Source organism: Telmatherina bonti (genome assembly GCF_933228915.1).
Source record: "Telmatherina bonti genome assembly, chromosome: 10".
In the NCBI taxonomy this organism is placed as follows: domain Eukaryota; kingdom Metazoa; phylum Chordata; class Actinopteri; order Atheriniformes; family Telmatherinidae; genus Telmatherina; species Telmatherina bonti.
The window spans coordinates 1,827,369-1,898,025 of NC_136628.1; the positions used below are offsets into that span (position 1 = coordinate 1,827,369).

Genomic DNA, 70,657 nt, shown 5'->3' on the forward strand with positions numbered 1-70,657 from the left:
GTCGTCCTTCCTGACCAGGACCACTGGGGCTGCCCATGGGCTTGTAGAAGGCTCAATAATCCCTACTTCCAGCATCTCTTTGATGTGGTTGAAGTGGTTTGCAGCAAAGATGTCAGAAAACAGGTCCTGCAGTTCTCGTAGCTGGCTTTTCTGATCTGTCTCCAGACCCTTACAGCTTCATTGGTACAGGTCATTGATGGCTTGCCTAGTTTCAGCAGAAGGTTGTTGAGATGGTTCTAATGGCGCAGAGAATTCACCCTCTTTGGCAGGGATATATATATATATATATATATATATATATATATATATATATATATATATATATATATATATATATATACATATACATCACCTCTAGGGCCCCCCCAACACCGCACCACCTCCAGACCCCCCCCCCCCCCCCCCACACACACACACACAGCATCACCTCCAGGGCCCCCCCAACACCGCACCACCTCCAGACCCCCCCCCCCCCCCCCCCCCCCCACACACACACACACACACAGCACCACCTCCAGACCCCCCCGCACTGCCTCACATCCAGGTCCCCCCACACCGCATCACCTCCAGGGCCCCCCAACACCGCACCACCTCCAGACCCCCCCCCCCCCCCCCCCCCCCCCACACACACACACACACACACACAGCATCACCAGGTGTGTCCACCAGGTGGCGCAGCGACTTCTGCGTCAGCAGCAGCAGCAGAAGAAGAAGAAGTTCGGGCTGCATGGCCTGGTCTGGACCGAACCTGTCAGAAGTTCGGACGGCAGCTCGGTGGGAGAAAGCGCGTGAAATGCGCGTGAAGGTGCGTGTTTGTGTGGCATCGTGTCGGACCCGCGCGGTCCGTCTCGGATCTGGTCCGCTTCTAAGCAGGACTGCGTGTTCTCCTCAGACCAGGATCTGTTTACCAAGTAGAACTTTTCTGGGTCACACGCGCGCGTGCGAGCGGAACCGCAGCACGAGGGACGGGCACATCGGAGGCGCGTGCACGAGGGTGCTCGTCTAAGTTTGTGTTGGAAATAAAAACATAAAGTTCTTAAAACAAAGTAAAGAGTTTCAGTAGAACCGATGATGAAGATGTGTCTGATCCATCATCATCACGTGTTGGACCGGACCGTCTGGCCTCCAGGGGAGGAACCGCCGGTTCTGACCCGGTCCGGACCGTCTGGCCTCCAGGGGAGGAACCGCCGGTTCTGGCCCGGTCCGGACCGTCTGGCCTCCAGGGGAGGAACCGCCGGTTCTGGCCCGGTCCGGACCGTCTGGCCTCCAGGGGAGGAACCGCCGGTTCTGGCCCGGTCCGGACCGTTTGATCGAATCATCTGATGATGAACGAGACCTAAAGCTTCAGCAGGTTCTGGGGATCCGTTTTACTGGTGGTGAACTGGGACCAGTCTCCACCAGTCCAGCAGCTTCTGGTTGTACTGGGAGGTCAGGGGTTAAACTTCTCTGCTGCGCGTCAGAAAGTCCAGTTTCCTGAAGCAGTTGTTGCGGTCCGGACTCAGCTGGGTCGGGCTCGGCTCTGCATCCAGGTGGTTCTGGAACACGGCGGCGTCGTGGCTGCAGGTGGAACGGTGACAGAGCTGCTGGATCTGCAGAAGGTTCTGGTCCGTGAGAAAAACAGAACCGTTTTCATCGTTCATGTTTTCTTCAGACGAGCAAAAATGTGTGTTTCCGGTCAGAGAGCCGGGAACGCTCCCGGCGGGGTGTCTGGAGGTGGTTCACAGTCATGTTGGCTCCAGCAGACCACATTATAAAAAGTGTTTTTTAATCCATCAGAATTCCCTGCAAAGCTGCTCTCATTCAGTCTGACTGGACTGTAAGAAGTTCATGCGTCTCCTCCACCAGACATGCATGATTATAGTACATCTTCATACCAACAAGGCCTGCAGGAACAGCATGATCCTGGTCTCTACAGAAAGCTGACCACGTCTGAGGCTACAACAGAAGCGCCAGATTGACATGAAATGAAAAGTACTTTATTAATCCCAAAGGGAAGTATTGTAGTATATAATAATAATTAACTAGAGGAGGTCTTGTTCCGGAGGCTGATGGTTGCTGGCAGGAATGATCTTCTGTATCTTTCAGTCTTGCATCGGACCTGAAGAAGCCTCTCACTGAACACACTTTGTTGTTTCATCACTGTGTTGTGGAGAGGATGTGAAGAATCCTCCATCATCTTCATCAGCTTGTGCAGCATTCTTCTTTGGACAATCAGCTCCAGCGGCTCCAGAGTTACTCCAAGCACAGAAGCAGCTTTCTGGATCAGTTTGTTGATTCTCTTCAAGTCTCTGGTTCTGACGCTACTACCCCAGCAGATGCTGCAAAGCTGACTGCACTCTCCACAACAGACTTCTAGAAGATATGCAACATCTTGGTGCTACTACCCCATCCATAGCCTGTACATAAAAAGATGGGCGGAGCCTCTGTGACATCACCTGTAGGTTTCTGAAGAGCTGAATTGAAGCTCGGTGGGAGGTTCCTACCATCACCATCTTAGCAGGGGCATGCGTGTCGTCTCGCCCGGAAAATAGAAATATGGGCAAAGAGGTGGAGCTGAGAGGGGGGCTGTGAGCGTCATGGTGGATGATTGACATCAAGCGAACTCAGAGCTTTCTGTAGCTAAGAGCTAACCGAGCTAACCCCAAGATAACAGGAGCTAACCAGCTAACGGAGGTAAGCGGGCTAAAGCTAAGTCACGTTGTTAACCGGCTAAAAACCGTGGTGGTTCTACGTTCTTCTGACTTGAAGCGGGAGATTGGGTACCTGTCAATCAAAAGGACACGCCCCTAAATATACCGAATTTTGAGATTAAATTACATTTAAACCTGACCTTTTAAACCTAAAATGGATTTTTGAACCAGGCTGTAAACATGTTTATTTCTGCTGTAAACATGTTTATTCCTGCTGTAAACATGTTTATTTCTGCTGTGAAGTTGGTCTTTTTAACATGGGAGTCTATGGGGATTTGCTCTGTTTTGCAGCCCCTAGTGGATGAAGGGGAAACTGCAGTTTTATACACTTCGGTATAGGCTTCACTTTCAACCGCCGGAGGTTGCTGCTTGACCCCAGCAGATGCCGAGGTGTTTCCTTGCTTGTTGAGGTGAGCCAGTAAGAGTCTCTCCAGGACTTTCATGATGTGAGATGTCAGGGCAACTGGTCTGTAGTCACTTGGTTCAGCTGGTTGTGTTTTTTAGACACTGGAACAAGGCAGGAGGTTTTCCACAGCACTGGGACTCTATTTTGTCTCAGACTGGTGTTGAAAAGGTGCTGGAGAATCAGACATAGTTGTTCTGAGCAGGTCTTGAGAACTCTGGGACTGACACCATCTGGACCTGCAGCCTTGTTCTGGTTCAGTTTCTCAAGTTGCTTCTTAACCTGATTGCAGGAGACAAACAAGGTGGAGGTCTCAGGATGTCCTGATGTGGAGGGAGATGAAGCTGTGTTCTGGTCCATGACTGAGCTGCAGGGTGACAGATTGGAGGCGTGACAGGAAAGCAGTGGGCTTATGGAGGTTGTGTGGTCTGTTGGGCTGGAGGTAGGGGGTGAACTGAACCTGTTGAAGAATATGTTCAGCTCATTAGCTCTGTCCAGACCTCCATCAGGCTGGTCCCCCTTTAACTTGAAGCCGGTGATCTTCTTCATTCCAGACCACACATCCCTCAGGTTATTCTGCTGGAGCTGACTTTCTAACTTCTTCCTGTAGTCCTCCTTGCACTTCTTAGTTTGTGTTTTAAGTTGTTTTTGTGTTGCCCTCAATAACTCCCTGTCTCCATCCCTGAAGGCTTTCTTTTTGATGTTCAGCAGCTTTTTCAGGTCACTGGTGATCCAGGGTTTGTTATTGGGGAAGCACCTCACTGTTCTTGTTGGGACGATGCTGTCCACACAGAAGTTTATGTAATCTGTCACACACTCAGTCATGGCGTTGATGTCGTCTCCATGAGGTTCACAGAGGACGTTCCAGTCTGTAGCCTCAAAGCCTCCTCTAAGAGCATCTTCAGCTTCAGCAGACCAGATTTTGATAGTCTTTGTGATGACTGGTTGCTGCTGAACGATGGGCTTGTAGGTGGAGGTGAGAAGAACCAGATTATGGTCAGATCTTCCTAAAGGAGGCAGGGCAGAACAACTGGATCCATTATTCATATTTGCATAAAATAAGTCCAACATCTTATTTTCTCTGGTGGAGCAGCTGACAAACTGCTGGAATGTTGGTAGAGTTGCAGAGAGGGAGACGTTGTTGAAGTCTCCGGAGATCGCCATGAATGAGTTTGGATGCTGTGTTTGTAGCCGAGCAACGACGGAGGTGATGACGTCACAGGCTGTGTCTGGTGCGGTACCAGGTATTATATAAACCGCTACCAGAATAACACAGGTAAACTCTCTGGGTAAATAATATGGACGGAAGCTCACAGCTAACAGTTCCATGTCCCTTGTGCATATCTTCTCCTTGACAGTAACATGTCCAGGATGACACCAACGCTGGTTAACCAGCACTGCAATTCCACCACCCTTTAGCTTTCCGCTGTGTTGTCTACTGCGGTCTGCACGGACCGTTTTAAAGCCCGGTACAGACACATTACAGTCAGGGATGTGTTCATGCAGCCATGTCTCGGTGAAGCACATAATACTGCACTCTGTGTATTCTTTCTGAGACCTTGTTAGCATCTCCAGCTCGTCCGTTTTGTTAGCTAGCGATCTCACATTACCCATGAGGACGGTCGGTAGAAATGGTTTAAATCTCCATCTCTTTCTCCTCTGTCTGACTCCCGCTCTGCATCCTCTTCTTTCGTTTCACCTCCATCAGGATTTGATGTGTTGTTTTCTCTAATAATCCTGATTTGGGAGAGGTTAATCAGTTGATCCAGATTGTAAACAAATCTTTCGTTGCCATGGAGACTCATCATAACAAGCCTTGAAAGAGCAAAAATGTGCAGAAAAATCTTCCTTGCAGCACACCCTCCGAACCGGCATGAAATCCTCAGAAAAAAAGACCTAATTTGAGGTCATATCTATGTGAGAAGAGTTTGTACTTTAAAAAAAAAATCAAGATAGCAAGTCAGAGCTACTACAATTTGCTGCCATCAGACGGCGCAACCCGCAATCCTGAATCCAGATACGTGTTACTGTGTCGGAGTAAATTCACCTGCAACATGGGAGGAAATGGAAATATTATCTCCTCCTTAAAGGAAGCCTCATTCCTGTCAGTGAAAACCAGCAGCCCAGTCCATCTCTGAGGAGCATAGTCCCTGGACTCAGTAGTCCTGGAAGTTTCTCCATCATCCCGGAACGTTCGGACGTTGCCTTCTGTTCTGAATGTTATGATTGGCTGCTGTGAGGTCCGCAACGTATTTAAATTCAGCGTTATTGGAGAAGAGCTGCCGATGTTGATAAGGAACAAACAAACAGTTCTGGTTCCTTTTCTGATGCACATTATGAATTTTTTCTGCGTGTCGTTCTGCTTCTAATTTGATGTTTTTCTTGATGAATTCAGCAGGTTCTGTTCGTGGACTGAACAGGGGACTGAGACCTGAACGGATCTCACAGGGCGCTGCTGTTACCCTCCCTGAATTCCTTTTCCTGACCCGCTCTGAAACACGTCTCCAACCATGAATGAAGTCAGTATCGTCAGAGAGGGATGGCTTCATAAAAGAGGTGACTGACCCGATTAAACCACGTGTTTATTTAAAATCCCACTGAAAGTCCCTCATGTGTCCTGATCTCAGGTGAATACATCAAAACATGGAGGCCTCGGTATTTCATTCTGAAGAGTGACGGCTCCTTCATCGGCTACAAAGAGAAACCCGATCTGAGCGACCAGACTTCTCCACCGCTCAACAACTTCTCAGTGGCAGGTCAGATGTTTACAAGCTCATTCTGACCTTATTCTCAGATGAAATCCTGCAAACTGAAACTGGGAGGACTTTCTTCTGCAGAATGCCAGCTGATGAAGACCGAGCGACCCCGACCCAACACATTCGTAATCCGTTGCCTTCAGTGGACCACCTTCATTGAACGTACCTTCCACGTGGAAACCAGTGCAGAGAGGTAAGAAGGGAAGGACATCAGACTGCTGGGTGACGTGGTGCCTGACCAGTCCTGGTCCGTGTCTTTCTCAGAGAAGAGTGGATGCATGCCATCCAGTCTGTGACAAACGGTCTGAAGATGCAGGAGGAGGAGGAGGAGGAGCCTATGGACGTGTTCGGATCACCGTGTGAGAGCAGCCTGGAGGAGATGGAGGTGGCCATGTCCAAGAGCCGCAGCAAAGTGGTGAGAGGACCAGTTTCTACTGAAACCAGGACCAGCGAAATGCTGCTGGACCAGCCTGTCTGTCCGGGTGTTTGTGGGATGCTGACACATTTTAGCTGTTTGTCAGAAGTAGTATGGCTTAAAGTGCAAAATCAGTTGGTATTCAGGTCCAACATGGAGGAAGGGTTCAAGACCTGCAGCTCTTTAAGATGCAGCTGTCTGACTTCCAGCGTGGCGTTGAAACGAGTAGCAGCTTAAACCTGGAGCTCAATCCTCCCTTTTGAAATGTAAACCCAGAAAGTGTGAAATTATTTTTTAGAACATGGTGAAGGGGGGGGGGGGGAGGACAGTCTAAAAGAAAATCACAAAGGAATCAGGATTTCATCAGGAATAACTTACTGTCAGAAAAGGAAAAGCGAGCCGAAGCTGCTAGCAGCGACAAAGCTGAACACGAAGACATGGAGGCTATTCAAGCTAATGTTATCTTGGAGATAGAGGCTCTGAAAAAGGAGTATTCTGAGACCAAAGATATTCTGAAAAAAGAACTGACCAATTTCAGAGAAGAAATGAATCAAAAACTCTGCTCTATTGGTCCAAACCTACAAGAAATCAGGGAGAGTTGAAGGGACAGAAAAGCGAACGGCTGAGGTGGAGGAACAGAACGCCGAAACCACACTTTGGAAATCCAGCAGAGTATCCAGACTGGAAGCCAGATCTTGCAGGAGTGATATACGTATCCATGGAATTTCTGAGGAGTCTGAAGGTGATGATTTACAGACTGAACTGGGCCTCTCCGAAACCCTGCTTGGGATTCAGCGGTGCCACCGATCCCTGGCATCTAAACCCCCACAGGGATCAAGCCCAAGATCTGCAATAATCTGCTGCAGGAATATAAAACCAAAGGGAAGGTACTCCGAATCGACTGGCAAAAGAAAGGGATCTGCTTGGAAGGGAAAAGGTGTTCTTTGGAAATGATTACCCCGCTGAAATAGTAAAGAGAAAAGCATACACCGACACAAGAAAGACTCTGAAAGAGAACGGGTTGTGCTTTCAGACCCTGTACCGGCCAAACTCAGCGTCGTTCTGCACTGGTCCACGTGTCTACGACAGCCCAGTGGAGAAGAAAGGATTGAAACCAGACAATCCAAGCACTGAGGCCGCCACCGAACCTGCACCCCGACCGGACCGCGACATCCGGCATGGGAAAAGGCTAGCGCAAGACGGCGCCGGGAATCTCATGAGACAAATTCAGGAAAGACTGAAAGTTTTCCGACGGAGTCCGAACGATGCTTGAGCTGCGTGTGTAAGCAGGTTATTTTCTGAGAGACGGTAAGAGAGGATGTCAGATATGAATATAAGTGTAGTATTTACAAACTGCACATGATGCTCGGAGACTGAAGATTTTTTCTGTCGTTATTACATAATAATCAGACTCCAAGCAGGGAAACGCTAGCCGCCACACTTCGTGCTCTGCTCGGAATTCATCCGTTATTCAGAGATGTCGGCAGGAACTGGTAGGGTCCCCTTGTTGTTAGGGCTTCCCCTCCAAACTTTGAAATGTTTCTAGACTTCAAGAATGGAAGTCACAAAAGTTAATGTTGAAAGAGTTCAGTTAAATGTTAAAATGTTTTATTATTAATGTTCACAGACAGAGGTTCGTTCGTTTTGGTCATCTTGTCAGGTTGGATATTCAGATCAACCTTTTCTGTTGTCAGTCTAAATAAATCACCAAACATTCAAAGTGGTCACTTTAAAACCTTTTAAACTTTAAAATGGGTTCCACAATCCTATTAAAAGAAAACACTTAATGAAATGAAGAGAGAAACTGGACATTGTCCTTCGGCGGGAGACGCACCTCTTCAATACTGAACACGATAAATTGAAAGGAATGGGATTAAAAAATACTTCCTATCCATCAGTTGAAAGAGGAAATAGAAAAGGAGAAGCAATAGTAATTTCACAGAGAGTTCGTTTTACGTTTTCCTCTCAGATCACTGATAAGGAAGGACGTTACATATTGGTGAAGGGTCTCATTGGCGACAAAGAAGTGCTGAATGGTTATAAACACCAGGAAGAAATAAACAGATGATTAAAAATGTTTTTGGCGTAATTGCAACAGAATCCTCAGGCGTGTTACTATGTGGAGGCGACCGGAACACCCTAATGTGCCCGAACATGGATTCCTCAAACAAAATGGGATCAGAAACAGTTTATACTTTAAAAAAAAAAACTTTAAAAAAAAAAAAAAAAAGACTACTCAAGGAAATGGGTATGACTGATATCTGGAGAGACCTACATCCCACCAATAAGCACTTCATATTTTTTTCTTACTCCAACTTGGTGGACTCAAGAACTGATTATTTTTTATGTTCAAGTTAGACAGAGTTAATAAATGTGAAATAAGAATAAGAGTTATTTCTGATCACGCATGCATATACCTAACAATACATCTAGATAACAAGCCCAAGGAAACCTTGTGGAGACTAAACATCAATATTCTAAATGACTCTCAATGCTAAGGATATATAAAGACATGAAAAACTATTTAATCTTCAACGACAGGGAACTGTCTCTCCCAGCATCCTTTGGGATGCTGCTAAGGCCGTTTTAAGAAGTAAACTTATTAAATGGACCACTCAGAGGAAAAAGATAAAGAAATTAGAGATCTGACTGAAAAGCTGAAGTCTTTAGAAAGTGAACATATGATTAACAGAAATCCTGTGGTCCTGCAAAGGATTACAAAAATAAAACAAACTTTAAACAATATTTGTGAAAGTCGGATAGCAGGTAAAGCAAAGTGGATTAAACAAAATTTCTGTGACAATGGCCCTAAACCTAAAAGACTCCTGGCATGGAGAATACGTAAACAGGCAGAGAGGTGCATGCATAAAGTGAACAACCCTTTGAGGCATACTACTCCAACTTGCATGCTGAACCTGAAGCTGCCAAAGTAGCTGACATATTAAAATTCTTGACATCCTTAGATTTACCATGTTTGGGAAAAGAGCAGAACAGACTGATAACTCAGGAAATAACTGATGAAGAAATAAATAAAGCCAGACTGAAATCAGACAAAATGCCAGGCGCTGATGGCTACCCATCCAAATGGTATCAAATGATTAGGGAGGAAATCTTACCAATACTTAAGAGATGTTTTAACTAAGTCCCCAACGGGGAGATCTGCCTGCATCATGGAGAAAAGCAGTCATTTCAGTCCTCCCCAAACCCAGAAAATATCGGACCGAATGTACTTCCTACTGACTGTTATCTGTTCTAAATATTGATTACAGACTGTTTGCATCAATATTAACCAAAATAATGGAGGATATAATTCCGGATCCTATAGACCCCGATCAAACAGGCTTTACTGAGTATGGACAGACTCACGACAATGTGAGACTCTTCATTGTTGACCACATAATAAAGAACAATATAGCATCTGCAGGTATCAGCCTTGATGCGGAGAAGGCTTTTTATTCAGTTCGTTGGGACTATCTGTATCCGACTCTGAAACGTTTCGGCTTTAACAATCAAGCAACTGGATGTCTGACATCTCTTTACAGGTTTCCTACTGGTAGGATTAAAATAAATGGAAATCTGTCCCGACCAGTCTGTCTTGAGAGAGGATGTAGACATGGCTGCCCCTTCGCCCTGTTTATCCAGCCGCTGGTTCAGGCCGTCAGATAAGTTAAAGATATGACAGAGATACATATCAGGCTTGTTTATACGCGGCTGATATCCTTCTGACTCTCTCAGATCCGAGCATAAGCTTGCCTAAATTACTCTCCCTCCTAAAGAGTTTGGGTCATATTCTGGATACAAAGGGAACTTTGACAAAACTCAAACTCTCACTTTTAATTATGAGCCACAAGATAACATTGAAAAGCTATGTAAATTTAAAAAGGCCAAAAATGCAATTAAATAGCTAGGAGTCCAAATTCCAAAAGATCTGTCAACCATATTTGACCTTAATTACACCATTACAACTTCTAATATTCAGGCTGACTTAAACCGTTTGTCTCTACGACCCATGAATATGAGCGAACGAATAGATGCTTTAAAAATAAGCATACTACCTAAATTACTTTTCCTTTCAGTCACTTCCAGTTGAAATACCCCAGAAACAATTTAATTGTTGGAATAGAATGATATTAGCATTTATTTTGGCGGTGGGGGGGCAGATTAAACTTAAGACATTGCAGCTTCTTAAAGAGAAAGGTGGGGGAGCCCTGCCATGTCTGGAAGATTATGAAATGAAATGAAAATACTTTATTAATCCCCAAAGGGAAATCCAATATTGTAGTATATAATAATAATAACTAGAGGAGGTCTTGTTCCGCAGGCTGATGGCTGCTGGCAGGAATGATCTTCTGTATCTTTCAGTCTTGCATCGGACCTGAAGAAGCCTCTCACTGAACACACTTTGTTGTTTCATCACTGTGTTGTGGAGAGGGTGTGAAGAATTCTCCATTGAATTGAACATTTTGGAAACCCGGATGGCTACTTCCCACACGAACATGGTTATCCAGCAGCATGAGAAAACCAGCGGCCAGTGTGTCGCTAAGCACAAACATAAAACAAGGTGCATAAGCACACGAACATGGTTACAATACAAGCAGCAGAATGCAGAGTTGAGTCAGGACACCAGTATTTCTAAGCATTTTCTTTACAAAGCCAGTCTAAAACTACTAGCTCAGATCTCTGGAGGTTGTTTGCTTGGAAAAATATGATAAGATTTTTCATAACACCAAAGAGTGAAAAGTCTGAAAGAAAAAAGCCAGGACATGGTTATTGTTGGAGAAAATGTGGCTCTGTGTCAGCGGATCATTTTCATATTTTTGGGGAGTGTCCTACTGTAGCTAAATTCTGGGTAGATGTGATAGTAGAGATAACAGTAGTAATCAACCTGGAGATGAATTTAGGCTTCAGTACCGATACCTTTTTAACCAGCCGTCAGGACTGGAGAAGCAGGATCGGTACCTTTTACTAATCCTACTGGTCAGCTGTAAAAAAGCTACAACCAGACAATGGCTGAAAACAGAACCACTTTTATTAGTAGAATGGAGAGAAATAGTTCAGGAAATCCAAATAGTGGGAAAAATGACTTTCTTTCCACAAGTTTGAGAATTACTGGGAAAAATGGACAAACTATGTTAACCCGCTGTAATAATTTACCCTGTGTTATTGTTGCCTCCCCCTCCCTCTTTTGTTTTGTCTTTGCTCATGAGTACCCTGGTATAGGATGGTCCGATAAGACATGGGAAGATTGTAGAATCTGTGCCATGAAGAATTTCAATGATGTCACCAAGATATTTTCATTTATATGGGATTCAACAACGCACTCTGGTTTATACTATTTCATGTAACCCATGAAGTATTTTTTTAAAGTTGCACTATGAATGGACTGCCTTTCTTTTTTATTTAATTTTTAATCTTTTTATCCTCATCTGGCCCAGGACGACCCTGTCTGTTATGCCATTCTGCCACGTTATATTTGAGTACCTATCCATATGTGTATATGTACATGAGCGTGTGGATATGTGTATATGTACGGTCAGTATATTCTTTTTGTTCTGTAAAAAAAAAAAAAGAAAAACAATGCAGCTTGGGACGAGACCTAAAATCTATATCATTAATCACTGTACCATTCCAGGGCTCAGAGAAGAAATTCTTAACACATCAAAAATCCATTTATCTTCGCAACGTACAATGCATGGCAGCAGTTACATGTTTTTCTGGGTTTAAAAACACAACTATTAGTTAACGCACCACTTAAAAACAGTCCCAATATTCAAGCGCCCATAGCGGATGGGCTCCTACAAACATGGGTGGGGAAAGGCATTAAAACGGTTGCCAGCTTATATAACAATAATGTGTTTGCCACTTTTTCCCAATTATCTGAGTCTTATGATTTACACAGACATATTTTTTTTTTTCCAAATATCTATAAATCAGAAATTGGCTCAAAAGTCAAATGAAGGAAATTTTTCCAAACAAACCCAACTAATCTTTACTTGAACACCCCAAAAGGACTAACATCATTGTTTTTAAAACTGTGATAGCTTATGATAAATGCTCAACTAAGGCAAAATGCGAGTCTGACCTGGGGTGCACTCATGCAGAAGAAGATTGGAGCAAAATGTTGAATTCAACACAAACAAAATTGGTGTCTACCAAACAGAGACAAATTCAGTTTAACATTTATCACAGAGCATATTACACCCCATATCGACCGAGCAAACTGATGATATCTCTGATAAATGTCAAAGATGTAAAACCTCTGTCAGGAATCTTGTACACATGCTTTGGAGTTGTGGCCAATTACAAATTTTGAATTATGTGATTACGATAACCTGTGAGGCGTGTGGACTGTCTGGAAGCTGACCCAAAGATCTGGATACTTGGAGATGTTCCATCACTAAAACTGCCTCCTGGCAGAAGACAATGTGTAGTACTGGCGGCTACTGCAGCGAAAAAATGCATTCTAAGGAACTGGAAAGCTTCAGACCCATCTACCATGAAACGCTGGCTCAATGAACTGTTGTCTTACTGTACTCCAGAAAAAATTCTCTATGGTGTGAGGGGGAAACAAGCCATGTTTGAACAAACTTGGACACCCTTCCTAAACCTTTTGGCATTACTGGACTCAAGTTATTGACTGATATTGATATCTGGCAGACTTGTAATTTCTTTATTTAGTTCCAGATGGTTGTGTCCACAATGTTTTTCTTGTTCAGGATCGTAGTATCCAGAACTTCGTTCCTGCTCTGGATAGTCGTATCCAGGATGTTGTTATTGTTCTGAATAGTTGTATCCAGAGTGTTTTTCTAGTACTGGATGGTAGTATCCTGTACTGGATGGTAGTATCCAGTACTTGATGGTAGTATCCAGAATGTTGTTCCTGTTTTGTCTAGAATGTTGCTGGGATCCACATCTATCCTTTATATCTTTAAAAACCTGTTGGAAGTTATATGCAGATATTCTGAAAATGGTCCTATCTCACAATGACGAACAATCCTCAACATTCCTGCATCCAGATGCTGATTTGGATCTCTCCCAACATTTAAGGAAATCAAAGTCGGACCAAGACCAGTTCTCAGAAACACATCATGAAAAATCCCATCAGCCATTGTTGGATGGACACATTCATACACATACATGTATGTATGTATGTAGTCATAATGGGACAAAGTTCCCATCTCAGTCAGCATGTTGACGTGAACAGAAACGTGTTAGATTACAAAGCTGTTCTGATGTAGAGGCCGTCTCGTAACGCTGCTAATCCTGCGTCTCATGTCACAAATAGATTTCTGCATGAACAGAATCTGAATTTAAGATTAAATCAAACTTTATATCAAACGCTTTTTATACAAAAGCAGCTCAAAGGGCTTCTCATAATGAACTAATTATGAATGTCTTTAAAACTATGACACACTGAAGTAAGCATCATTTTAGTTAAACACCTGATCACACACTTTCTCACACACACACACGCACACACCAAAACAATGCACACATACACCCCTCCCGCTTTGGCACAAACATGGGTATAAAAGTAGAATTGGCGATAAACATCTGGCTTCCAGCACGTCAGAAACATCCCAACTGGATCTTCTTATCATTCTGTCCTGCCGTTGACGGTAACGGTTGGCCTGGCCAGATGTCATCACATCAGACAGATGTTTTATGTGCTTTTTCAAGTCAAAACCCACGTTTGACACGTTTGTGGGTGTTTTATTTCCCAGACGATGAGTGATTTTGAGTATCTAAAGCTGCTTGGGAAGGGAACCTTTGGGAAGGTGATCCTGGTCAAAGAGAAGTCCACCGGGGTTCATTACGCCATGAAGATACTGCGTAAGATGGTCATAATAGCCAAGGTGAGTGCAGGGGCTTGCATGGACCCGAACGGCTGGTGTGTTCTGAGGGTAAAGCTGGTGTGTTTGTTTGCAGGACGAGGTGGCCCACACCGTCACTGAGAGCAGAGTTCTGCAGAACACCAGACATCCTTTCCTCACGGTAAGAAACATAGGAACATGCTGATTCTCATAGAATCTGGTTCCAGTCTGGTCTGGTTCCAGTCTGGTCTGGTTCCAGCATGGTCTGGTTCCAGCATGGTCTAGTTCGAGTCTGGTCTGGTTCCACCCTGGTCTGGTTCCAGCCTGGTCGGATTCTTGTCTGGTCTGGTTCCACCCTGGTCTGATTCCAGGCTGGTCTGGTTCCAGGCTGGTCTGGTTCTACCCTGGTCTGGTTCCAGGCTGGTCTGGTTCCACCCTGGTCTGGTTCCAGCCTGGTCTGGTTCCAGCATGGTCTAGTTCGAGTCTGGTCTGGTTCCACCCTGGTCTGGTTCCAGCCTGGTCGGATTCTTGTCTGGTCTGGTTCCACCCTGGTCTGATTCCAGGCTGGTCTGGTTCCAGTCTGGTCTGGTTCTACCCTGGTCTGGTTCCACCCTGGTCTGGTTCCAGCCTGGTCTGGTTCCACCCTGGTCTGGTTCCAGCCTGGTCTGGTTCCAGTCTGGTCTGGTTCCAGTCTGGTCTGGTTCCACCCTGGTCTGGTTCCAGCCTGGTCTAGTTCCAGTCTGGTCTTGTTCCACCCGTGTCTGGTTCCAGCCTGGTCTGGTTCTACCCTGGTCTGGTTCCAGGCTGGTCTGGTTCCACCCTGGTCTGGTTCCAGCCTGGTCTGGTTCCACCCTGGTCTGGTTCCAGCCTGGTCTGGTTCCACCCTGGTCTGGTTCCAGCCTGGTCTGGTTCCAGTCTGGTCTGGTTCCAGGCTGGTCTGATTCCAGGCTGGTCTGGTTCCAGCATGGTCTGGTTCCAGCCTGGTCGGATTCTTGTCTGGTCTGGTTCCACCCTTGTCTGGTTCCACCCTGGTCTGGTTCCACCCTGGTCTGGTTCCAGCCTGGTCTAGTTCCAGTCTGGTCTGGTTCCACCCTGGTCTGATTCCAGGCTGGTCTGGTTCCACCCTGGTCTGATTCCAGGCTGGTCTGGTTCCAGTCTGGTCTGGTTCTACCCTGGTCTGGTTCCACCCTGGTCTGGTTCCAGCCTGGTCGGATTCCAGGCTGGTCTGGTTCTAGCCAGGTCTGATTACAGGCTGGTCTGGTTCCACCCTGGTCTGGTTCCACCCTGGTCTGGTTCCAGTCTGGTCTGGTTCCACCCTGGTCTGGTTCCAGGCTGGTCTGGTTCCAGCCTGGTCGGATTCCAGGCTGGTCTGGTTCCACCCTGGTCTGGTTCCAGCCTGGTCTGGTTCCAGTCTGGTCTGGTTCCAGTCTGGTCTGGTTCCAGCCTGGTCTGGTTCCACCCTGGTCTAGTTACAGCCTGGTCTGGTTCCAGCCTGGTCGGATTCCACCCTGGTCTGGTTCCAGTCTGGTCTGGTTCCAGTCTGGTCGGATTCCAGCCTGGTTTGGTTCCAGCCTGGTCGGATTCCAGGCTGGTCTGGTTCTAGCCAGGTCTGATTACAGGCTGGTCTGGTTCCAGCCTGGTCTGGTTCCAGTCTGGTCTAGTTCCAGCCTGGTCTGGTTCTACCCTGGTCTGGTTCCAGGCTGGTCTGGTTCCAGCCTGGTCTGGTTCCAGCCTGGTCGGATTCCAGGCTGGTCTGGTTCTAGTCTGGTCTGGTTCCACCCTGGTTGGATTCTACCCTGGTCTGGTTCCAGTCTGGTCTGATTACAGGCTGGTCTGGTTCCACCCTGGTCTGGTTCCAGTCTGGTCTGATTCCAGTCTGTTCGGATTCCAGGCTGGTCTGGTTCTAGTCTGGTCTGGTTCCACCCTGGTCGGATTCCAGCCTGGTCTGGTTCCACCCTGGTCGGATTCCACCCTGGTCTGGTTCCAGCCTGGTCTGGCTCCACCCTGGTCTGGTTCCAGTCTGTTCGGATTCCAGGCTGGTCTGGTTCCAGCCTGGTCTGGCTCCACCCTGGTCTGGTTCCAGTCTGGTCTGGTTCCAGTCTGTTCGGATTCCAGGCTGGTCTGGTTCCAGCCTGGTCTGGTTCCAGCCTGGTCTGGCTCCACCCTGGTCTGGTTCCAGTCTGGTCTGGTTCCAGTCTGTTCGGATTCCAGGCTGGTCTGGTTCCAGCCTGGTCTGGTTCCAGCCTGGTCGGATTCCAGTCTGGTCGGATCCTAGTGTGGTCTGGTTTTAGCCTAGCTTGGCCTGAGTCTTGCCTAGTTCAACCCTGGCCTGGTTTAAGCCTGGTCTAGATTTAGCCTGGTCTGGTTTGTGCCTTGCCTGGTTTAAGCCTGGTTTGGTTTCAGTGTGATGTAGTTTTAGCCTGGACTGGCTTCACCCTGATCTGGTTTAAGTCTGGTATGGTTTTAGCCTGGTCTGGTTCTAACCTGGTTTGGATTTTGCCTGGGCTGATTTTAGCCTTGCGTGATTTGAGCCTGGCCTGGTTTAAGGCTGGTCTGGTTTTAGCCTGGTCTGGTTTAGCCATGGCCTGGTTTTAGCATTGTCTAGTTCCAGTTTGGTCTGGTTCCTGCCTGGTCTGGTTTTCGCCTGCCCTGGTTATACCCTGGTCTGGTTTAAGCCTGGTCTAGTTCCAGTGTGGTCTGGCTTATTCTGGCCAGCTTTTAGCCTGTTCTGTATTCATCCTGGTCTTGTTTTAGCCGGGTTTGTTTTAGGCCTGCTCTGCTTTTAGTCTAGTATGGTTTAAGCTTGGCCTGGCTTTAGCCTGTCTGGTTCCAAGCTGGTCTGGTTTTAGCTTGGCCTGGCTTTAGCCTGTTTGGTTCCAAGCTGGTCTGGTTTTAGCCTGGCCTGGTTTTAGCTTGGCCTGGCTTTAGCCTGTCTGGCTCCAAGCTAGTCTGGTTTTAGCCTGGCCTGGTTTTTCCTTGGCCTGGCTTTAGCCTGTCTGGTTCCAGGCTGGTCTGGATTGAGCTTGGCCTGGCTTTAGCCTGTCTGGTTCCAGGCTGGTCTGGTTTTAGCCTGGTCTGGTTTTAACTTGGCCTGGCTTTAGCCTGTCTGGTTCCAGGCTGGTCTGGATTTAGCTTGGCCTGGCTTTAGCCTGGCCTGGTTTTAGCTTGGCCTGGCTTTAGCCTGTCAGGTTCCAGGTTGGTCTGGTTTTAGCCTGGTCTGGTTTTAGCTTGGCCTGGCTTTAGCCTGTCTGGTTCCAGGTTGGTCTGGATTTAGCTTGGCCTGGCTTTAGCCTGGCCTGGTTTTAGCTTGGCCTGGCTTTAGCCTGTCAGGTTCCAGGTTGGTCTGGTTTTAGCTTGGCCTGGTTTTAGCTTGCCCTGGCTTTAGCCTGTTTGGTTCCAGGCTAGTTCGTCTGGTGTGATTCTAGTCTGGTGTGGTTTTAGCCTGGCCTGGTTTTAGTTTGGCCTGGCTTTAGCCTGTCTGGTTCCAGGCTGGTCTGGTTTTAGCCTGGCCTGGTTTTAGTTTGGCCTGGCTTTAGCCTGTCAGGTTCCAAGCTGGTCTGGTTTTAACTTTTGGTTCCTGGTTTTGGTTCCAGGCTAGTTCGTCTGGTGTGATTCTAGTCTGGTGTGGTTTTAGCCTGGCCTGCTTTTAGCTTAGCATGGGTTAAACCTGGGCTTGTGAAAAGTGGAATGAATTGAACCGTTAATGAAACGGTTCCATTTAAATGTAAACATGTCAGACGGAACATTTCATGGAAAATATGAGTTGATCTGATGCTGCTGTAAAATGTAGTTACATGTTTGACATCGTTAGCATGTTCAGCATTGTTAGCATGTTTAGCATTGTTAGCATGTTTAGCATCATTAGCATCTCCTCTTCTTCTAACGTCTGGGAGGTGAGGAGACAGCTGCTGGAATGTTGTTCCATCCTGGTCTGGTCCAGGATTCCAGCTGCTCTGCTGGACCTTGTTACTGGATTTCTGCTTCCATGACGCTCCAGATGTTTTATACTGGTGAAAGGTCTGGTCTGATGTAGACCGGTTCTCCTGTCCCACCATGCTACTGGTCTGATGTAGACCAGTTCTCCTGTCCCACCATGCTGCTGGTCTGATGTAGACCAGTTCTCCTGTCCCACCATGCTGCTGGTCTGATGTAGACCAGTTCTCCTGTCCCACCATGCTGCTGGTCTGATGTAGACCGGTTCTCCTGTCCCACCATGCTACTGGTCTGATGTAGACCAGTTCTCCTGTCCCACCATGCTGCTGGTCTGATGTAGACCAGTTCTCCTGTCCCACCATGCTGCTGGTCTGATGTAGACCAGTTCTCCTGTCCCACCATGCTGCTGGTCTGATGTAGACCAGTTCTCCTGTCCCACCATGCTGCTGGTCTGATGTAGACCAGTTCTCCTGTCCCACCATGCTGCTGGTCTGATGTAGACCAGTTCTCCTGTCCCACCATGCTGCTGGTCTGATGTAGACCAGTTCTCCTGTCCCACCATGCTGCTGGTCTGATGTAGACCAGTTCTCCTGTCCCACCATGCTGCTGGTCTGATGTAGACCAGTTCTCTCGTCCCACCATGCTGCTGGTCTGATGTAGACCAGTTCTCCTGTCCCACCATGCTGCTGGTCTGATGTAGACCAGTTCTCCTGTCCCACCGTGCTACTGGTCTGATGTAGACCAGTTCTCCTGTCCCACCATGCTGCTGGTCTGATGTAGACCAGTTCTCCTGTCCCACCATGCTGCTGGTCTGATGTAGACCAGTTCTCCTGTCCCACCATGCTGCTGGTCTGATGTAGACCAGTTCTCCTGTCCCACCATGCTGCTGGTCTGATGTAGACCAGTTCTCTCGTCCCACCATGCTGCTGGTCTGATGTAGACCAGTTCTCCTGTCCCACCATGCTGCTGGTCTGATGTAGACCAGTTCTCCTGTCCCACCATGCTGCTGGTCTGATGTAGACCAGTTCTCCTGTCCCACCATGCTGCTGGTCTGATGTAGACCAGTTCTCCTGTTCCACCATCAGGATGTGGTCCAGCATGGTGGAAGGTCTTCCCTGAAAGAGACGTTGTCTGGATGGGAGAAGATGTTTCAGCATTGATGGAGCTTCCCAGATGTGGAAGCTGCCCACTCCATCGGCACTAATGCAACCCCATCCCATCAGAGATGCAGGCTGATAACAAGCTGGATGCTCCCTCTCCTCTTTAGTCTGCAGGACACGCCGTCCATGCTGTCCACAAACTATTCCACATCTTCATCCAGGTTTCCACTCAGAACATTTTAAATGAGCTTTGGTCCAGAGAAGACGGCGTGTTTCTGGATCCTCTTCACATATGATGGAGCTTTAACCTGCTGGTGTGGATTTCAGCCTGAACTGGGTTCACACTGGTTTCTGGAAGCTTCCTGAGTCCATGCACTGGTTTCCAGTAGAGAATCGTGTCTTAATGCAGTGCTGCCTGAAGACCCCAGCATCCAGTTTGACCTTCCATCTCGTCATATGCTCTGGACCTTTGATTTAAAACGATAAACTGTAGATGGTGATGATACGTTGGTGAGTATTTTCCTGTCCATCTTTCCGTCTGAGAGACTCTCTGAAGTGCAGCCATGCTACTGACGGACCAGATAACCGCTTCAGTTGTGTTTATTTTCTCCTCTCCAGCTGTTGCTCCTGTTCCAACTGTTTAGACGTGTTGCTGCGTCTGACTCAGCTCATTTCTCTAATAAACTCACATTTTCCATGAAACAATCGATGTCTTTACTATCTGACCAGATGTTTATATGATAGCACTAATCTGGATCTCATGGCATTCTTTGTGTTTTTCTACACGACTCAGAGGAACCTGAATGTTGGAATTATGCCTGTGTTATTACATCTATCAGCTAAATGTGAAACAGGTGTGACAGGAAGTTTTAAACTTGAGAATTCTGGTTGGTTTTGCTGTTTTTAAGTTGATTGACCTATAGACCTATATCTAATCTCCCGTTTATGTCCAAAATTCTGGAAAAAATAGTTTCAGCTCAGCTACATGCCCACCTGAGCAGAAATAATTTATGCGAGGAGTTTCAGTCAGGATTTAGAGCTCATCATAGCACTGAGACAGCATTGGTGAAAGTTACTAATGACCTTCTTATGGCCTCAGACAAAGGACTTGTGTCCGTACTTATCTTGCTTGATCTTAGTGCTGCATTTGATACAGTCGATCATAACATTCTGTTACAGAGACTAGAACAGGTGATTGGAATTACAGGTACAGCGTTAAGCTGGTTTAAATCATATTTATCTGATAGACTTCAGTTTGTTCATGTAAATGACAAGTCCTCCTCACAAACTACAGTAAGTCATGGAGTTTCTCAAGGTTCTGTACTTGGACCAATACTCTTCACGCTATATATGCTCCCTTTAGGCAAAATTATTAGACAGCATGGAATAAACTTTCATTGTTATGCAGATGATACTCAACTATACTTATCCTTTAAACCAGATGAAACAAATCAGCCCAATAGGCTACAAAATTGTCTCATAGACATAAAGACTTGGATGTCTAGAAATTTTCTCCTCTTAAACTCAGATAAGAATGAATTAATTCTCGTTGGATCTGAAAAACTCAGAGCTAAATTTTCCGGTTTTGTAATGAACCTGGATGGCATTACTTTAGCTTCCAGTGCTACAGTGAGAAACCTTGGAGTAATATTTGACCCTGACCTGTCCTTTGGTCCACATATTAAGCAGGTTACTAAAACAGCCTTCTTTCATTTACGTAATATAGCCAAAATTAGGGACATTCTGTCTCAGAGTGATGCAGAAAAACTGGTTCACACTTTTGTTACTTCGAGACTAGATTACTGTAACTCTCTATTACTGGGCTGTCCTAAATATGCCCTGAAAAGCCTTCAGCTGATCCAGAATTCTGCAGCCAGAGTCCTGACCAGAACCAGCATGAGAGATCATATTTCTCCAGTTTTAGCCTCTCTTCATTGGCTGCCTGTTGAATCTAGAATAGAATTTAAAATCCTTCTCCTTACATATAAAGCCCTCCACAACCAGGCACCACTATATATCAAAGACCTCATAGTTCCTTTTATACCAAGCAGAGTACTTCGTTCGCAGACTGCAGGCTTACTTGTGGTTCCTAGAGTCTCAAAGAGCCGAGCAGGAGGCAGAGCCTTTGGTTATCAGGCCCCTCTCTTATGGAATAAGCTCCCAGTTAGTGTTAGGGAAGCAGACACCCTCCCCACCTTTAAGACTAGGCTGAAGACTTATCTTTTTGACAAGTCCTATAGCTAGGGATGGTTAGCATCCCTTAGTTATGCTGCTATAGGTTTAGACTGCTGAGGGACATTTCCTGATACACTGAGCTTCTTTCTTTTTCTCTTTATCTCTTTCTTTTACCCCCCCATAACAGTGTAGCATCATTAACATGTATGTCTCCTGTCTCAGCAGGTCTCCCTGGCCGGGAGTAGCAGTTCCTGTTGTCTGTTGTCTTTCTGTCCTCTTCCCCCCACACAGCAGAGGCAGATGGCTGCCTGTCCTGAGCCGGGTTCTGCCGGAGGTTTCCTTCCTGTTAAAAGGGAGTTTTTTCCTTCCCACTGTTGCCAGTGTGCTTGCTCAGGATGGGAGATTGAGTTGGACTCAACTCAATCTGTTGGTTTCCTTATATAGGCTGTTATGAATTGGCTTTCATTATGTTTTCCCCTCTGTCTGTAAAGCGTCTTGAGATGGCATTACCGTGATTTGACGCTATATAAATAAAGTTGAATTGAATTGAATTGAATTGACTTCTGTTTTCCCTTTTAGACTCTAAAGTACGCCTTCCAAACCCACGACCGGCTCTGTTTTGTGATGGAATACGCCAACGGTGGCGAGGTGAGACATGACCCGTCACATCCACGCAGACGCTTTGCACGACTGTTTGACTCCTTCTCTCTGATCGCTCAGCTTTTCTTCCACCTGAGTCGAGAGCGAGTGTTCACAGAGGACCGCGCACGTTTCTATGGAGCGGAGATTGTGTCGGCGCTGGAGTACCTGCACTCTAGCGACGTGGTGTATCGCGATCTGAAGGTGATCCGAGTCTGCACACACACACACACACACACACACACACACACACACACATTTCCGTCTGATTAATGCATGAGCCAGTGTTGGTCTCCGTGTGGACTCCGAAGGAAGCTGACGGCACCAGAAGAAACATGTCTAAAGTGCTTCAAACCTTCTGCCATTTGTCGTGACAGCTGACGAGGAAGAAAACAAGCTCATCTATTGGTTAAGGCTGTTGGTCTATTGGTCCTCGTTGGTCAGCTCAAAACATGGCTGTTTTGGGTCGATCAGCTCCTCCATGTCTGACCAACAGTCACGCCCCCCACCCAGAACCGGTTGTGTTTACCCAGACACGCCCCCCACCCAGAACCGGTTGTGTTTACCAAGACACGCCCCCCACCCAGAACCGGTTGTGTTTACCCAGACACGCCCCCCACCCAGAACCGGTTGTGTTTATCCAGACACGCCCCCCACCCAGAGCCGGTTGTGTTTACCCAGACACGCCCCCCACCCAGAGCCAGTTGTGTTTACCCAGACACGCCCCCCACCCGGTGCCGGTTGTGTTTACCCAGACACGCCCCCCACCCAGAACCGGTTGTGTTTACCCAGACACGCCCCCCACCCAGAACCGGTTGTGTTTACCCAGACACGCCCCCCACCCAGGACCGGTTGTGTTTACCCAGACACGCCCCCCACCCGGTGCCGGATGTGTTTACCCAGACACGCCCCCACCCAGAACCAGTTGTGTTTACCCAGACACGCCCCCCCCACCCAGAACCGGTGGTGTTTACCCAGACACGCCCCCACCCAGAACCAGTTGTGTTTACCCTGAGACACACCCCACCCAGAACCGGTTGTGTTTACCCAGACACGCCCCCACCCAGAACCAGTTGTGTTTACCCTGAGACACACCCCACCCAGAACCGGTTGTGTTTACCCAGACACGCCCCCCACCCAGAGCCAGTTGTGTTTACCCAGACACGCCCCACACCCAGTGCCGATTGTGTTTACCGAGACACGCCCCCCACCCTGTGCCGGTTGTGTTTACCCAGACACGCCCCCCACCCGGTGCCGGTTGTGTTTACCCAGAGACACACCCCACCCAGAACCGGTTGTGTTTACCCTGAGACACACCCCACCCAGAACCGGTTGTGTGTACCCAGACAAGCCCCCCACCAGAACTGGTCTACATCCATTCACGCCTCCTACATTCGCGCCTCCTACGTTTGCGCCTCCTATGTTCACGCCTCCTACGTTCACGCCTCCTACGTTCGCGCCTCCTACGTTCATGCCTCCTACGTTCACGCCTTCTACGTTCGCGCCTCCTACGTTCGTGCCTCCTATGTTCACACCTCCTACGTTCCATTCACGCCTCCTACGTTCGCATCTCCTACGTACACGCCTCCTACGTTCACGCCTCCTACGTATGCACCTCCTATGTTCACACCTCCTACGTTCCATTCCCGCCTCCTATGTTCACGCCTTCTACGTTCCATTCACGCCTCCTACGTTCACGTCTCCTACGTTCGCACCTCCTACGTCCGCACCTCCTACATTCGCGCCTCTTATGTTCATACCTCCTATGTTCCATTCACGCCTCCTATGTTCACGCCTCCTACGTTCCATTCACGCCTCCTACATTCGCGCCTTCGACGTTCACGCCTCCTACGTTCGCGTCTCCTACGTTTGCACCTCCTACGTTTGCACCTCTTACATTTGCACCTCCTACGTTTGCACCTCCTACGTTCGCGCCTCCTATGTTCACGCCTCCTACATTCCCGCCTCCGATGTTCACGCCTCCTACGTTCCATTCGCGCCTCCTACGTTCGCACGTCCTACATTTGCGCCTCCTATGTTCACTACGTTCACACCTCCTGCTTTCACACCTCCTGTGTTCCATTCACACCTCCTACATTCGCGCCTCCTACTTCCGCGCCTCCTACTTTCACGCCTCCTACGTTCGCGCCTGCTACGTTCACACTTCCTACATTCCATTCACGCCTCCTACATTCCATTCATGCCTCCTACGTTCGCGCCTCCTATGTTCACACCTCATACATTCCATTCACGCCTCCTACATTCGTGCCTCCTACGTTCACACCTCATACATTCCATTCACGCCTCCTACATTCGTGCCTCGTACGTTCCGTTCACACCTCCTACTTTCACACCTCCTACCTTCACACCTCCTACTTTGACACGTCCTACGTTCACCTCACAGGAAGCTCAACTTCTTCCACTAGCTAGCTTCAGTGCATACGCGGCCCGAGCAAAATCTACTTCCTGTCTCGTGTTCCTCATCGTGTCGTAATAAAATCGGGACGAACCGTCCCAGTTGTCCCATTCGTCCCAAACCCTGTCATCCCAGTCGTCCCAGCCCCAGTCGTCCCAAGCCCAGTCGTCCCAGTTGTCCCAAACCCAGTCCTCCCAGTTCCAGTCCCAGTCCCAGCCGTCCCAGTCTCAGTCCCAGTTGTCCCAGTCCCAGCCCCAGTCGTCCCAAACCCAGTCGTCCCAAACCCAGTCGTCCAAGTCCCAGTCGTCCCAGCCCCAATCGTCCCAGTCCCAGTTGTCCCCGTCCCAGTCGTCCCAAACCCAGTTGTCCCAGTCGTTCCATTTGTCCCAGTCTTCCCATTTGTCCCAAACCCAATCGTCCTAGTCCCAGCCCCAGTCATCGCAGTCGTCCCAAACCAAGTCGTCCCAGTCCCAGCCGTCCCAGTTCCAGTCCCAGTCGTCACAGTTGTCCCAAACCCAGTCGTCCCAGTCCCAGCCCCAGTCGTCCCAGTCCCAGCCGTCCCAGTCTCAGTCCCAGTTGTCCCAGTCCCAGTCGTAACAGTTGTCCCAAACCCAGTCGTCCCAGTCCCAGCCCCAGTCGTCGCAGTCCCAGCCGTCCCAGTCTCAGTCCCAGTTGTCCCAGTCCCAGTCGTCCCAAAACCCAGTCGTCCCAGTCCCAGCCATCCCAGCCCCAGTCATCCCAGTCGTCCCAGTCCCAGTCGTCCCAGTCCCAGTCGTCCCAAACCCAGTTGTCCCAGTCGTTCCAGTTGTCCCAGTCTTCCCAGTTGTCCCAAACCAGTCGTCCCAGTCCCAGCCCCAGTCGTCCCAGCCCCAGTCGTCACAGTTGTCCCAAACCCAGTTGTCCCAGTCGTCCCAGCCCCAGTCGTCCCAAACCCAGTTGTCCCAGTCGTCCCAGTCTCAGACCCAGTTGTTCCAGTCCCAGCCCCAGTTGTCCCAAACCCTGTCGTTCCAGTCGTCCCAAACCCAGTTGTCCCAAACCCTGTCGTCCCAGTCGTCCCAAACCCAGTTGTCCCAAACCCAGTCGTCCCAGTCATCCCAAACCCAGTTGTCCCAAACCCTGTCGTCCCAGTCGTCCCGAACCCAGTCGTCCCAGCCCCAGGCGTCCCAGGCGTCCCAAACGCAGTCGTCCCAGTCCCAGGCGTCCCAGTCCCAGTCGTCCCAGTCCCAGTTGTCGCAAACCCAGTCGTCCGAGACGTCCCTGTCCCAGTCGTCCCAGACCCAGTCGTCCCAGTCCCAGCCGTCCCAGCCCCAGTCGTCCCAGTCCCAGCCGTCCCAGCCCCAGTCGTCCCAGCCCCAGTCGTCACAGTTGCCCCAAACCCATTTGTCCCAGTCGTCCCAGTCCCAAACCCAGTCGTCCCAGTCCCAGCCGTCCCAGCCCCAGTCGTCCCAGCCCCAGTCGTCACAGTTGTCCCAAACCCAGTTGTCCCAGTCGTCCCAGTCCCAGCCCCAGTCGTCCCAAACCCAGTTGTCCCAGTCGTCCCAGTCCCAGCCCCAGTCGTCCCAAACCCAGTCGTCCCAGTCCCAGCCGTCCCAGTCTCAGACCCAGTTGTTCCAGTCCCAGCCCCAGTTGTCCCAAACCCTGTCGTTCAAGTCGTCCCAAACCCAGTTGTCCCAAACCCTGTCGTCCCAGTCGTCCCAAACCCAGTTGTCCCAAACCCAGTCGTCCCAGTCATCCCAAACCCAGTTGTCCCAAACCCTGTCGTCCCAGTCGTCCCGAACCCAGTCGTCCCAGCCCCAGGCGTCCCAAACGCAGTCGTCCCAGTCCCAGCCCCAGGCGTCCCAAACCCAGTCGTCCCAGTCCCAGTTGTCGCAAACCCAGTCGTCCGAGACGTCCCAGTCCCAGTCGTCCCAGACCCAGTCGTCCCAGTCCCAGCCGTCCCAGCCCCAGTCGTCCCAGTCCCAGCCGTCCCAGCCCCAGTCGTCACAGTTGTCCCAAACCCAGTTGTCCCAGTCGTCCCAGTCCCAAACCCAGTCGTCCCAGTCCCAGCCGTCCCAGCCCCAGTCGTCACAGTTGTCCCAAACCCAGTTGTCCCAGTCCCAGCCCCAGTCGTCCCAAACCCAGTCGTCCCAGTCCCAGCCGTCCCAGTCTCAGACCCAGTTGTTCCAGTCCCAGCCCCAGTTGTCCCAAACCCTGTCGTTCCAGTCGTCCCAAACCCAGTTGTCCCAAACCCTGTCGTCCCAGTCGTCCCAAACCCAGTTGTCCCAAACCCAGTCGTCCCAGTCATCCCAAACCCAGTTGTCCCAAACCCAGTCGTCCCAGTCATCCCAAACCCAGTTGTCCCAAACCCTGTCGTCCCAGTCGTCCCGAACCCAGTCGTCCCAGCCCCAGGCGTCCCAAACCCAGTCGTCCCAGTCCCAGCCCCAGTCGTCCCAGGCGTCCCAAACCCAGTCGTCCCAGTCCCAGCCCCAGTCGTCCCGGGCGTCCCAAACCCAGTCGTCCCAGTCCCAGTCGTCCCAGTCCCAGTTGTCGCAAACCCAGTCGTCCGAGTCGTCCCAGTCCCAGTCGTCCCAGTCGTCCCAGACCCAGTCGTCCCAGTCCCAGCCGTCCCAGCCCCAGTCGTCACAGTTGTCCCAAACCCTGTTATCCCAGTCGTCCCAGTCCCAGCCCCAGTCGTCCCAAACCCAGTTGTCCCAGTCGTCCCAGTCCCAGCCCCAGTCGTCCCAAGCCCAGTCGTCCCAGTCTCAGACCCAGTTGTTCCAGTCCCAGCCCCAGTCGTCCCAAACCCAGTTGTCCCAGTCGTCCCAGTCTCAGCCCCAGTCGTCCCAAGCCCAGTCGTCCCAGTCTCAGACCCAGTCGTCCCAGTCCCAGCCCCAGTCGTCCCAAACCCAGTCGTCCCAGTCTCAGACCCAGTTGTTCCAGTCCCAGCCCCAGTCGTCCCAAACCCAGTCGTCCCAGTCCCAGTCGTCCGAGTCGTCCCTGTCCCAGTCGTCCCATTCGGCATTTCGCAGCATCCAGGAAACGGCTGTTTCTTCCACCTCTAATAACCATCATCTGGGTTTAACCAGTCAGAACTGGAGGGATCAGTGCGTATCGGAATAAAGCGGATGATGATGATGATGATGATGATGTTTCCACCACGGAGATAAAACATCCACTTTTTCTTCCATCTAAGCCGAGCGAGGAACGAACGTCAGAAAGAAGGACTGCCATCTTGGTTTGAGCGTGCCATTGGATTTGGAGAGCAGATCTGATCCTCGGTTTCCTCATCCAACACTTCCTGTAACAGACGAGAAAATCTGACGAATAGCAGCGCTTACTCAACTCAACTTTATTTATAAAGCCCTGAAAAACAACCAATCGAAACAAAGTGCTGTACACAGTCGGCCAAAATAAAAACAGAAGAAAACAGTTCAAATGCAAACAAATAACACAATAAAACAAGAGGTCACACAAGGAACAAGGAAGTAAGACAATAAAACAAACTGATTAAATAGTAAATAAAACCAATAATAAAAATAAACTAAAGCACACTGACCGGAACTGCCTTACGTTGGGTTAAAGGAAAGGAATAAAAATAGGTTTTCAGATGAGTTTTAAACATGGACAGGGAGGAGGCTTGTCTCATGTGGAGCCATTCCACACTTTAGAACCGGTAACAAAAAAAGCTCTGATCCCCTCTGAGCTTCTGTTCGGACCTCGGTACGTCCAGGAGCAGCAGGTTGTCCTGAGGCAGGAGAGCAGGGGTGAAGGAGCTCAGAGAGGGGAGGAGGGGCCTCCATTTAAAGATTTAAAAACAAAAAAAATAATCTTAAAATGAATCCTGTAGGTCCCTGGCAGCCAGTGGAGGGAGGTCAGAATAGGTGTTATGTGCACCCTCTTACGTACTGCAGTTAGGAGGCGAGCAGCTGCGTTCTGCACGTGCGAGGGAGGACTGGCTCACCGCGACATAAAGGGCGTTACAGTAATCCAGCCGAGATGTAACGAAGGCAGGATTACTGTTTCTAAGTGCTGCTGTGCAGGAAAAGGTTTGACTTTAGCCAGCTGTCTGATGTGGAAAAAGCTGGACTTTACTACAGAACAGTTTAAAATCACTGTCTATCTTAAAACCCAAGTTTGATACTGTTGTCTTTAAAAAAAAAACCTGCCGACGGGCCAAAATCAACAGGCAGGGGTTCACAAGCTCCACTGGGACCAAACCGCCATTACTTTACAGTTTTTTTCTTCATTAAGATGCAGGAAGTTAGAGCCAACCAGGCTTTGATGTCTTCCAGACATGCTAGAAGAGGACCAATGGAGAAGCGTTTTTCATTTTAAGAGGCATGTATATCTGACTATCATCAGCATAAAAGTGAAATGATGCCATGCCTTCTCAGGATTGATCCCAGGGGCAGTAAATACAGAGAGAAAAGCAAGGGCCCTAAAATCGACCCCTGTGGAATCCCATAAGCAAGTGGAGCTGGATTCAACATTTCCTAAACTCACACTCATGCTTCTGTCAGACAGATAAGACTTGAACCACTCCGGTTCAGTACCACAGATACCCAGTAGGTGGCATAACCCAGCCACTAAAGCATACATGTCAAACTCAGGCATTGGCCCGCGAGATGATTTCCAATATGTGTTACGTCTGGCCCACCGATCCATTACACAGCGCACCCCTAACACGACCAATCCCACAATGCTGTCTTGGTGAGCTAGACCCCGGACTGGAAAACCACTTCGATGTGCTCAATCTGCAGCTTCAGGGTGCGTGCACGTCATCACTATGACAACGCCGTGAGGGCTTTTAGAACCAAGTTGTGCTTGTGGGAGAGTCCGTTGCAGCGAGGAAACCTGGCTCATCGTTTGTGCTGCCGAGTCACGAGAGAGCAGACCTCTACCGCCGTGTTGCCTTCTGCACAGTTTGCTGAAAACCTCGGTCTACTTAGCGCTGAATTTACCCGACAATCTGCCGACTTGGAGCCAAAAAATGTAGATTTGAACTTTTTAGCGACTGGTTTGCTGTTGAAGTGAAAAGCGCACCAACCAGCCTCCAAATGGAGCTTATTGAGCTACAGTGTGATGACACGCTCAAGTCATAGTATGACTCTGTTGGAGCTGCACAGTTTCCACCTGACCTCCCCGACACGCTGCCCGACTCCGAGCCCAAGCTGAGCAAATGCTCTCCATGTTCAGCAGCACATACCAAAGATCATGAAAACATGAATAATAGCCGTCACTTTCTGAATAAAAAAATGAGTTTGGCCCTCAACTTTGTTCCTCCTGTTAATTTTGGCCCTCTGCGAATTAGACTTTGACACGCCTGGTCTAAAGTGTTGTGATCAGCAGTGTCAAGTCCAATAAAATAAGTATTGTATAATCACCAGAGTCGTTTGCTATGAGAATGTCATTAAATACTTTTATCAAAGCTGACTCGGTGCTGTGTAACGTTTTAAAACCAGACTGAAACACTTCCAGAACATCATGTTCCTCTAAAAACAGCTTGAGTTGAGTATAGACGACTTCTTGTAAGATTTTAGAAATAATAGGCAGTCTAGAGATGGGTCTGAAGTTGGCCAGCACGCTGCTGTCCAGGCCAGGTTTAAGTAGGGGCTGGACCACAGCATGTCTAAAACTTAATGGAACAACTCCAGAGGACAGACTACTGTTTACAATTTCAAGAACTGTCTTCCCAACACTAGGAAAGACCAGGAGGAACGACTTGATGGGGAGAACCCGATGGCTTAACATCACCAATCAACTCTTCCAAAAATGATCAGGATACCGGCTCAAACTTCTGAAGAGCTGCAGAGCAGGGAACAGAGACAGAGGAGTCAGATGCAGGTGAAGACATGAGTCCTTGCAGGAGCAACCTTATCAATAAAAAACAGGAAGCTGCAAGTCACAGAAGATGCCTCCAAGCCAGCAGGCTGTGGGGCATCTAGAACTGAATCAATATTTTGAATAATACATGTGGATTGTGGCGATCAGACTCGATGTTTGCAAAATACACAAAGCTGAAGGGATCTCTGTAGACCAGGAGTTCCTGCTGGTCTACAGAGAAGAGGTGGAGGGATACCAGCAGCCTTGAGAAGAGGTGGAGGGATACCAGCAGCCTGGAGAAGAGGTGGAGGGATACCAGCAGCCTGGAGAAGAGGTGGAGGGATACCAGCAGCCTGGAGAAGAGGTGGAGGGATACCAGCAGCCTTGAGAAGAGGTGGAGGGATACCAGCAGCCTGGAGAAGAGGTGGAGGGATACCAGCAGCCTTGAGAAGAGGTGGAGGGATACCAGCAGCCTGGAGAAGAGGTGGAGGGATACCAGCAGCCTGGAGAAGAGGTGGAGGGATACCAGCAGCCTGGAGCTCAGCTGAAGTAGAAATGCAACATCTAGAAGCATCCAGAAGAAAGGCTAGAGCAGGCTCTACTTCTGGAGGAAGTAGATGTTCCATATCTTCTGTCAGTCTGTGGGGAGAGTTCATCCTGCTCTGCAGCAGAACCAGAACCAGAGACCTAAAGAAACTCAGCAAACTGATCCAGAAGTGCTGGTTCTGTCCTGGGAACTGATATGTCGTCGTGCTGACTGGTTAGCGATGTAGAAAATGGAATAAGTGGCTTTATTTTGGTGTATTGCGAACTTCCAGCTAATTTAGACATGGTGATATTCTGGTCCGGACTGCGGTCCAGAAACCTCCCGTTGCCTTTGACCTGGTCTTGGAACTGAGAAGCCCTGCGGGACTCTGGATCTGCAGCGGATCCGACTCATAAGCATGGTTGTTGCAGCAAAGCATGCTTCTGTTCTGGACTGTTCTCAGGTGTTTTACAAGCTTGTTTCTGTCTCACAGCTAGAAAATCTAATGCTGGACAAAGATGGACACATCAAGATCACAGACTTTGGTCTGTGTAAGGAGGGCATTACTCCAGATGCTACCATGAAAACCTTCTGTGGGACTCCTGAATATTTAGCACCTGAGGTAAGGAGCGCCCACCTTCCTGCATGCTGAATTTCACCGACGTTCTGGCGAAAGTGTCCCGCAGTTTGGATTTGATGGCAGCAGCACAGACAGATGAGTCAGGTCCAGATAAAAGCCTCCCATCCTCATCAGGTGTTAAAATTCAGCAGCTGCAACCTCAGATGAACAACAGATTAAAAACCTAAAAGTCTGAATTAGTTAAGAAGAGCTTCCTCTGCATCATCCAGCAGCTTTTGGTTGTTCTCAGAGGTTCTGTGCACTCTGGGTTCCCTCCAGCGTTGCTTCTAGGCTTGTTCTTTTCTCACACAACCCAAAGCGGCTACAGATTTCTGCCACTGAGTGGCAGCAGAGGGCCGAAGCGCCAAGATGGAATAAGAGGAAGTAACCATCAGAATGACTTTGTTAGTAAAGTTTAGGAGGAGGTTACTGGAGGATGAAAAGCAGCACCTTGAAGACTTTCTGTCTCTTCTCATGTTATAATGAAATGCAGACACATCCAGACTGTGTCGTCCCTCCAGGTCCTAGAGGACAACGACTATGGCCGGGCCGTGGACTGGTGGGGTCTGGGTGTAGTCATGTATGAGATGATGTGTGGCCGCCTGCCTTTCTACAACCAGGACCACGAGCGCTTGTTTGAACTCATTCTCATGGAGGAAATCCGCTTCCCCAGAAACCTGTCGCCTGAGGCCAAGTCGCTGCTGGCAGGTCTGCTGAAGAAAGACCCCAAACAGAGGTGGGTGGTCTGGAGGCGCTGCTGGGACTTCACCCTGCAAACCTCTTTTCACCAAGATCTGCTCTGCACTGACAGGTTAGGGGGGGGGGCCAATGATGCCAAAGAAGTAACCAGCCACAAATTCTTCACCTCCATCAACTGGCAGGAAGTGGAACAGAAGAAGGTACGATGCTTTGTCACGCGGATCACCTCAGAAAACGGCTTCAAGGCCTGTGTAGCCTCGTTGACCTGGTTAGCCTGGTTAACCTGATTAGCCTGGTTTGCCTCGTTAGCATGGTTAACCTGATTAGGGGGGTTAGCCTTGTTAGCATGGTTAACCTGATTAGCCTGGTTAGCAGGGTTAACCTGATTAGCCTCGTTAGCCTTGGTAGCCTGGGTAACCTGATTAGCCTTGTTAGCCTGGTTAGAACACATGATGCAGGATGAACACACATCAGATGACCTTTTGTAACAATGAAATTATGACGTAGACCTTTTGCTCTTCAGCATTGTCCAATGTTGCCCTCCTGCGGCCCCCCCATCAAAGATCTTCAGTGCAGCTTTGTTTGTACAGCGCTAATTCACTACTTCGTTCTGTCAGGGCTCTTTAAAGATGAATATTTTTCTCATCTTATCAATATTCAAACATGGAAATTGACAGGAAAAATATTACAGCAGAGAAGTTCGAACAGTTTAATATTGACTTCTGTTCAGTCCTCCATCCTGAGTGGCGTGCTGCAAAGAAGAAAAGCTCCTTTTATGCAGGAAGTAACTCCGTCAGTCCAAAACTTACTCAGGACGACCGCCATCTGCCTCGACCCATTGGGGTTTGGGTGGAGAAGACAACAGGCAGCACAGCTTTTAGCCAGGACGACCTGCTGAGAGAAGAATGATCCAATACTGAGCCTGATCTTAAATGTAGAGATGGTGTGAGCATTCCAAACCCAGACTGGTTCCATGGAGAAAAGCCTGATGGCTCTGCCTCCCAGTCCACTCTTAGAGACCTGCAGTCTGAGAGCCAAGTGGTTGGAACTATGAAATCGTTGATATACAGTTGGTCAGACCACAGATCTGAGACAGAATGTCCCTAATTTTGGCTATATTACGTAAATGAAAGAAGGCTGTTTTAGTAACCTGCTTAATATGTGGGCCAAAGGACAGGTCAGAGTCAAATATTACTCCAATGTTTCTCACTGTAGCACTGGAAGCTAAAGTAATGCCATCCAGGTTCATTACAAAACTGGAAAATTTAGTTTTTCAGATCCAAAGAGAATGACTTCAGTCTTATCTGAGTTTAAAAGGAGAAAATTTCTAGACATCCAAGTCTTTATGTCTATGAGACAATTTTGTAGCCTATTGGGCTGATTTGTTTCATCTGGTTTAAAGGATAAGTATATTTGAGTATCATCTGCATAACAATGAAAGTTTATTCCATGCTGTCTAATAATTTTGCCAAAAGGGAGCATATATAGCGTGAAGAGTATTGGTCCAAGTACAGAACCTTGAGGAACTCCATGACTTACTGTAGTTTGTGAGGAGGACTTGTCATTTACATGAACGAACTGAAGTCTATCAGATAAATATGATTTAAACCAGCTTAACGCTGTACCTGTAATTCCAATCACCTGTTCTAGTCTCTGTAACAGAATGTTATGATCGACTGTATCAAATGCAGCACTAAGATCAAGCAAGATAAGTACGGACACAAGTCCTTTGTCTGAGGCCATAAGAAGGTCATTAGTAACTTTCACCAATGCCGTCTCAGTGCTATGATGAGCTCTAAATCCTGACTGAAACTCCTCGCATAAATTATTTCTGCTCAGGTGGGCATGTAGCTGAGCTGAAACTATTTTCTCCAGAATTTTGGACATAAACGGGAGGTTAGATATAGGTCTATAATTTGCTATCACCTCTGGATCCAGAGATTGCTTTTTAAGTAAAGGCTTGATTACAGCAGTTTTAAATGATTGTGGTACATATCCTGTCACTAAAGACATATTGATAAGATTTAAAGTGGAAATGAAACAGTCAAGCAAACTAACATTATTTACTAGACTTAGTCATCATCTCATCAATAATAATATTCCAAACGTGAAAAATATTAACATTTACAAGAAAACCATAGTTTAGTTTTATCTTTTGTAGTAAGAGCGCTGCCATCTTGCCGTACCGTCAATGGTGACGTCACGGGGTTGGTTGGTTTGGCGGTCCTGATGAGAGTCCCGTTGTGCGCATCAAATTAAGAGAAACAACAGAGTAAACAATGGAGACTAATGAACCAAAAGAGAAGAGGAGGCAGAAGGAGGCACTACTGCGTTGCTCCCGGGTGTAAAAATGAGTTTTACAGAGTTCGGGCTTAGGGCAAAACAGCTCATTTTCACAAACTTCCGCTAAAAAGAACTGTGCTTCTGCGCTGGTTGGCAGCACTGAAGAGGAAGAACCCTCCGATTGGCCACGAGTCTTGTTTGGATTTGTTCAACAAGCTAATATAAATTTAACTTAAAGGTTTTTTAATCTTTAAACTTTATTGTAATTACAAAAGTACAGTTTTATACACTAAAAATGTTGGCAGGAAACAGCATCACACATAAGACGAGCTCCTAATGTTATTGTTAGCTAACGCTATTGTTTAGCTTGTCATTAGCTAGCAGCATTAGCCGGGAGCAAAATAAATCTAGACGTTTTATTAGCTAATTGCAAATATAAATATTGTTTGCATCTTTTCCATCATATTACTGTTTCACTGCACCGTTTGTTTTATTTGAGATTAAACCAGCAGTGATTACTAGCATTAGCTAGCTTTTCTAACAGTTAGCTGCTGTTAGCCGGATGCTCCAGTGTCTCCGCTCAGACATCCTTCAGGGACAGCATGGCCACCGCCAACATCTCCACCTCCCGGCACAGTAGATCAAACGTGCGGACTTCAGTTATGCACGATTTACCGCTCCACTAGGAGACGCTCCACTAGGAGACACTCCACTAGGAGACACTCCATAATGGGACGCTCCACTAGGAGACACTCCACTAGGAGACACTCCACTAGGAGACACTCCATAATGGGACGCTCCACTAGGAGACACTCCACTAGGAGACACTCCACTAGGAGACACTCCATAATGGGACGCTCCACTAGGAGACACTCCACTAGGAGACACTCCATAATGGGACGCTCCACTAGGAGACACTCCATAATGGGACGCTCCACTAGGAGACACTCCACTAGGAGACACTCCATAATGGGACGCTCCACTAGGGGACGCTCCGCTAGGAGACGCTCCGCTAGGGGACGCTCCGCTAGGGGACGCTCCGCTAGGGGACGCTCCGCTAGGGGACGCTCCGCTAGGAGACGCTCCGCTAGGGGACGCTCCGCTAGGAGACGCTCCGGTAGGAGACGCTCCGCTAGGGGACGCTCCGCTAGGGGACGCTCCGCTAGGAGACGCTCCGCTAGGGGACGCTCCGCTAGGAGACGCTCCGGTAGGAGACGCTCCGCTAGGGGACGCTCCGCTAGGAGACGCTCCGCTAGGAGACGCTCCGCTAGGAGACGCTCCGCTAGGGGACTATGAGGTCGTGACAGCGAGTGTAATTTATGTTTTAGCATCTCCAGGAGGGAAAATAAAATCCATTTTCTGCATTAGATGATCATATTAGCGGTGATTTCATTACACATAGCATAAGCTGCAGTTCTGGTAAAATCAGCGGTACGAGATTTCACATGTTCATAACACCTAAATCGCAATTATTCTTTGTCGAACTTTAGAAATATTGCTAATCTTTGCTAAAAAAGAAAATGTAATGCAAACGCACTGAGCCAGCGTCCCAGCAGAAGGAGATGAATTCCAGTAGAACCAGTCTAAGGGTAGCCAAACAACATACGTACATGAACAGGACCTGGCAGACTGAAGCAGCAGCCACAGAACGGCCAGGATGAGGAAGGATGGGTTAGTGGTAAAGACAGTGGTATTATTAGGTTTTATCTGTGTTAAAAAAAACATAATTTCCAGTAGAAACAAGTAAAATCTGTTACCTGCAGTGGTCTCATTAGAGGAAATTTATCCAAACTGTTTTTGGTCACCATTTCGTCCTCCTCTTCCTCTCAAAGCTGACCCCGCCCTTCAGACCGCAAGTCACATCAGAGACGGACACGCGGTACTTTGATGAGGAGTTCACAGTGCAGACCATCACGCTCACCCCTACTGATAAGTGTAGGTAACCTTCAATTCAGCTTCCAGCTGTGAGACCTCTGACCTTTGACCTGTGTCGCCTTTTCTTTCAGATAACAGTCTGGACTGTGACCATCCCGGAGAGGAAACACATTTCCCCCAGTTCTCTTATTCTGCTAGCATACGAGAGTGACACCCCCCCCCCCCCCCCCCCCCCCCCCCCCCCACACACACACACACACACACACACACACTCTCTCTCCTTGATCTTTATTGACAGGAAATAAGGAAAACCTCCAGTAGTTTTGTTCCACTGTGGTCCTGGACTCTGTGGTCCTGGACTCTGTGGTCTCTGACTGGGTGTGTCAGCATAATCAGAAGTCGGCACAGTGTGCGCCTCCATGTAACGCTACTTTCCGTTATTTCTCCTTGTTTTTCTGCGTCGTCTCGTCCTTCCAGGAGTCTCGTTCCAGATTTATGATATAAAACTGAAAGTTGGAAATTCGTTGGGGTCTGGACCTCCCAGCGGAGTCTGGACCTCCCAGCGGAGTCTGGACCTCCCAGCGGAGTCTGGACCTCCTGGGTCTGGACCTCCCAGCGGAGTCTGGACCTCCTGGGTCTGGACCTCCCAGCGGAGTCTGGACCTCCTGGGTCTGGACCTCCTGGGTCTGGACCTCCCAGCGGGTCTGGACCTCCCAGCGGGTCTGGACCTCCCAGCGGGTCTGGACCTCCTGGGTCTGGACCTCCCAGCGGGTCTGGACCTCCTGGGTCTGGACCTCCCAGCGGAGTCTGGACCTCCTGGGTCTGGACCTCCCAGCGGGTCTGGACCTCCCAGCGGAGTCTGGACCTCCTGGGTCTGGACCTCCCAGCGGGTCTGGACCTCCCAGCGGGTCTGGACCTCCCAGCGGAGTCTGGACCTCCTGGGTCTGGACCTCCCAGCGGGTCTGGACCTCCCAGCGGAGTCTGGACCTCCTGGGTCTGGACCTCCCAGCGGGTCTGGACCTCCTGGGTCTGGACCTCCCAGCGGAGTCTGGACCTCCTGGGTCTGGACCTCCCAGCGGAGTCTGGACCTCCTGGGTCTGGACCTCCCAGCGGAGTCTGGACCTCCTGGGTCTGGACCTCCCAGCGGAGTCTGGACCTCCTGGGTCTGGACCTCCCAGTGGGTCTGGACCTCCCAGCGGAGTCTGGACCTCCCAGTGGGTCTGGACCTCCTGGGTCTGGACCTCCCAGCGGGTCTGGACCTCCTGGGTCTGGACCTCCCAGCGGAGTCTGGACCTCCTGGGTCTGGACCTCCCAGCGGAGTCTGGACCTCCTGGGTCTGGACCTCCCAGCGGAGTCTGGACCTCCCAGCGGGTCTGGACCTCCTGGGTCTGGACCTCCCAGCGGAGTCTGGACCTCCTGGGTCTGGACCTCCCAGCGGAGTCTGGACCTCCCAGTGGGTCTGGACCTCCCAGCGGAGTCTGGACCTCCCAGTGGGTCTGGACCTCCCAGCGGAGTCTGGACCTCCCAGTGGGTCTGGACCTCCTGGGTCTGGACCTCCCAGCGGGTCTGGACCTCCTGGGTCTGGACCTCCCAGCGGAGTCTGGACCTCCTGGGTCTGGACCTCCCAGCGGAGTCTGGACCTCCTGGGTCTGGACCTCCCAGCGGAGTCTGGACCTCCCAGTGGGTCTGGACCTCCCAGCGGAGTCTGGACCTCCCAGCGGGTCTGGACCTCCTGGGTCTGGACCTCCCAGCGGAGTCTGGACCTCCCAGCGGGTCTGGACCTCCCAGCGGAGTCTGGACCTCCCAGCGGAGTCTGGACCTCCCAGCGGAGTCTGGACCTCCCAGCGGAGTCTGGACCTCCTGGGTCTGGACCTCCCAGCGGAGTCTGGACCTCCCAGTGGGTCTGGACCTCCCAGCGGAGTCTGGACCTCCCAGCGGGTCTGGACCTCCTGGGTCTGGACCTCCCAGCGGAGTCTGGACCTCCCAGCGGGTCTGGACCTCCCGGCGGAGTCTGGACCTCCCAGCAGAGTCTGTCTGATTCAGGTTGCTTCAGGTTCTGCTCAGGATTTTCAGCATTGTGATGCTGGTTCTCTTCTGATTGGGTTATATCACCATGGCAACTGATGCTGGACCCTCTGGTGGTTCGGAGGTTCAGGTCTGAGATGAACTCAGGGGAAGAAACGAGGAAGACGTGTCTGACTTTCATGGATCTTCATCTTTCTGAGAGAGAAGTTGGGAGAGGCCGGATTCCTCTGAGCCAATCAAACTGAAGACATCTGGATCTTCACATTCATCCCACGTTCAAAGGTTTGAATCCCACCTTGTGGGGACACGTCGGCACCTTTATCTGAGAAGAACATTTTCATGAAGCATTTCTGATCCAGTCGAGCGTCCAGTGGGAAGTAGAATCCATCCCAGCTCATCCGATGGGAATACCGTTCCTGTCCCATCATCAGGATGGAATGACCACGTCGACACTCAGGGCTCCCATCCCTTCTCCAACACACCTAAAGTCACCTGATGGGCGGAGCCTGGTGACAAGGCAGTCCTCTGAGCCGGGCGTGTTGGAGACGTTGCCGGTCTGGAGGACTTGTCGGTCCTGAAGGGGTCGCAGTGGAGGCTGCCTGCTGGACCCGTGTGGGGGGGACACATAGTTTATGTTGGAAATGAAACTGTTTAGGATTATTGTCCATCTTATGAAAGGCTCAAAATAAGAATAAAAACTTCCTCCTGCTTGAATGATCTTGATCAGGTTATTAATTATGTATTAGAACATGTTTAGTTTTCATTCTGTGATGCAGTATTTGGCACCTGACTAGCGTCATAGTTTCCCCTCCACAAGCTGCAGAGGCTTCTTGTCGTTTACAATCTACAGTTTTTATCATCGTTTTCCCGCTGAAAAGAAGTTTTGTTTTGTTGGGTCAGAGAGCCAGCTCGCTCTGGAGTCCAACAACTTCACGTAGAAACTTCCTCCAAAGTTCAAACGAGTCAGGAAAGAAGGAACTTTTCCTGTGTGAAGGAGGTTTACGGGTATTTCAGTTTTAACCTCCGTTCACGTTTCTGTAAGACAATCCTCCCCCCCCCCCCCCCCCAGGTGGTGACATCACACGCTAAAGCTGCTCCTCAGACCATTTCCCTGGTTTCCATCCTGGACGTCACCACGGCGATGGGGGTGTGTCATTATACCTGCAGGGACAAAAAAAACAGCATCTGTGTTCAGAAGACGGTTCTAGAATAATTTCTGCTGCTTTCTGTCGGAGAGCAGCTTTTAGTCGGGCCTGGACTCCGGACACGCTTCAACGGGCCTGCGGGTCCAGACATTGGGCTGACGTGGGAACAGGAAGTAGCTGTTTCCATGGTAACCCTGGCAGCCATCAGGATTTCTTCCCAAATGTTCTTTTTGTTTTAGTTTCTTCTTGTTGATTTTCAGGGGGATCACCTGGCTGATGACCAGCTGGGGGAGATCCCAGATCTCGGGGTTAGTTAAAGCAGACAACCAGAAGACAACCTGATAAGCTGAGGCCACTTCCTGGTTCTGACCCTGGTGCATCTCTGCTCATGTCTGGAAATGTAATTGTGAATGAGATTGAAATGAAATACATGGTTTTAAGCGTCTGTAAATGTCCTTGTGTTTTCATTCTGACCATCCTGATGTTGCTCTGCAGACCAGAGCCGAGCAGGACGCCGTCGCCGGTCTGGTCTCATCTCTCTGCAGAGCCTCTGATGGACGGGGCTTTGAGTTTCTCTGCCAAGTAGCCGTCTAAAAGCACGATCAGGTGTGAACATGCATGGAATGTGGAGGGAATAAAGTCAACCATGTCGAGCCTATAGAGGTAAAATTTCAGAGTTAAACATTCTTAGTCTGTAAAACTAAACGTCCGCCAGTGGTTGGAATAAATAAAGTGAAGGAATGAAAGGCTGCAAAACTAGGAGGAGCAAATCAAATCTGCATTTCAGGGACACAGAGTCAAACAGCGAGTTATGGAACGATCTCAGAAAAACAACTGAAGATCTCACTGTGTGCAAAATGGAAATATCCAAATAATCTCTGTGTGTGGGATGAAGATGGAGGTCGAACGGGAAGCTTTCTGGCAGCACTGCATTAAAGCCACACACGATTCTGGACTGGGCTGTTGCTCCAGGAAACCAGCCGGACGCCAGCCGGAAACCAGCCGGAAACCAGCAGGAACCCAGCCGGACGCCAGCCGGAAACCAGCCGGACGCCAGCCGGAAACCAGCCGGAACCCAGCCAGAAACCAGCCGGACGCCAACCGGAAACCAGCAGGAACCCAGCCGGACGCCAGCCGGAAACCAGCCGGAAACCAGCCAGACGCCAGCCGGAAGCCAGCAGGAAACCAGCCGGACGCCAGCAGGAAACCAGCCAGAAACCAGCCAGACGCCAGCAGGAACCCAGCCGGACGCCAGCCGGAAGCCAGCAGGAAACCAGCCGGACGCCAGCAGGAAACCAGCCAGACGCCAGCAGGAACCCAGCCGGACGCCGGCAGGAATCCAGCCGGACGCCAGCCGGAAACCAGCCGGACGCCAGCAGGAAACCAGCCAGACGCCAGCAGGAAACCAGCCGGAAACCAGCAGGAAACCAGCCGGACGCCAGCAGGAAACCAGCCAGAAACCAGCCAGACGCCGGCAGGAACCCAGCCGGACGCCGGCAGGAATCCAGCCGGACGCCAGCCGGAAACCAGCCGGACGCCAGCAGGAAACCAGCCAGACGCCAGCAGGAAACCAGCCGGAAACCAGCAGGAAACCAGCCGGACGCCAGCAGGAAACCAGCAGGAAACCAGCCGGACGCCAACCGGAAACCAGCCGGACGCCAGCAGGAAACCAGCAGGAAACCAGCCGGACGCCAACCGGAAACCAGCCGGACGCCAGCAGGAAACCAGCCGGAAGCCAGCAGGAAACCAGCCGGACGCCAGCCGGATGCCAGCAGGAAACCAGCCAGCCAGCCGGAAACCAGCAGGAAACCAGCTGGACGCCAGCCGGAAACCAGCAGGAAACCAGCCGGATGCCAGCAGGAAACCAGCCAGCCAGCCGGAAACCAGCAGGAAACCAGCCGGACGCCAGCCGGACGCCAGCCGGAAACCAGCAGGAAACCAGCCAGACGCCGGCCGGAAACCAGCAGGAAACCAGCAGGAACCCAGCCGGACGCCATCCGGAAACCAGCAGGAAACCAGCCGGACGCCGGCCGGAAACCAGCCGGACGCCAGCCGGAAACCAGCCGGACGCCATCCGGAAACCAGCCGGAAACCAGCCGGACGCCAGCCGGAAACCATCCGGACGCCAGCCGGAAACCAGCCGGACGCCATCCGGAAACCAGCCGGAAACCAGCCGGACGCCAGCCGGACGCCAGCAGGAAACCAGCAGGAAACCAGCCGGAAGCCAGCAGGAAACCAACCGGAAAACAACCGGACACCAGCAGGAAACCAGCCGGAAACCAGCAGGAACCCAGCCGGACGCCAGCCGGAAACCAGCCGGACGCCAGCCGGAAACCAGCCGGACGCCAGCAGGAAACCAGCCAGAAACCAGCCAGACGCCGGCAGGAATCCAGCCGGACGCCGGCAGGAATCCAGCCGGACGCTAGCAGGAAACCAGCAGGACGCCAGCCGGAAACCATCCGGACGCCAGCCGGAAACCAGCCGGACGCCATCCGGAAACCAGCCGGAAACCATCCGGACGCCAGCCGGAAACCAGCCGGACGCCATCCGGAAACCAGCAGGAAACCAGCCGGACGCCGGCCGGAAACCAGCCGGACGCTAGCAGGAAACCAGCAGGACGCCAGCCGGAAACCATCCGGACGCCAGCCGGAAACCAGCCGGACGCCATCCGGAAACCAGCCGGAAACCAGCCGGACGCCAGCCGGACGCCAGCAGGAAACCAGCCGGACGCCAGCCGGAAACCAGCAGGAAACCAGCCGGAAGCCAGCAGGAAACCAACCGGAGAACAACCGGACACCAGCAGGAAACCAGCCGGAAACCAGCAGGAACCCAGCCGGACGCCAGCCGGAAACCATCCGGACGCCAGCCGGAAACCAGCCGGACGCCAGCCGGAAACCAGCCGGACGCCAGCAGGAAACCAGCCAGAAACCAGCCAGACGCCAGCAGGAACCCAGCCGGACGCCGGCAGGAATCCAGCCGGACGCCGGCAGGAATCCAGCCGGACGCCGGCCGGAAACCAGCCGGACGCCAGCAGGAACCCAGCCGGACGCCGGCCGGAAACCAGCAGGACGCCAGCCGGAAACCAGCAGGAAACCAGCCGGAAACCAGCCGGACGCCAGCCGGAAACCAGCCGGACGCCAGCAGGAAACCAGCCAGAAACCAGCCAGACGCCAGAAGACAACCTGATAAGCTGAGGCCACTTCCTGGTTCTGACCCTGGTGCATCTCTGCTCATGTCTGGAAATGTAATTGTGAATGAGATTGAAATGAAATACATGGTTTTAAGCGTCTGTAAATGTCCTTGTGTTTTCATTCTGACCATCCTGATGTTGCTCTGCAGACCAGAGCCGAGCAGGACGCCGTCGCCGGTCTGGTCTCATCTCTCTGCAGAGCCTCTGATGGACGGGGCTTTGAGTTTCTCTGCCAAGTAGCCGTCTAAAAGCACGATCAGGTGTGAACATGCATGGAATGTGGAGGGAATAAAGTCAACCATGTCGAGCCTATAGAGGTAAAATTTCAGAATTAAACATTCTTAGTCTGTAAAACTAAACGTCCGCCAGTGGTTGGAATAAATAAAGTGAAGGAATGAAAGGCTGCAAAACTAGGAGGAGCAAATCAAATCTGCATTTCAGGGACACAGAGTCAAACAGCGAGTTATGGAACGATCTCAGAAAAACAACTGAAGATCTCACTGTGTGCAAAATGGAAATATCCAAATAATTTCTGTGTGGGATGAAGATGGAGGTCGAACGGGAAGCTTTCTGGCAGCACTGCATTAAAGCCACACACGATTCTGGACTGGGCTGTTGCTCCAGGAAACCAGCCGGACGCCAGCCGGAAACCAGCCGGACGCCAGCAGGAAACTAGCCGGACGCCGGCCGGAAACCAGCAGGAACCCAGCCGGAAACCAGCCGGAACCCAGCCGGAAACCAGCCGGACGCCAGCAGGAAACCAGCCGGACGCCAACCGGAAACCAGCCGGAAACCAGCAGGAACCCAGCCGGAAACCAGCAGGAAACCAGCCGGACGCCAGCCGGAAACCAGCCGGACGCCAGCAGGAAACCAGCCGGACGCCAGCAGGAACCCAGCCGGAAACCAGCCGGACGCCAGCCGGAAACCAGCCGGACGCCAGCAGGAAACCAGCCGGACGCCAGCCGGAAACCAGCAGGAACCCAGCCGGAAACCAGCCGGACGCCAGCAGGAAACCAGCCGGACGCCAACCGGAAACCAGCCGGACGCCAGCAGGAAACCAGCCGGAAACCAGCAGGAAACCAGCCGGAAACCAGCAGGAACCCAGCCGAACGCCAGCCGGAAGCCAGCAGGAAACCAGCCGGACGCCAGCAGGAAACAAGCCAGAAACCAGCCAGACGCCAGCAGGAACCCAGCCGGACGCCGGCAGGAATCCAGCCGGACGCCAGCCGGAAACCAGCCGGACGCCAGCAGGAAACCAGCCAGAAACCAGCCAGACGCCAGCAGGAACCCAGCCGGACGCCAGCAGGAAACCAACCAGAAACCAGCCAGACGCCAGCAGGAAACCAGCCAGACGCCAGCAGGAAACCAGCCGGACGCCAGCAGGAAACCAGCCGGACGCCAGCCGGAAACCAGCCGGACGCCAGCAGGAAACCAGCCAGAAACCAGCCAGACGCCAGCAGGAAACCAGCCGGAAACCAGCCGGACGCAGGCCGGAAACCAGCCGGACGCCAGCAGGAAACCAGCAGGAAACCAGCCGGACGCCAGCCGGAAACTGGCCGGACGCCAGCAGGAAACCAGCCGGAAACCAGCAGGAAACCAGCCGGAAACCAGCAGGAACCCAGCAGGAAACCAGCCAGAAACCAGCCAGCCAGCCGGAAACCAGCAGGAAACCAGCCGGACGCCAGCAGGAAACCAGCAGGAAACCAGCCGGACGCCAGCCGGAAACCAGCCGGACGCCAGCAGGAAACCAGCCGGACGCCACCAGGAAACCAGCCGGACGCCAGCAGGAAACCAGCCGGACGCCAGCCGGAAGCCAGCAGGAAACCAGCCGGACGCCAGCCGGAAACCAGCCGGACGCCAGCAGGAAACCAGCCAGAAACCAGCCAGACGCCAGCAGGAACCCAGCCGGACGCCGGCAGGAATCCAGCCGGACGCCGGCAGGAATCCAGCCGGACGCCAGCCGGAAACCAGCCAGAAACCAGCCAGAAGCCAGCAGGAACCCAGCCGGACGCCAGCAGGAAACCAGCCGGACGCCAGCAGGAAACCAGCCAGACGCCAGCGGGAAACCAGCCGGACGCCGGCCGGAAACCAGCCGGACGCCAGCCGGAAACCAGCAGGAAACCAGCCGGACGCCGGCCGGAAACCAGCCGGACGCCAGCCGGAAACCAGCAGGAAACCAGCCGGAAACCAGCCGGACGCCGGCCGGAAACCAGCCGGACGCCAGCAGGAAACCAGCCAGACGCCAGCAGGAAACCAGCCGGACGCCAGCCGGAAACCAGCCGGACGCCAGCAGGAAACCAGCAGGAAACCAGCCGGACGCCGGCCGGAAACCAGCCGGACGCCAGCAGGAAACCAGCAGGAAACCAGCCGGACACCAACCGGAAACCAGCCGGACGCCAGCAGGAAACCAGCCGGAAACCAGCAGGAAACCAGCCGGAAACCAGCAGGAACCCAGCCGGACGCCAGCCGGAAGCCAGCAGGAAACCAGCCGGACGCCAGCAGGAAACAAGCCAGAAACCAGCCAGACGCCAGCAGGAACCCAGCCGGACGCCGGAAACCAGCAGGAAACCAGCCGGACGCCAGCCGGACGCCAGCCGGAAACCAGCCGGAAACCAGCCAGACGCCGGCCGGAAACCAGCAGGAAACCAGCAGGAACCCAGCCGGACGCCATCCGGAAACCAGCAGGAAACCAGCCGGACGCCGGCCGGAAACCAGCCGGACGCCATCCGGAAACCAGCCGGAAACCAGCCGGACGCCAGCCGGAAACCATCCGGACGCCAGCCGGAAACCAGCCGGACGCCATCCGGAAACCAGCCGGAAACCATCCGGACGCCAGCCGGACGCCATCCGGAAACCAGCAGGAAACCAGCCGGACGCCGGCCGGAAACCAGCCGGACGCTAGCAGGAAACCAGCAGGACGCCAGCCGGAAACCATCCGGACGCCAGCCGGAAACCAGCCGGAGGCCATCCGGAAACCAGCCGGAAACCAGCCGGACGCCAGCCGGACGCCAGCAGGAAACCAGCCGGACGCCAGCCGGAAACCAGCAGGAAACCAGCCGGAAGCCAGCAGGAAACCAACCGGAGAACAACCGGACACCAGCAGGAAACCAGCCGGAAACCAGCAGGAACCCATCCGGACGCCAGCCGGAAACCAGCCGGAAACCAGCCGGACGCCAGCCGGACGCCAGCAGGAAACCAGCCGGACGCCAGCCGGAAACCAGCAGGAAACCAGCCGGAAGCCAGCAGGAAACCAACCGGAGAACAACCGGACACCAGCAGGAAACCAGCCGGAAACCAGCAGGAACCCAGCCGGACGCCAGCCGGAAACCATCCGGACGCCAGCCGGAAACCAGCCGGACGCCAGCCGGAAACCAGCCGGACGCCAGCAGGAAACCAGCCAGAAACCAGCCAGACGCCAGCAGGAACCCAGCCGGACGCCGGCAGGAATCCAGCCGGACGCCGGCAGGAATCCAGCCGGACGCCGGCCGGAAACCAGCCGGACGCCAGCAGGAACCCAGCCGGACGCCGGCCGGAAACCAGCAGGACGCCAGCCGGAAACCAGCAGGAAACCAGCCGGAAACCAGCCGGACGCCAGCCGGAAACCAGCCGGACGCCAGCAGGAAACCAGCCAGAAACCAGCCAGACGCCAGAAGACAACCTGATAAGCTGAGGCCACTTCCTGGTTCTGACCCTGGTGCATCTCTGCTCATGTCTGGAAATGTAATTGTGAATGAGATTGAAATGAAATACATGGTTTTAAGCGTCTGTAAATGTCCTTGTGTTTTCATTCTGACCATCCTGATGTTGCTCTGCAGACCAGAGCCGAGCAGGACGCCGTCGCCGGTCTGGTCTCATCTCTCTGCAGAGCCTCTGATGGACGGGGCTTTGAGTTTCTCTGCCAAGTAGCCGTCTAAAAGCACGATCAGGTGTGAACATGCATGGAATGTGGAGGGAATAAAGTCAACCATGTCGAGCCTATAGAGGTAAAATTTCAGAATTAAACATTCTTAGTCTGTAAAACTAAACGTCCGCCAGTGGTTGGAATAAATAAAGTGAAGGAATGAAAGGCTGCAAAACTAGGAGGAGCAAATCAAATCTGCATTTCAGGGACACAGAGTCAAACAGCGAGTTATGGAACGATCTCAGAAAAACAACTGAAGATCTCACTGTGTGCAAAATGGAAATATCCAAATAATTTCTGTGTGGGATGAAGATGGAGGTCGAACGGGAAGCTTTCTGGCAGCACTGCATTAAAGCCACACACGATTCTGGACTGGGCTGTTGCTCCAGGAAACCAGCCGGACGCCAGCCGGAAACCAGCCGGACGCCAGCAGGAAACTAGCCGGACGCCGGCCGGAAACCAGCAGGAACCCAGCCGGAAACCAGCCGGAACCCAGCCGGAAACCAGCCGGACGCCAGCAGGAAACCAGCCGGACGCCAACCGGAAACCAGCCGGAAACCAGCAGGAACCCAGCCGGAAACCAGCAGGAAACCAGCCGGACGCCAGCCGGAAACCAGCCGGACGCCAGCAGGAAACCAGCCGGACGCCAACCGGAAACCAGCCGGAAACCAGCAGGAACCCAGCCGGAAACCAGCAGGAAACCAGCCGGACGCCAGCCGGAAACCAGCCGGACGCCAGCAGGAAACCAGCCGGACGCCAGCCGGAAACCAGCAGGAACCCAGCCGGAAACCAGCCGGACGCCAGCAGGAAACCAGCCGGACGCCAACCGGAAACCAGCCGGACGCCAGCAGGAAACCAGCCGGAAACCAGCAGGAAACCAGCCGGAAACCAGCAGGAACCCAGCCGGACGCCAGCCGGAAGCCAGCAGGAAACCAGCCGGACGCCAGCAGGAAACAAGCCAGAAACCAGCCAGACGCCAGCAGGAACCCAGCCGGACGCCGGCAGGAATCCAGCCGGACGCCAGCCGGAAACCAGCCGGACGCCAGCAGGAAACCAGCCAGAAACCAGCCAGACGCCAGCAGGAACCCAGCCGGACGCCAGCAGGAAACCAGCCAGAAACCAGCCAGACGCCAGCAGGAAACCAGCCAGACGCCAGCAGGAAACCAGCCGGACGCCAGCAGGAAACCAGCCGTACGCCAGCCGGAAACCAGCCGGACGCCAGCAGGAAACCAGCCAGAAACCAGCCAGACGCCAGCAGGAAACCAGCCGGAAACCAGCCGGACGCAGGCCGGAAACCAGCCGGACGCCAGCAGGAAACCAGCAGGAAACCAGCCGGACGCCAGCCGGAAACTGGCCGGACGCCAGCAGGAAACCAGCCGGAAACCAGCAGGAAACCAGCCGGAAACCAGCAGGAACCCAGCAGGAAACCAGCCAGAAACCAGCCAGCCAGCCGGAAACCAGCAGGAAACCAGCCGGACGCCTGCAGGAAACCAGCAGGAAACCAGCCGGACGCCAGCCGGAAACCAGCCGGACGCCAGCAGGAAACCAGCCGGACGCCACCAGGAAACCAGCCGGACGCCAGCAGGAAACCAGCCGGACGCCAGCCGGAAGCCAGCAGGAAACCAGCCGGACGCCAGCCGGAAACCAGCCGGACGCCAGCAGGAAACCAGCCAGAAACCAGCCAGACGCCAGCAGGAACCCAGCCGGACGCCGGCAGGAATCCAGCCGGACGCCGGCAGGAATCCAGCCGGACGCCAGCCGGAAACCAGCCAGAAACCAGCCAGAAGCCAGCAGGAACCCAGCCGGACGCCAGCAGGAAACCAGCCGGACGCCAGCAGGAAACCAGCCAGACGCCAGCGGGAAACCAGCCGGACGCCGGCCGGAAACCAGCCGGACGCCAGCCGGAAACCAGCAGGAAACCAGCCGGACGCCGGCCGGAAACCAGCCGGACGCCAGCCGGAAACCAGCAGGAAACCAGCCGGAAACCAGCCGGACGCCGGCCGGAAACCAGCCGGACGCCAGCAGGAAACCAGCCAGACGCCAGCAGGAAACCAGCCGGACGCCAGCCGGAAACCAGCCGGACGCCAGCAGGAAACCAGCAGGAAACCAGCCGGACGCCGGCCGGAAACCAGCCGGACGCCAGCAGGAAACCAGCAGGAAACCAGCCGGACACCAACCGGAAACCAGCCGGACGCCAGCAGGAAACCAGCCGGAAACCAGCAGGAAACCAGCCGGAAACCAGCAGGAACCCAGCCGGACGCCAGCCGGAAGCCAGCAGGAAACCAGCCGGACGCCAGCAGGAAACAAGCCAGAAACCAGCCAGACGCCAGCAGGAACCCAGCCGGACGCCGGCAGGAATCCAGCCGGACGCCAGCCGGAAACCAGCCGGACGCCAGCAGGAAACCAGCCAGAAACCAGCCAGACGCCAGCAGGAACCCAGCCGGACGCCAGCAGGAAACCAGCCAGAAACCAGCCAGACGCCAGCAGGAAACCAGCCAGACGCCAGCAGGAAACCAGCCGGACGCCAGCAGGAAACCAGCCGGACGCCAGCCGGAAACCAGCCGGACGCCAGCAGGAAACCAGCCAGAAACCAGCCAGACGCCAGCAGGAAACCAGCCGGAAACCAGCCGGACGCAGGCCGGAAACCAGCCGGACGCCAGCAGGAAACCAGCAGGAAACCAGCCGGACGCCAGCCGGAAACTGGCCGGACGCCAGCAGGAAACCAGCCGGAAACCAGCAGGAAACCAGCCGGAAACCAGCAGGAACCCAGCAGGAAACCAGCCAGAAACCAGCCAGCCAGCCGGAAACCAGCAGGAAACCAGCCGGACGCCAGCAGGAAACCAGCAGGAAACCAGCCGGACGCCAGCCGGAAACCAGCCGGACGCCAGCAGGAAACCAGCCGGACGCCACCAGGAAACCAGCCGGACGCCAGCAGGAAACCAGCCGGACGCCAGCCGGAAGCCAGCAGGAAACCAGCCGGACGCCAGCCGGAAACCAGCCGGACGCCAGCAGGAAACCAGCCAGAAACCAGCCAGACGCCAGCAGGAACCCAGCCGGACGCCAGCAGGAAACCAGCCGGACGCCAGCAGGAAACCAGCCAGACGCCAGCGGGAAACCAGCCGGACGCCGGCCGGAAACCAGCCGGACGCCAGCCGGAAACCAGCAGGAAACCAGCCGGACGCCAGCCGGAAACCAGCCGGACGCCAGCAGGAAACCAGCCAGAAACCAGCCAGACGCCAGCAGGAAACCAGCCGGAAACCAGCCGGACGCAGGCCGGAAACCAGCCGGACGCCAGCCGGAAACCAGCAGGAAACCAGCCGGACGCCAGCCGGAAACCAGCAGGAAACCAGCCAGACGCCAGCAGGAAACCAGCCGGAAACCAGCAGGAAACCAGCCGGAAACCAGCAGGAACCCAGCAGGAAACCAGCCAGAAACCAGCCAGCCAGCCGGAAACCAGCAGGAAACCAGCCGGACGCCAGCAGGAAACCAGCAGGAAACCAGCCGGACGCCAGCCGGAAACCAGCCGGACGCCAGCAGGAAACCAGCCGGACGCCAGCCGGAAACCAGCAGGAACCCAGCCGGACGCCAGCCGGAAACCAGCAGGAAACCAGCCGGACGCCAGCCGGAAACCAGCCGGACGCCAGCAGGAAACCAGCCGGACGCCACCAGGAAACCAGCCGGACGCCAGCAGGAAACCAGCAGGAACCCAGCCGGACGCCATCCGGAAACCAGCAGGAAACCAGCCGGACGCCGGCCGGAAACCAGCCGGACGCTAGCAGGAAACCAGCAGGACGCCAGCCGGAAACCATCCGGACGCCAGCCGGAAACCAGCCGTACGCCATCCGGAAACCAGCCGGAAACCAGCCGGACGCCAGCCGGAAACCAGCCGGACGCCAGCAGGAAACCAGCCGGACGCCAGCAGGAAACCAGCCAGACGCCAGCAGGAACCCAGCCGGACGCCGGCAGGAATCCAGCCGGACGCCAGCAGGAAACCAGCCAGAAACCAGCCAGACGCCAGCAGGAACCCAGCCGGACGCCAGCAGGAAACCAGCCAGAAACCAGCCAGACGCCAGCAGGAAACCAGCCGGACGCCAGCAGGAAACCAGCCAGAAACCAGCCAGACGCCAGCAGGAAACCAGCCAGACGCCAGCAGGAAACCAGCCGGACGCCAGCAGGAAACCAGCCGGACGCCAGCCGGAAACCAGCCGGACGCCAGCAGGAAACCAGCCAGACACCAGCCAGACGCCAGCAGGAAACCAGCCGGAAACCAGCCGGACGCCAGCAGGAAACCAGCCGGAAACCAGCAGGAAACCAGCCGGAAACCAGCAGGAACCCAGCAGGAAACCAGCCAGAAACCAGCCAGCCAGCCGGAAACCAGCAGGAAACCAGCCGGACGCCAGCAGGAAACCAGCAGGAAACCAGCCGGACGCCAGCCGGAAACCAGCCGGACGCCAGCAGGAAACCAGCCGGACGCCACCAGGAAACCAGCCGGACGCCAGCAGGAAACCAGCCGGAAACCAGCAGGAAACCAGCCGGAAACCAGCAGGAACCCAGCAGGAAACCAGCCAGAAACCAGCCAGCCAGCCGGAAACCAGCAGGAAACCAGCCGGACGCCAGCCGGAAACCAGCCGGACGCCAGCAGGAAACCAGCCGGACGCCACCAGGAAACCAGCCGGACGCCAGCAGGAAACCAGCCGGACGCCAGCCGGAAGCCAGCAGGAAACCAGCCGGACGCCAGCCGGAAACCAGCCGGACGCCAGCAGGAAACCAGCCGGACGCCGGCGGGAAACCAGCCGGACGCCGGCCGGAAACCAGCCGGACGCCAGCCGGAAACCAGAAGGAAACCAGCCGGACGCCGGCCGGAAACCAGCCGGACGCCAGCCGGAAACCAGCAGGAAACCAGCCGGAAACCAGCCGGACGCCGGCCGGAAACCAGCCGGACGCCAGCAGGAAACCAGCCAGAAACCAGCCAGACGCCAGCAGGAAACCAGCCGGACGCCTGCCGGAAACCAGCCGGACGCCAGCAGGAAACCAGCCAGAAACCAGCCAGACGCCAGCAGGAAACCAGCCGGACGCCAGCAGGAAACCAGCAGGAAACCAGCCGGACGCCGGCCGGAAACCAGCCGGACGCCAGCAGGAAACCAGCCGGACGCCAACCGGAAACCAGCCGGACGCCAGCAGGAAACCAGCCGGAAACCAGCAGGAAACCAGCCGGAAACCAGCAGGAACCCCGCCGGACGCCAGCCGGAAGCCAGCAGGAAACCAGCCGGACGCCAGCCGGAAACCAGCCGGACGCCAGCAGGAAACCAGACAGCCAGCCGGAAACCAGCAGGAAACCAGCCAGACGCCAGCAGGAAACCAGCCGGACGCCGGCCGGAAACCAGCAGGAACCCAGCCGGACGCCAGCCGGAAGCCAGCAGGAAACCAGCCGGACGCCAGCAGGAAACAAGCCAGAAACCAGCCAGACGCCAGCAGGAACCCAGCCGGACGCCGGCAGGAATCCAGCCGGACGCCAGCCGGAAACCAGCCGGACGCCAGCAGGAAGCCAGCCAGAAACCAGCCAGACGCCAGCAGGAACCCAGCCGGACGCCAGCAGGAAACCAGCCAGAAACCAGCCAGACGCCAGCAGGAAACCAGCCGGAAACCAGCAGGAACCCAGCCGGACGCCAGCCGGAAGCCAGCAGGAAACCAGCCGGACGCCAGCAGGAAACAAGCCAGAAACCAGCCAGACGCCAGCAGGAACCCAGCCGGACGCCGGCAGGAATCCAGCCGGACGCCAGCCGGAAACCAGCCGGACGCCAGCAGGAAACCAGCCAGAAACCAGCCAGACGCCAGCAGGAACCCAGCCGGACGCCAGCAGGAAACCAGCCAGAAACCAGCCAGACGCCAACAGGAAACCAGCCAGACGCCAGCAGGAAACCAGCCGGACGCCAGCAGGAAACCAGCCGGACGCCAGCCGGAAACCAGCCGGACGCCAGCAGGAAACCAGCCAGAAACCAGCCAGACGCCAGCAGGAAACCAGCCGGAAACCAGCCGGACGCAGGCCGGAAACCAGCCGGACGCAGGCCGGAAACCAGCCGGACGCCAGCAGGAAACCAGCAGGAAACCAGCCGGACGCCAGCCGGAAACCAGCCGGACGCCAGCAGGAAACCAGCCGGACGCCACCAGGAAACCAGCCGGACGCCAGCAGGAAACCAGCCGGAAACCAGCAGGAAACCAGCCGGAAACCAGCAGGAACCCAGCAGGAAACCAGCCAGAAACCAGCCAGCCAGCCGGAAACCAGCAGGAAACCAGCCGGACGCCAGCCGGAAACCAGCCGGACGCCAGCAGGAAACCAGCCGGACGCCACCAGGAAACCAGCCGGACGCCAGCAGGAAACCAGCCGGACGCCAGCCGGAAGCCAGCAGGAAACCAGCCGGACGCCAGCCGGAAACCAGCCGGACGCCAGCAGGAAACCAGCCGGACGCCGGCGGGAAACCAGCCGGACGCCGGCCGGAAACCAGCCGGACGCCAGCCGGAAACCAGAAGGAAACCAGCCGGACGCCGGCCGGAAACCAGCCGGACGCCAGCCGGAAACCAGCAGGAAACCAGCCGGAAACCAGCCGGACGCCGGCCGGAAACCAGCCGGACGCCAGCAGGAAACCAGCCAGAAACCAGCCAGACGCCAGCAGGAAACCAGCCGGACGCCTGCCGGAAACCAGCCGGACGCCAGCAGGAAACCAGCCAGAAACCAGCCAGACGCCAGCAGGAAACCAGCCGGACGCCAGCAGGAAACCAGCAGGAAACCAGCCGGACGCCGGCCGGAAACCAGCCGGACGCCAGCAGGAAACCAGCCGGACGCCAACCGGAAACCAGCCGGACGCCAGCAGGAAACCAGCCGGAAACCAGCAGGAAACCAGCCGGAAACCAGCAGGAACCCCGCCGGACGCCAGCCGGAAGCCAGCAGGAAACCAGCCGGACGCCAGCCGGAAACCAGCCGGACGCCAGCAGGAAACCAGACAGCCAGCCGGAAACCAGCAGGAAACCAGCCAGACGCCAGCAGGAAACCAGCCGGACGCCGGCCGGAAACCAGCAGGAACCCAGCCGGACGCCAGCCGGAAGCCAGCAGGAAACCAGCCGGACGCCAGCAGGAAACAAGCCAGAAACCAGCCAGACGCCAGCAGGAACCCAGCCGGACGCCGGCAGGAATCCAGCCGGACGCCAGCCGGAAACCAGCCGGACGCCAGCAGGAAGCCAGCCAGAAACCAGCCAGACGCCAGCAGGAACCCAGCCGGACGCCAGCAGGAAACCAGCCAGAAACCAGCCAGACGCCAGCAGGAAACCAGCCGGAAACCAGCAGGAACCCAGCCGGACGCCAGCCGGAAGCCAGCAGGAAACCAGCCGGACGCCAGCAGGAAACAAGCCAGAAACCAGCCAGACGCCAGCAGGAACCCAGCCGGACGCCGGCAGGAATCCAGCCGGACGCCAGCCGGAAACCAGCCGGACGCCAGCAGGAAACCAGCCAGAAACCAGCCAGACGCCAGCAGGAACCCAGCCGGACGCCAGCAGGAAACCAGCCAGAAACCAGCCAGACGCCAACAGGAAACCAGCCAGACGCCAGCAGGAAACCAGCCGGACGCCAGCAGGAAACCAGCCGGACGCCAGCCGGAAACCAGCCGGACGCCAGCAGGAAACCAGCCAGAAACCAGCCAGACGCCAGCAGGAAACCAGCCGGAAACCAGCCGGACGCAGGCCGGAAACCAGCCGGACGCAGGCCGGAAACCAGCCGGACGCCAGCAGGAAACCAGCAGGAAACCAGCCGGACGCCAGCCGGAAACTGGCCGGACGCCAGCAGGAAACCAGCCGGAAACCAGCAGGAAACCAGCCGGAAACCAGCAGGAACCCAGCAGGAAACCAGCCAGAAACCAGCCAGCCAGCCGGAAACCAGCAGGAAACCAGCCGGACGCCAGCAGGAAACCAGCAGGAAACCAGCCGGACGCCAGCCGGAAACCAGCCGGACGCCAGCAGGAAACCAGCCGGACGCCACCAGGAAACCAGCCGGACGCCAGCAGGAAACCAGCCGGACGCCAGCCGGAAGCCAGCAGGAAACCAGCCGGACGCCAGCCGGAAACCAGCCGGACGCCAGCAGGAAACCAGCCAGAAACCAGCCAGACGCCAGCAGGAACCCAGCCGGACGCCGGCAGGAATCCAGCCGGACGCCGGCAGGAATCCAGCCGGACGCCAGCCGGAAACCAGCCAGAAGCCAGCAGGAACCCAGCCGGACGCCAGCAGGAAACCAGCCGGACGCCAGCAGGAAACCAGCCAGACGCCAGCGGGAAACCAGCCGGACGCCGGCCGGAAACCAGCCGGACGCCAGCCGGAAACCAGCAGGAAACCAGCCGGACGCCGGCCGGAAACCAGCCGGACGCCAGCCGGAAACCAGCAGGAAACCAGCCGGAAACCAGCCGGACGCCGGCCGGAAACCAGCCAGAAACCAGCCAGAAGCCAGCAGGAACCCAGCCGGACGCCAGCAGGAAACCAGCCGGACGCCAGCAGGAAACCAGCCAGACGCCAGCGGGAAACCAGCCGGACGCCGGCCGGAAACCAGCCGGACGCCAGCCGGAAACCAGCAGGAAACCAGCCGGACGCCGGCCGGAAACCAGCCGGACGCCAGCAGGAAACCAGCAGGAAACCAGCCGGAAACCAGCCGGACGCCGGCCGGAAACCAGCCGGACGCCAGCAGGAAACCAGCCAGACGCCAGCAGGAAACCAGCCGGACGCCAGCCGGAAACCAGCCGGACGCCAGCAGGAAACCAGCAGGAAACCAGCCGGACGCCGGCCGGAAACCAGCCGGACGCCAGCAGGAAACCAGCAGGAAACCAGCCGGACACCAACCGGAAACCAGCCGGACGCCAGCAGGAAACCAGCCGGAAACCAGCAGGAAACCAGCCGGAAACCAGCAGGAACCCAGCCGGACGCCAGCCGGAAGCCAGCAGGAAACCAGCCGGACGCCAGCAGGAAACAAGCCAGAAACCAGCCAGACGCCAGCAGGAACCCAGCCGGACGCCGGCAGGAATCCAGCCGGACGCCAGCCGGAAACCAGCCGGACGCCAGCAGGAAACCAGCCAGAAACCAGCCAGACGCCAGCAGGAACCCAGCCGGACGCCAGCAGGAAACCAGCCGGACGCCAGCAGGAAACCAGCCGGACGCCAGCCGGAAACCAGCCAGAAACCAGCCAGACGCCAGCAGGAAACCAGCCAGACGCCAGCAGGAAACCAGCCGGACGCCAGCAGGAAACCAGCCGGACGCCAGCAGGAAACCAGCCAGAAACCAGCCAGACGCCAGCAGGAAACCAGCCAGACGCCAGCAGGAAACCAGCCGGACGCCAGCAGGAAACCAGCCGGACGCCAGCCGGAAACCAGCCGGACGCCAGCAGGAAACCAGCCAGAAACCAGCCAGACGCCAGCAGGAAACCAGCCGGAAACCAGCCGGACGCAGGCCGGAAACCAGCCGGACGCCAGCAGGAAACCAGCAGGAAACCAGCCGGACGCCAGCCGGAAACTGGCCGGACGCCAGCAGGAAACCAGCCGGAAACCAGCAGGAACCCAGCAGGAAACCAGCCAGAAACCAGCCAGCCAGCCGGAAACCAGCAGGAAACCAGCCGGACGCCAGCAGGAAACCAGCAGGAAACCAGCCGGACGCCAGCCGGAAACCAGCCGGACGCCAGCAGGAAACCAGCCGGACGCCACCAGGAAACCAGCCGGACGCCAGCAGGAAACCAGCCGGACGCCAGCCGGAAGCCAGCAGGAAACCAGCCGGACGCCAGCCGGAAACCAGCCGGACGCCAGCAGGAAACCAGCCAGAAACCAGCCAGACGCCAGCAGGAACCCAGCCGGACGCCAGCAGGAAACCAGCCAGACGCCAGCGGGAAACCAGCCGGACGCCGGCCGGAAACCAGCCGGACGCCAGCCGGAAACCAGCAGGAAACCAGCCGGACGCCAGCAGGAAACCAGCCAGAAACCAGCCAGACGCCAGCAGGAAACCAGCCGGACGCCAGCCGGAAACCAGCCGGACGCCAGCAGGAAACCAGCCAGAAACCAGCCAGACGCCAGCAGGAAACCAGCGGGAAACCAGCCGGACGCCAGCAGGAAACCAGCCGGAAACCAGCCGGACGCCAGCAGGAAACCAGCAGGAAACCAGCCGGACACCAACCGGAAACCAGCCGGACGCCAGCAGGAAACCAGCCGGAAACCAGCAGGAAACCAGCCGGAAACCAGCAGGAACCCAGCCGGACGCCAGCCGGAAGCCAGCAGGAAACCAGCCGGACGCCAGCCGGAAACCAGCCGGACGCCAGCAGGAAACCAGACAGCCAGCCGGAAACCAGCAGGAAACCAGCCGGACGCCAGCCGGAAACCAGCAGGAAACCAGCCAGAAACCAGCCAGACGCCAGCAGGAAACCAGCCGGAAACCAGCAGGAAACCAGCCGGAAACCAGCAGGAACCCAGCAGGAAACCAGCCAGAAACCAGCCAGCCAGCCGGAAACCAGCAGGAAACCAGCCGGACGCCAGCAGGAAACCAGCAGGAAACCAGCCGGACGCCAGCCGGAAACCAGCCGGACGCCAGCAGGAAACCAGCCGGACGCCAGCCGGAAACCAGCAGGAACCCAGCCGGACGCCAGCCGGAAACCAGCAGGAAACCAGCCGGACGCCAGCCGGAAACCAGCCGGACGCCAGCAGGAAACCAGCCGGACGCCACCAGGAAACCAGCCGGACGCCAGCAGGAAACCAGCAGGAACCCAGCCGGACGCCATCCGGAAACCAGCAGGAAACCAGCCGGACGCCGGCCGGAAACCAGCCGGACGCTAGCAGGAAACCAGCAGGACGCCAGCCGGAAACCATCCGTACGCCATCCGGAAACCAGCCGTACGCCATCCGGAAACCAGCCGGAAACCAGCCGGACGCCAGCCGGAAACCAGCCGGACGCCAGCAGGAAACCAGCCGGACGCCAGCAGGAAACCAGCCAGACGCCAGCAGGAACCCAGCCGGACGCCGGCAGGAATCCAGCCGGACGCCAGCAGGAAACCAGCCAGAAACCAGCCAGACGCCAGCAGGAACCCAGCCGGACGCCAGCAGGAAACCAGCCAGAAACCAGCCAGACGCCAGCAGGAAACCAGCCGGACGCCAGCAGGAAACCAGCCAGAAACCAGCCAGACGCCAGCAGGAAACCAGCCAGACGCCAGCAGGAAACCAGCCGGACGCCAGCCGGAAACCAGCCGGACGCCAGCAGGAAACCAGCCAGACACCAGCCAGACGCCAGCAGGAAACCAGCCGGAAACCAGCCGGACGCCAGCAGGAAACCAGCCGGAAACCAGCAGGAAACCAGCCGGAAACCAGCAGGAACCCAGCAGGAAACCAGCCAGAAACCAGCCAGCCAGCCGGAAACCAGCAGGAAACCAGCCGGACGCCAGCAGGAAACCAGCAGGAAACCAGCCGGACGCCAGCCGGAAACCAGCCGGACGCCAGCAGGAAACCAGCCGGACGCCAGCAGGAAACCAGCCGGAAACCAGCAGGAAACCAGCCGGAAACCAGCAGGAACCCAGCAGGAAACCAGCCAGAAACCAGCCAGCCAGCCGGAAACCAGCAGGAAACCAGCCGGACGCCAGCAGGAAACCAGCAGGAAACCAGCCGGACGCCAGCCGGAAACCAGCCGGACGCCAGCAGGAAACCAGCCGGACGCCACCAGGAAACCAGCCGGACGCCAGCAGGAAACCAGCCGGACGCCAGCCGGAAGCCAGCAGGAAACCAGCCGGACGCCAGCCGGAAACCAGCCGGACGCCAGCAGGAAACCAGCCGGACGCCGGCGGGAAACCAGCCGGACGCCGGCCGGAAACCAGCCGGACGCCAGCCGGAAACCAGAAGGAAACCAGCCGGACGCCGGCCGGAAACCAGCCGGACGCCAGCCGGAAACCAGCAGGAAACCAGCCGGAAACCAGCCGGACGCCGGCCGGAAACCAGCCGGACGCCAGCAGGAAACCAGCCAGAAACCAGCCAGACGCCAGCAGGAAACCAGCCGGACGCCTGCCGGAAACCAGCCGGACGCCAGCAGGAAACCAGCCAGAAACCAGCCAGACGCCAGCAGGAAACCAGCCGGACGCCAGCAGGAAACCAGCAGGAAACCAGCCGGACGCCGGCCGGAAACCAGCCGGACGCCAGCAGGAAACCAGCCGGACGCCAACCGGAAACCAGCCGGACGCCAGCAGGAAACCAGCCGGAAACCAGCAGGAAACCAGCCGGAAACCAGCAGGAACCCAGCAGGACGCCAGCCGGAAGCCAGCAGGAAACCAGCCGGACGCCAGCCGGAAACCAGCCGGACGCCAGCAGGAAACCAGACAGCCAGCCGGAAACCAGCAGGAAACCAGCCAGACGCCAGCAGGAAACCAGCCGGACGCCGGCCGGAAACCAGCAGGAACCCAGCCGGACGCCAGCCGGAAGCCAGCAGGAAACCAGCCGGACGCCAGCAGGAAACAAGCCAGAAACCAGCCAGACGCCAGCAGGAACCCAGCCGGACGCCGGCAGGAATCCAGCCGGACGCCAGCCGGAAACCAGCCGGACGCCAGCAGGAAGCCAGCCAGAAACCAGCCAGACGCCAGCAGGAAACCAGCCAGACGCCAGCAGGAAACCAGCCGGACGCCAGCCGGAAACCAGCCGGACGCCAGCAGGAAACCAGCCAGAAACCAGCCAGACGCCAGCAGGAAACCAGCCGGAAACCAGCCGGACGCAGGCCGGAAACCAGCCGGACGCCAGCAGGAAACCAGCAGGAAACCAGCCGGACGCCAGCCGGAAACTGGCCGGACGCCAGCAGGAAACCAGCCGGAAACCAGCAGGAAACCAGCCGGAAACCAGCAGGAACCCAGCAGGAAACCAGCCAGAAACCAGCCAGCCAGCCGGAAACCAGCAGGAAACCAGCCGGACGCCAGCCGGAAACCAGCCGGACGCCAGCAGGAAACCAGCCGGACGCCACCAGGAAACCAGCCGGACGCCAGCAGGAAACCAGCCGGACGCCAGCCGGAAGCCAGCAGGAAACCAGCCGGACGCCAGCCGGAAACCAGCCGGACGCCAGCAGGAAACCAGCCAGAAACCAGCCAGACGCCAGCAGGAACCCAGCCGGACGCCAGCAGGAAACCAGCCGGACGCCAGCAGGAAACCAGCCAGACGCCAGCGGGAAACCAGCCGGACGCCAGCCGGAAACCAGCAGGAAACCAGCCGGACGCCAGCCGGAAACCAGCAGGAAACCAGCCGGACGCCGGCCGGAAACCAGCCGGACGCCAGCCGGAAACCAGCAGGAAACCAGCCGGAAACCAGCCGGACGCCGGCCGGAAACCAGCCGGACGCCAGCAGGAAACCAGCCAGAAACCAGCCAGACGCCAGCAGGAAACCAGCCGGACGCCAGCCGGAAACCAGCCGGACGCCAGCAGGAAACCAGCCGGACGCCAACCGGAAACCAGCCGGACGCCAGCAGGAAACCAGCCGGAAACCAGCAGGAACCCAGCCGGAAACCAGCAGGAACCCAGCCGGACGCCAGCCGGAAGCCAGCAGGAAACCAGCCGGACGCCAGCCGGAAACCAGCCGGACGCCAGCAGGAAACCAGACAGCCAGCCGGAAACCAGCAGGAAACCAGCCAGACGCCAGCAGGAAACCAGCCGGACGCCGGCCGGAAACCAGCCGGACGCCAGCAGGAAACCAGCCGGACGCCAACCGGAAACCAGCCGGACGCCAGCAGGAAACCAGCCGGAAACCAGCAGGAAACCAGCCGGAAACCAGCAGGAACCCAGCCGGACGCCAGCCGGAAGCCAGCAGGAAACCAGCCGGACACCAGCAGGAAACCAGACAGCCAGCCGGAAACCAGCAGGAAACCAGCCGGACGCCAGCCGGAAACCAGCCGGACGCCAGCCGGAAACCAGCAGGAAACCAGCCAGAAACCAGCCAGACGCCAGCAGGAAACCAGCCGGAAACCAGCAGGAAACCAGCCGGAAACCAGCAGGAACCCAGCAGGAAACCAGCCAGAAACCAGCCAGCCAGCCGGAAACCAGCAGGAAACCAGCCGGACGCCAGCAGGAAACCAGCAGGAAACCAGCCGGACGCCAGCCGGAAACCAGCCGGACGCCAGCAGGAAACCAGCCGGACGCCAGCCGGAAACCAGCAGGAACCCAGCCGGACGCCAGCCGGAAACCAGCAGGAAACCAGCCGGACGCCAGCCGGAAACCAGCCGGACGCCAGCAGGAAACCAGCCGGACGCCACCAGGAAACCAGCCGGACGCCAGCAGGAAACCAGCAGGAACCCAGCCGGACGCCATCCGGAAACCAGCAGGAAACCAGCCGGACGCCGGCCGGAAACCAGCCGGACGCTAGCAGGAAACCAGCAGGACGCCAGCCAGAAACCATCCGGACGCCAGCCGGAAACCAGCCGGACGCCATCCGGAAACCAGCCGGAAACCAGCCGGACGCCAGCCGGAAACCAGCCGGACGCCAGCAGGAAACCAGCCGGACGCCAGCAGGAAACCAGCCAGACGCCAGCAGGAACCCAGCCCGACGCCGGCAGGAATCCAGCCGGACGCCAGCAGGAAACCAGCCAGAAACCAGCCAGACGCCAGCAGGAACCCAGCCGGACGCCAGCAGGAAACCAGCCAGAAACCAGCCAGACGCCAGCAGGAAACCAGCCGGACGCCAGCAGGAAACCAGCCAGAAACCAGCCAGACGCCAGCAGGAAACCAGCCAGACGCCAGCAGGAAACCAGCCGGACGCCAGCAGGAAACCAGCCAGAAACCAGCCAGACGCCAGCAGGAAACCAGCCGGACGCCAGCAGGAAACCAGCCAGAAACCAGCCAGACGCCAGCAGGAAACCAGCCGGACGCCAGCAGGAAACCAGCCGGACGCCAGCAGGAAACCAGCCAGAAACCAGCCAGACGCCAGCAGGAAACCAGCCGGAAACCAGCCGGACGCCAGCAGGAAACCAGCCGGAAACCAGCAGGAAACCAGCCGGAAACCAGCAGGAAACCAGCCGGACGCCGGCCGGAAACCAGCCGGACGCCAGCCGGAAACCAGCAGGAAACCAGCCGGAAACCAGCCGGATGCCGGCCGGAAACCAGCCGGACGCCAGCAGGAAACCAGCCAGAAACCAGCCAGACGCCAGCAGGAAACCAGCCGGACGCCTGCCGGAAACCAGCCGGACGCCAGCAGGAAACCAGCCAGAAACCAGCCAGACGCCAGCAGGAAACCAGCCGGACGCCAGCAGGAAACCAGCCGGACGCCGGCCGGAAACCAGCCGGACACCAGCAGGAAACCAGCCGGACGCCAACCGGAAACCAGCCGGACGCCAGCAGGAAACCAGCCGGAAACCAGCAGGAAACCAGCCGGAAACCAGCAGGAACCCAGCCGGACGCCAGCCGGAAGCCAGCAGGAAACCAGCAGGACGCCAGCCGGAAACCAGCCGGACGCCAGCAGGAAACCAGACAGCCAGCCGGAAACCAGCAGGAAACCAGCCAGACGCCAGCAGGAAACCAGCCGGACGCCGGCCGGAAACCAGCCGGACGCCAGCAGGAAACCAGCAGGAAACCAGCCGGACGCCGGCCGGAAACCTGCCGGACGCTAGCAGGAAACCAGCAGGAACCCAGCCGGACGCCATCAGGAAACCAGCCGGACGCCAGCAGGAAACCAGCAGGAACCCAGCCGGACGCCATCCGGAAACCAGCAGGAAACCAGCCAGACGCCGGCCGGAAACCGGCCGGACGCTAGCAGGAAACCAGCAGGACGCCAGCCGGAAACCATCCGGACGCCAGCCGGAAACCAGCCGGACGCCATCCGGAAACCAGCCGGAAACCAGCCGGACGCCAGCCGGAAACCAGCCGGACGCCAGCAGGAAACCAGCCGGACGCCAGCCGGAAACCAGCAGGAAACCAGCAGGAAACCAGCCGGAAGCCAGCAGGAAACCAACCGGAAAACAACCGGACGCCAGCCGGAAACCAGCCGGACGCCAGCAGGAAACCAGCCAGAAACCAGCCAGACGCCAGCAGGAACCCAGCCGGACGCCGGCAGGAATCCAGCCGGACGCCGGCAGGAATCCAGCCGGACGCCAGCCGGAAACCAGCCGGACGCCAGCAGGAAACCAGCCAGAAACCAGCCAGACGCCAGCAGGAACCCAGCCGGACGCCAGCCGGAAACCAGCCGGACGCCAGCCGGAAACCAGCAGGAAACCAGCCGGAAACCAGCCGGACGCCGGCCGGAAACCAGCCGGACGCCAGCCGGAAACCAGTCGGACGCCAGCAGGAAACCAGCCAGAAACCAGCCAGACGCCAGAAGACAACCTGATAAGCTGAGGCCACTTCCTGGTTCTGACCCTGGTGCATCTCTGCTCATGTCTGGAAATGTAATTGTGAATGAGATTGAAATGAAATACATGGTTTTAAGCGTCTGTAAATGTCATTGTGTTTTCATTCTGACCATCCTGATGTTGCTCTGCAGACGAGAGCCGAGCAGGACGCCGTCGCCGGTCTGGTCTCATCTCTCTGCAGAGCCTCTGATGGACGGGGCTTTGAGTTTCTCTGCCAAGTAGCCGTCTAAAAGCACGATCAGGTGTGAACATGCATGGAATGTGGAGGGAATAAAGTCAACCATGTCGAGCCTATAGAGGTAAAATTTCAGTTAAACATTCTTAGTCTGTAAAACTAAACGTCCGCCAGTGGTTGGAATAAATAAAGTGAAGGAATGAAAGGCTGCAAAACTAGGAGGAGCAAATCAAATCTGCATTTCAGGGACACAGAGTCAAACAGCGAGTTATGGAACGATCTCAGAAAAACAACTGAAGATCTCACTGTGTGCAAAATGGAAATATCCAAATAATTTCTGTGTGTGGGATGAAGATGGAGGTCGAACGGGAAGCTTTCTGGCAGCACTGCATTAAAGCCACACACGATTCTGGACTGGGCTGTTGCTCCAGGAAACCCAGCCGGAAACCAGCCGGACGCCAGCAGGAAACCAGCCGGACGCCAACCGGAAACCAGCCGGAAACCAGCAGGAACCCAGCCGGACGCCAGCCGGAAACCAGCCGGACGCCAGCCGGAAACCAGCCGGAACACAGCCGGAAACCAGCCGGACGCCAACCGGAAACCAGCAGGAACCCAGCCGGATGCCAGCCGGAAACCAGCCGGACGCCAGCAGGAAACCAGCCGGAAACCAGCAGGAACCCAGCCGGACGCCAGCCGGAAGCCAGCAGGAAACCAGCCGGACGCCAGCAGGAAACCAGCCAGAAACCAGCCAGACGCCAGCAGGAACCGAGCCGGACGCCGGCAGGAATCCAGCCGGACGCCAGCAGGAAACCAGCCAGACGCCAGCAGGAACCCAGCCGGACGCCGGCAGGAATCCAGCCGGACGCCAGCCGGAAACCAGCCGGACGCCAGCAGGAAACCAGCCGGAAAACAACCGGACGCCAGCCGGACGCCAGCCGGAAACCAGCAGGAACCCAGCCGGACGCAAGCCGGAAGCCAGCAGGAAACCAGCCGGACGCCAGCCGGAAACCAGCCGGACGCCAGCCGGAAACCAGCAGGAAACCAACCGGACGCCAGCCGGAAACCAGCCGGACGCCAGCCGGAAACCAGCAGGAAACCAGCCAGAAACCAGCCAGACGCCAGCAGGAAACCAGCCGGACGCCGGCCGGAAACCAGCCGGACGCCAGCAGGAAACCAGCAGGAAACCAGCCGGACGCCGGCCGGAAACCTGATGGACGCCAGCAGGAAACCAGCAGGAACCCAGCCGGATGCCAGCCGGAAACCAGCAGGAAACCAGCCGGAAACCAGCCGGACGCCAGCCGGAAACCAGCCGGACGCCAGCCGGAAACCAGCCGGACGCCAGCAGGAAGCCAGCCGGACGCCAGCCGGAAACCAGCCGGACGCCAGCAGGAAACCAGCCAGAAACCAGCCAGACGCCAGCAGGAAACCAGCCGGAAACCAGCCGGACGCCGGCCGGAAACCAGCCGGACGCCAGCAGGAAACCAGCAGGAAACCAGCCGGACGCCAGCAGGAAACCAGCAGGAAACCAGCCGGACGCCAGCCGGAAACCAGCCAGACGCCAGCAGGAAACCAGCCGGAACACAGCCGGAAACCAGCCGGACGCCAACCGGAAACCAGCAGGAACCCAGCCGGATGCCAGCCGGAAACCAGCCGGACGCCAGCAGGAAACCAGCCGGAAACCAGCAGGAACCCAGCCGGACGCCAGCCGGAAGCCAGCAGGAAACCAGCCGGACGCCAGCAGGAAACCAGCCAGAAACCAGCCAGACGCCAGCAGGAACCGAGCCGGACGCCGGCAGGAATCCAGCCGGACGCCAGCAGGAAACCAGCCAGACGCCAGCAGGAACCCAGCCGGACGCCGGCAGGAATCCAGCCGGACGCCAGCCGGAAACCAGCCGGACGCCAGCAGGAAACCAGCCGGAAAACAACCGGACGCCAGCCGGACGCCAGCCGTAAACCAGCAGGAACCCAGCCGGACGCAAGCCGGAAGCCAGCAGGAAACCAGCCGGACGCCAGCCGGAAACCAGCCGGACGCCAGCCGGAAACCAGCAGGAAACCAACCGGACGCCAGCCGGAAACCAGCCGGACGCCAGCCGGAAACCAGCAGGAAACCAGCCAGAAACCAGCCAGACGCCAGCAGGAAACCAGCCGGACGCCGGCCGGAAACCAGCCGGACGCCAGCAGGAAACCAGCAGGAAACCAGCCGGACGCCGGCCGGAAACCTGATGGACGCCAGCAGGAAACCAGCAGGAACCCAGCCGGATGCCAGCCGGAAACCAGCAGGAAACCAGCCGGAAACCAGCCGGACGCCAGCCGGAAACCAGCCGGACGCCAGCCGGAAACCAGCCGGACGCCAGCAGGAAGCCAGCCGGACGCCAGCCGGAAACCAGCCGGACGCCAGCAGGAAACCAGCCAGAAACCAGCCAGACGCCAGCAGGAAACCAGCCGGAAACCAGCCGGACGCCGGCCGGAAACCAGCCGGACGCCAGCAGGAAACCAGCAGGAAACCAGCCGGACGCCAGCAGGAAACCAGCAGGAAACCAGCCGGACGCCAGCCGGAAACCAGCCAGACGCCAGCAGGAAACCAGCCGGAAAACAACCGGACGCCAGCAGGAAACCAGCCGGAAACCAGCAGGAACCCAGCCGGACACCAGCCGGAAACCAGCCGGACGCCAGCAGGAAACCAGCCGGAAACCATCCGGACGCCAGCCGGACACCAGCCGGAAACCAGCCGGACGCCAGCAGGAAACCGGCCGGAAACCAGCAGGAACCCAGCCGGACGCCAGCAGGAAACCAGCCGGACGCCAGCCGGAAACCAGCCGGACACCAGCAGGAAACCAGCCGGACGCCACCAGGAAACCAGCCGGACGCCAGCAGGAAACCAGCCGGACGCCAGCCGGAAGCCAGCAGGAAACCAGCCGGACGCCAGCCGGAAACCAGCCGGACGCCAGCAGGAAACCAGCCAGAAACCAGCCAGACGCCAGCAGGAACCCAGCCGGACGCCGGCAGGAATCCAGCCGGACGCCAGCAGGAAACCAGCCGGAAACCAGCCGGACGCCAGCAGGAAACCAGCAGGAAACCGGCCGGAAACCAGCAGGAACCCAGCCGGAAACCAGCCGGAAACCAGCCGGACGCCAGCAAGAAACCAGCAGGAAACCAGCCGGAAGCCAGCAGGAAACCAGCCGGACGCCAGCCGGAAACCAGCCGGACGCCAGCCGGAAACCAGCCAGACGCCAGCAGGAAACCAGCCGGAAAACAACCGGACGCCAGCAGGAAACCAGCCGGAAACCAGCAGGAACCCAGCCGGACACCAGCCGGAAACCAGCCGGACGCCAGCAGGAAACCAGCCGGAAACCATCCGGACGCCAGCCGGACACCAGCCGGAAACCAGCCGGACGCCAGCAGGAAACCGGCCGGAAACCAGCAGGAACCCAGCCGGACGCCAGCAGGAAACCAGCAGGAAACCAGCCGGACGCCAGCCGGACGCCAGCCGGAAACCAGCCGGACGCCAGCAGGAAACCAGCCGGACGCCAGCAGGAAACCAGCCGGACGCCACCAGGAAACCAGCCGGACGCCAGCCGGAAGCCAGCAGGAAACCAGCCGGACGCCAGCCGGAAACCAGCCGGACGCCAGCAGGAAACCAGCCAGAAACCAGCCAGACGCCAGCAGGAACCCAGCCGGACGCCGGCAGGAATCCAGCCGGACGCCAGTAGGAAACCAGCCGGAAACCAACCGGACGCCAGCAGGAACCCAGCCGGACGCCGGCCGGAAACCAGCCGGACGCCAGCAGGAAACCAGCCAGACGCCAGCCGGAAACCAGCCGGACGCCAGCAGGAAACCAGCCAGAAACCAGCAGGAAACCAGCGGGACGCCAGCCAGAAATCACCGGAAACCAGCCGGAAACCAGCAGGAACCCAGCCGGACGCCAGCCGGGCGCCAGCCGGAAACCAGCCAGAAACAAGCAGGAAACCAGCCGGAACCCAGCAGGAAACCAGCCAGACGCCAGCAGGAAACCAGCCGGAAACCAGCTGGACGCCAGCAGGAAACCAGCAGGAACCCAGCCGGACACGAGCCGGAAACCAGCCGGACGCCAGCAGGAAACCAGCCGGAAACCAGCCGGACGCCAGCAGGGCACCAGCCGGAAACCAGCTGGACGCCAGCAGGGAACCAGCAGGAACCCAGCCGGACACCAGCCGGAAACCAGCCGGACGCCAGCAGGAAACCAGCCGGAAACCAGCCGGACGCCAGCAGAGCGCCAGCCGGAAACCAGCAGGAAACCAGCCGGAAACCAGCAGGAACCCAGCCGGACGCCAGCCGGAAACCAGCAGGAACCCAGCCGGACACCAGCCGGAAACCAGCCGGACGCCAGCAGGAAACCAGCCGGACGCCAGCCGGAAACCAGCCAGACGCCAGCAGGAAACCAGCCGGAAACCAACCGGACGCCAGCAGGAAACCAGCCAGAAACCAGCGGGACGCCAGCAGGAAACCAGCCGGAAACCAGCCGGACGCCAGCAGGAACCCAGCCGGACACCAGCCGGAAACCAGCCGGACGCCAGCAGGAAACCAGCCGGACGCCAGCCGGAAACCAGCCAGACGCCAGCAGGAAACCAGCCGGAAACCAACCGGACGCCAGCAGGAAACCAGCCAGAAACCAGCGGGACGCCAGCAGGAAACCAGCCGGAAACCAGCCGGACGCCAGCAGGAAACCGGCCGGAAACCAGCAGGAACCCAGCCGGACGCCAGCCGGACGCCAGCAGGAAACCAGCCGGAAACCAGCCGGATGCCAGCCGGAAACCAGCCGGAAACCAGCCGGACGCCAGCCGGAAACAAGCAGGAAACCAGCCGGAAGCCAGCAGGAAACCAACCGGACGCCAGCCGGAAACCAGCAGGAAACCAGCCGGACGCCAGCAGGAAACCAGCCGGACGCCAGCCGGAAACCAGCCAGACGCCAGCAGGAAACCAGCCGGAAGCCAGCCGGAAAACAACTGGACGCCAGCAGAAAACCAGCCGGAAACCAGCCGGACGCCAGCCGGCACCCAGCCGGACGCCAGCAGGAAACCAGCAGGAAACCAGCCGGAAGCCAGCAGGAAACCAGCCGGACGCCAGCGGGAAACCAGCCGGACGCCAGCCGGAAACCAGCCGGACGCCAGCAGGAAACCAGCAGGAAACCAGCCGGACGCCGGCCGGAAACCTTCCGGACGCCAGCAGGAAACCAGCAGGAACCCAGCCGGACGCCAGCCGGAAACCAGCAGGAAACCAGCCGGAAACCAGCCGGACGCCAGCAGGAAACCGGCCGGACGCCAGCAGGAACCCAGCCGGACACCAGCCGGAAACCAGCCGGACGCCAGCAGGAAACCAGCCGGAAAACAACCGGACGCCAGCAGGAAACCAGCCGGAAACCAGCAGGAAACCAGCCGGACGCCAGCCGGCACCCAGCCGGACACCAGCAGGAAACCAGCAGGAAACCAGCCGGAAGCCAGCAGGAAACCAGCCGGACGCCAGCAGGAACCCAGCCGGAACCCAGCCGGACGACAGCCGGACGCCAGCTGGAAACCAGCCGGAAACAAGCAGGAACCCTGCAGGAAACCAGCCGGAAACCAACCGGACGCCAGCAGGAAACCAGCCGGAAACCAGCAGGAACCCAGCTGGACACGAGCCGGAAACCAGCCGGACGCCAGCCGGAAACCGGCCGGAACCCAGCCGGACGCCGGCCGGAAACCAGCCAGAAATCACCGGAAACCAGCCGGAAACCAGCCGGAAACCAGCCGGAAACCAGCCGGACGCCAGCCAGAAATCACCGGAAACCAGCCGGAAACCAGCAGGAAACCAGCCGGAAACCAGCCGGACCCCAGCCGGACGCCAGCAGGAAACCAGCCGGACGCCAGCCGGAAACCAGCCGGACGCCAGCCGGAAACCAGCAGGAAACCAGCCGGACGCCAGCCGGAAACCAGCAGGAAACCAGCAGGAAACCAGCAGCAAAACCAGCCGGACGCCAGCCAGAAATCAGCCGGACGCCAGCAGGAAACCAGCCGGAAACCAGCAGGAACCCAGCCGGACGCCAGCCGGAAACCAGCCGGAAACCAGCCGGACACCAGCCGGACACCAGCCGGACGCCAGCAGGAAACCAGCCGGAAACCAGCAGGAAACCAGCCGGACACCAGCCGGACGCCAGCAGGAAACCAGCAGGAACCTAGCCGAGCGCCAGCCGGAAACCAGCCGAACCCAGCCGGACGCCGGCCGGAACCCAGCCGGACGCCAGCCGGAAACCAGCCGGAAACCAGCCGGACGCCAGCAGGAAACCAGCCGGACGCCGGCCGGAAACCAGCCGGACGCCACCAGGAAACCAGCCGGACGCCAGCCGGACGCCAGCAGGAAACCAGCCGGAAACCAGCAGGAACCCAGCCGGACGCCAGCAGGAAACCAGCAGGAAACCAGCAGGAAACCAGCAGGAACCCAGCCGGACGCCAGCAGGAAACCAGCCGGACGCCAGCAGGAAACCAGCCGGAAACCAGCAGGAAACCAGCCGGACACCAGCAGGAAACCAGCAGGAAACCAGCAGGAAACCAGCCGGACGCCAGCCGGAAACCAGCCGGATGCCAGCAGGAAACCGGCCGGAAACCAGCCGGACGCCAGCAGGAAACCAGCCAGAAACCAGCCGGACGCCAGCAGGAACCCGGCCGGACGCCAGCCGGAAACCAGCCGGAAACAAGCAGGAACCCAGCAGGAAACCAGCCGGAAACCAGCCGGACGCCAGCCGGAAACCAGCCGGACGCCAGCCAGAAACCAGCAGGAACCCAGCCGGACGCCAGCCGGAAACCAGCCGGAAACCAGCCGGACACCAGCCGGACACCAGCCGGACGCCAGCAGGAAACCAGCCGGAAACCAGCAGGAAACCAGCCGGACACCAGCCGGACGCCAGCAGGAAACCAGCAGGAACCTAGCCGAGCGCCAGCCGGAAACCAGCCGAACGCCAGCAGGAAACCAGCCAGAAACCAGCCAGACGCCAGCAGGAAACCAGCAGGAACCCAGCCGGACGCCAGCAGGAAACCAGCCGGAAACCAACCGGACGCCAGCAGGAAACCAGCCGGACGCCAGCAGGAAACCAGCCGGAAACCAGCCGGACGCCAGCCGGACACCAGCCGGAAACCAGCCGGACGCCAGCAGGAAACCGGCCGGAAACCTGCAGGAAACCAGCAGGAACCCAGCCGGACGCCAGCCGGACGCCAGCCGGAAACCAGCCGGAAACCAGCCGGACGCCAGCCGGAAACCAGCCGGAAACCAGCCGGACGCCAGCCGGATATCACCGGAAACCAGCCGGAAACCAGCCAGACGCCAGCCGGAAACCAGCCGGACGCTAGCAGGAAACCAGCCGGAAACAAGCAGGAACCCAGCAGGAACCCAGCCGGACGCCAGCCGGGCGCCAGCCGGAAACCAGCCGGAAACAAGCAGGAAACCAGCCGGAACCCAGCAGGAAACCAGCCAGACGCCAGCAGGAAACCAGCCGGAAACCAGCCAGACGCCAGCAGGAAACCGGCGTCCGGTTGGTTTCCGGTTGGTCCGGAAACCAACCGGACGCCAGCAGGAAACCAGCCAGAAACCAGCAGGAAACCAGCTGGACGCCAGCAGGAAACCAGCCGGACGCCAGCAGGAAACCAGCCGGACGCCAGCCGGAAACCAGCCAGACGCCAGCAGGAAACCAGCCGGAAACCAACCG

General features: G+C 56.2%; 1 protein-coding gene across 4 annotated transcripts; it reads left to right on the top strand.

The window, feature by feature from the left end:
• Window positions 1–667: 667 nt before the first annotated feature.
• Window positions 668–36,888, top strand: LOC306761508 (RAC-beta serine/threonine-protein kinase-like). Of its 4 annotated transcripts, XM_079247705.1 has the most exons (14): window positions 691–805; window positions 5,489–5,649; window positions 5,721–5,849; window positions 5,931–6,042; window positions 6,114–6,264; window positions 13,989–14,120; window positions 14,194–14,259; window positions 21,866–21,934; window positions 22,007–22,129; window positions 31,163–31,291; window positions 31,810–32,024; window positions 32,100–32,187; window positions 36,103–36,205; window positions 36,277–36,886. In XM_079247705.1, exons 2-14 carry the CDS (start codon window positions 5,604–5,606, stop codon window positions 36,354–36,356), a joined length of 1,443 nt encoding a protein of 480 aa, XP_079103831.1. In that variant the 5' UTR covers window positions 691–805; window positions 5,489–5,603; the 3' UTR covers window positions 36,357–36,886. The 4 variants fall into 4 exon arrangements, 3 of the variants coding, with proteins under 3 accessions (XP_079103830.1, XP_079103831.1, XP_079103829.1); XM_079247704.1 differs by having other exon boundaries at window positions 668–805; window positions 5,492–5,649; window positions 21,866–22,129; window positions 36,277–36,888; XR_013771473.1 differs by lacking the exon at window positions 36,277–36,886 and having other exon boundaries at window positions 31,810–32,028; window positions 32,105–32,187.
• Window positions 36,889–70,657: the final 33,769 nt, after the last annotated feature.

Excerpts from the sequence above, each read along its gene's own strand:
- LOC306761508 (XM_079247704.1), top strand. The coding sequence starts at position 5,604 with ATGAATGAAGTCAGTATCGTCAGAGAGGGATGGCTTCATAAAAGAG. Across the intron at positions 14,121-14,193 it reads AGATGGTCATAATAGCCAAG|GACGAGGTGGCCCACACCGT; the intron begins GTGAGTGCAGGG and ends GTTTGTTTGCAG. Across the intron at positions 14,260-21,865 it reads CCAGACATCCTTTCCTCACG|ACTCTAAAGTACGCCTTCCA; the intron begins GTAAGAAACATA and ends TTTCCCTTTTAG.